Source organism: Malania oleifera, chromosome 1, assembly GCF_029873635.1.
Source record: "Malania oleifera isolate guangnan ecotype guangnan chromosome 1, ASM2987363v1, whole genome shotgun sequence".
NCBI classification, from domain to species: Eukaryota; Viridiplantae; Streptophyta; class Magnoliopsida; order Santalales; family Ximeniaceae; genus Malania; species Malania oleifera.
The window spans coordinates 153,445,170-153,517,258 of NC_080417.1; the positions used below are offsets into that span (position 1 = coordinate 153,445,170).

Genomic DNA, 72,089 nt, shown 5'->3' on the forward strand with positions numbered 1-72,089 from the left:
AGACATAACCACTATTAATGAATATTGTCTCATATGAATCAAAGATCTATAACATCCTAATACAACAGGAAATTCACTACACAGGATAACACAGTTCATGATACTCTCAAAAATCTTAATAATCTTTTCAATACATCTAAATGGTCCTCGTTAGAAATTTGATTATAGCTACACAATTTACGTACTACATATGCTATATCAGGACAAGTGCATTCATTACATGCAACAAACTTTTGATTACATTTGTATATTCAAATTGTGATGCACTATCATCTATAGTTGTAAATTTGCATCAAATGCCTCGGAAACATGTTTCTAATTAAAGTGACCAAATTTCTTAAATATCCTCTATATATATATTGTTCTCAAGACAACATTGTCCCATTATTTTTTTCCAACGATTTTCACTCTCAATATAGAATTTGCCTCCCCAAGATTTCTTATGTCAAACGGCTATCCGAGCTCCACCACAATCATATACTATTTACATCACAACCCAATAAAAAGAAGAAGAAAAACTATAAAATGCTTAGTTCTTAGAACCACATGAAATCAAATCATTTACACAATTTCAAAATGGGATAAATCCCTTCATATAGGTTAGGTTAAAATATAATTTGGGAAAACTCTGTTTTGGGTCTGGTTCTTAAGCTTTCACTGGAATTAGATTTTAGGCATTGTTCCTGTAGACCTCCTGCATAGCATACAACTTGTACCATTAAGTAATGTATTGTGTAATTTTTTTCTAATGTGCATATGATGTATATGATTGCGCTCAAATTATTTCAGTTCTCTTTCCCTCTCAAAATATGATAAAATATTTTAAGCTCAATAGATTTCTTTACTATGCAAACCGATTTTATTAGAATATTTTTTCTCATATGAGATCATTTGCATCAAATTTAAAATAGCTATTAAACTAAAATTGCTTTAAGATACATAATAGCCACATTTATGACAGTTTAAAAACTCCCCCATTTTTCAGAAAATGACTCTTGTAGTTTTTTAAAATTATCACAAAATCTTATGAGATTTAATTTTATTGATAAAATCATGAAATAAACCTTCCATTAGCTAACCTCAAGTTTAATAAAAAAAAAATCAAATTTTATCCTTAATAAAATGATAATTTTACCCTTCCACTCAATTGTTATAAGATAAATAATTAAGAAAATGACATTAATTTAATAAATTAGGTTTGAAAAGTTGATTAGTTAGTTACAATATATTTTAAAAATTAAAATTATAAGTGAATTGAACATCAAACGACTAGGTCAGGTCAATCAGTTAACATAAGAATGTCAATATAATTAAATTATTACTTTAAAAAATTAAAAATTATGAAAAATAAATAATACAAATAATTTAGCTATAATAATTTTTGTTACAAAATATTTGTTATATGCATTTCATGAAAATTAAATAACTAAATATCTTCAAAAAATAAAATATAGTTTAAAAAATTTTCTTTGGATCAAACAGTTGTTCAAATTATCGCTTTTATTTATTTATTTGAATGCTAAATTTAATAACAACACAACTTGAATAAAAAAAAAAAAATCAAGTGAATTGTCTCGAACAATTATTAACCAATTAATATAGATTTGAGTTTTATTTATTTATTTAACACATATTTTGCCCAAAGAAGAACTAACATTCCATCTTATAATTTTAATTTTGTAAAGAATAATTTTTTAAAATTCTAGTTTATCTTTTTCTAACATTATGTTTGATAAGTTACTTGAACTTAAAAATATTAAAGTATGTTTTATTTGTTTTATTATGTGTTTAGTCATTAATTTTTTTTATGAAAACTACATCTAATAAATATTTGTAATATTAAAATTACTAGGTATTTTTATTACTTGTTAGAAATTTTTATTTTTCATATATTTTTTATAAAAATAAAAAAATAATAGACTTTTTTTTTTTTTTTTTGGTTATTTTGATATCAATTGATTGATCTAAAGCAGTTGGACCAAATAGATTAGTTAATTTGACAATTTGATAAGGTCTTCGAGTTACTTGGGTGTCAAACATTATGTTGACTAATTATTTCAATTTAATTTATTAAAACCATGTTAGTCAACCATTATGTGTATGTGAAAAAAAAAAACTTTTAGTTAAATATTTTTAAAATGACCATATTTAAAAATATTTAACTAAAAGTATTTTTTTTTTTTTCACATATACATAATGGTTGACTAACATGGAAGATTCATTTTATCAATAAAATTAAACTTGAGGAATTCTTTAATAATTTTTTAAAATATAAAAGGTTTGAGTGTTATTTTTAGAAAACTCACGGAATGTTACTGAATTTTACCCTTTGAAATATACAAACTACAGAATTTATGATTACGAAGCTATAAAGTTCAAAGTACCCCAAAATCCATATGAATTAAATTACATCAAATACTGAGCATTGGATAAAAGCTATAAAACAACCCTAAGATTATATAAAAATATCGATTATATCCTACAAAAAAATTAAAATGAAAATAGAAAAATAAAATCTGAAAATGCAAATGTTGTGACTCAATGAATATCCAACACCCACAAAAACAATGACCAAAGTTCTCTGAATATTGACCAATTACTTCATTTCTTCAGCTCAGAACTACAAATAAAGGAATTAAGCGCCTTATTAATGTCTCAAAAACTCGAATCTCATACCTAGTTAAAATATGAAAATAAACTTATGTCGCCGATTTAGTTGAGCCCAAAAATCATTCAACATCTAGGAAAAATATATGAAATCAAAATAATATTATTGCCAACACAATATATATATATAACAAACAGGCAAATTTCAAAAGAACTCATTGGTTTTAATTAAGAATCAAGGTCATAATCATCAGCACATAAATATTTGACAAAATTGATGTAGCGAGCAATAGATTGGTATACTTGGGACCAATGCCATAAATTTTCACAATCAAAAACATCCACCCAAAATTCAGAATTTTAATGTAAAAATCTTCACTGAATTTTGGATATAAAATCTCACAAGACTAGAAAAATGGGAAAATGGGCAATGGGATTGGACATCAAAACTCATTATCAGAAGTGAACTTCCTCACTACATTATACAATCCAATTGCACCAAAAGCTCCTATCAAAACCAGATTTTTCTTTTTTATCTTTTTTCGAACAAGAAGGCACAAAATCACATAATGGAACAATTGGGTTTTGCATAAGCTGTGACATCCGGTGCACCATACCAAGATAGCGGCTGCTGATGCTGATGCTGCTGCTGCTGCTGCGGGTAGTAATGGTAAGGCTTGTACTCACCATTTTCATAGGAATAATAACTACCGGCAGACCCATTCTGACCTTTGAAGCGAACCCATGAAACCTCCGCATGTTGCCCTGCTTGTGACAACACTGCAAGTAGGGTTTGTGGATTCACTTCCCCAGAAACTCTCACTGTCCCTTCTTCCGCATTTATGGTAAGAGCATACACTCCTACATACAAAAGCAATAGAACTAAAAATTTAAATAAAACTCTCCAACATATTTTATATCACAGGATGTCCTCTAGGCATTCAATATGACAATCTCTTAAAACTCAACTTAGGCCTTGAGTTTTCAAACCAAGGAATCTTGGGTCCTTAAACCTGGTAGCCCAAGGAGTCTAAAAAACAAGCAACCTTTAAGGTTATAAACTCGAACCTTGACGTCCAACTAAGAAGAGATTCAGTCTATGAACTGAGCAACACTACATGGCATAAAACCCAAGAGCTGCTATACATGCTATGTATGTGTAGGGAGGGCCCTAAAAATTTAACTTGTGATAATTAGGGAAAAAAATTAATTAAGAACTGCATGCTGTTCAAAAATGCACTAAGGGTAATAATAAAATACCACGGACACTCTCCAAAACTTGCTTGATTTTATGTTTGCATTTCTCGCAGTACATGCTCACTTTCAGAAGACAATCCTGCAAAATACAGCACAAGAAAATGAGAGAGAGAGAGAGAGAGTGCAAGGATAAAAGTTTAATGCAAGACCATTTCTGCAACTGTGTAGGGATCCATTCTGCGACAGGATAATGACTAGAAAATGATGAGAATCACAGTTTGGTCGATGCTCCTAGTATATTGTTCAAATAAGAGATGGCGACTAAAGAGGATGGAGTACTCATAACCAATATTTAGTTTATTTTGGCAACAAATCCGTCATTAATATACATACGAATTTCCATACAGATTACAGAATCAATTATTTTAACTTAGGAAACCGTATATAACCAAATCTGGGATTAAGACGTATCAGAAAGGAAACAATTAGGGTGTAGGAGAAGCAATACAATAATAATTTTCCAAATTAACATTTTCTGGTTAGTATTTTTTAGAATTTCAACAAGATTTCCTTTCCTTTTTTTTTTTTTCCTCCTTTTTTAAGTCTGGTCTCCAATCCTAAATTTGCGGGCACTCTTTTTCTTACCTTAACGTTCAAAAAATTCCTACAAACATCCAACGATTTGTAGAGATTTTTACTAAGAGTGATTGGAATTTCAGTAATCAAACCAAGAGGGATAAAAAAAAAATGGCAAAGGCCTCCTCGAATTAGAGCTCCGCGGCTCATTTTGATAGGCAAGATTGGCTTCTTTGAATCACCAATTTCCCTTCTATCTCAAATCTCTAATAAATTCTCACTGTATTGTAAGCACTAAAGCATGCATTATGCTTAAAGCCTTTACGAAAGAAAATCCATCAAGCTTACAAAATCATACCATAGCCCTCAAAATCATTGATTTTTTTAGGAAGCATCAACTCTTAGAACTTCTCAAGTGTTAGCATTTAATGTATGTCAAAAATAAAATTAATAGTTCATTTCTTTTATTTTTCAACATAATCTGAACATTTCCCGACATGTTTATATGCAGCCTGACAAATTTTCATGCACCTTCTTTCTAGTTGGTTAGTTATTTTTCATGAAATAAATCCTACGGTACATTTATAGAAGTGCAGAGTCAAATTATTAAATATGAATGCAAACAATAAATGTAGATGAATTATTTGTAGGATGTGCATTAATGTGAATCTAATGCATATAATTCATCATAAGTTTACCCCAATGGTTACATTTAGAATGCTAAAAATCAATACTATCTAAATAATATTTTTTAAATTAATTAATTGACAATAGTTTCCCTCTTGTCACATCATCCTTTTAAAATACCTTTTATTAGACGCATTCATATTGTGCCATATCCCTGCGTCACATAAACTTTTGTTCATTATGACCAATATTAGCTACAATTATTAGACTTCCGCAAGTCAAAAACTGAACTTTTGGACAATCAGAACCATCTATGTGCAATTGAACAGTTTGGGCAAAGCAATCAAGCAACTAGAATATACACTCAAATCACATTGTCTACTAAAAAATGCCAAAAACAGTGCATCTCAATTCTTAAATTGATAATGCTTTGCATGCAGAAAAATCCAATAATTTTATAGTTAGTGGTTGCATAGCAATAAAAGTTACTGGGGTTGTTAAACATGCACTCTTACCTTTTATCTTAGAGGGTATGTACTCTTCTGACAAAAAGGAAAGTGAGTGCACAGATAATGCTTCAATCTCAAATTTCACTCCACTTCGCAGCATAAACTCTAGTTCCAACCTGACATGGGAGAAAGCAAAACATCCTAAATTTGAATTGCACAGCAGGTCGAGAATAACAAAATAACAAGTATCACGGGATTTAACCTCCACTGTGGCACTTCTCGTTGCAGGTAGCATCTACGTAACAAAGATTCAGTTCTCTTTTTATCTGGCAATAAATTCATAATTCTCACAACACGAAAGTAGGTAACCTAAATGAAAGTTTTTTTTAAATAATAATAATAATAAGCCAAAAAACATTTCCCTCATATTATCACCTTCAGCTGTCAAGGGGAGGAGACACTGTTGTGGAAGATTGTATTTCTCAGAGTCGGAAGGAAATGCTCCAAGCCAGCATATCATTGGGATGCACAGAAATTTTGCATCATAGGCCATTTGCTGAAAAATGTTAGTCACACAACAAAAAAAAAAATTGTTGTAAATTCTTAACGGCTGAAATCAGCAATATACAAATAATTGACTGGTGCAGTATTTCTCAAACATAAAATTTGCAGTCCCAGCAGGTAGTAGTATACATGTCATTTAGCTTACTTGAGTGGATCAATTAATTCTAGTCCAGAAGCCTAACCATAGAACCAAATCGGTAAGTTGTCAGGATGTCAAACCCATATGGGTCACAATCAACCAAGCAATAGGCAGGGAGGCACAACTTTTCAATGAGGAGCCGTAAAAACCTGAAGAAAAGAAAAATGAATATACTTATACACAGCCATATATATTAAACGAAAATAAATTAAAGGGGAAGCAAACATTTTGGTCCTAAATTCCTATTGGAAATAAAAGGAATACTGTTTACCTTCTTGTGGGAACATCTGGATAGCCTCTACCCTGTTAAAAGAAACACAGTTAAAAACTGGTTCTAAGGAGAGCTTGAACTAAGCACATACATACCGTAACAACAATGCAGCGATTTTTGGTGCAGAACTGATTGTTGGCTAATCTCTGGAAAACTGCAAGTTAAATATTCAAAGGCAACTGTTTTAGTCAATAAAAACACACTTGGGGATAAATATAATAATGAAGTGTCAGAGAGAATTTTTACCTGATTCCTTCTCTACAACCAGTATGTACTGGGCAACACTAGCAATGCCTACATGCAAGAACAAAGAAAAAATTAATCTCTGATTTCGTGTCTCTAGAACAAATGTTACATTTAGTCCCAAAATATGACAATAACCTCATAGAAGCATGCTCTTAAGCATGTAGCTACAGAGTCCAGACAGATTCAGTCAATGTTGCCCAGAACAACGTGGAACATCCCGGTTTCTGGGAACAGGATCACAGTACGGCACAAACTCTAAAATTTGAAATGTTAGGGGTATATTTATATAAAAAATATATTAAAGAAAAACTTCAGATTGCCAGATTTAGCATTCTGGAGTGAAAATGTATCATGTTTTGGAATTGTTCATATTAATTTGTGGTTTGCTAGGGTATTGCCATTTTCTGGTAACTATGATTCAGTTCTGGAGTCCTAACGCAAACTTTTCTATACTTAAGAGAGGCCACACTTCAACTCGGAAAAAACAATTAGCAGCTGAATAAAATGGAACATGGGAAAACAAACAGTACCTGATCAAGGTTGGCATGAACAAACAAATCATGTCTCTTCATATGCTACAGCAAGTATCAGAAAAGAAAAATCAGTCTCAGGTATATTTTTTCTGAGGACGAATCAAATGACAGTTAGAAAATGATTTTCAATGAAGAGAAATCTTTCAATCTGCCAATTGAAAAAGAAGACAACGGGAGATTCTTCAAGATTGCAGAAGGGAGCAAAGGCCTATCATTCAATCTATGTGGACAAGACCACTATGGCTGATGCTTATGCTAAAGCTAAGAAGAGATCTTAATCGTAAGGCAGACAGTATGGAGAAGATGGGGTCATTAGATATACTTAATTTCTGGCATAGCTATGACGTGGGCATTTTCAGAAGACAGGTCATGAACACTGGAAGGTAATTTACTGCATCCTTGATTTCCCTTCCCTTCCATTCCCTCCTTTAAACTTCCAGAGTTTTAAGGAAATGACTGGATACATGGGAGGTACTTTGGAGTTGAGCCTTTTAGGATAGTAGGTCTGCAAATTTTATTGCAAGGTTTGGGAATGAGATTGAGGGTCCTGGAGTTGAGGTGCGAAGGCACCACATTTCAGCCCACATCTTCCTTGAAGCTTGAATTTATTTTCATATCAATCTTTAGCATGCACCAAGGGCGAGAACATTTAAAATTGAGTAACATGGAAGACCACAAAAATTGCATGATTTCAAGTCCAAATCATTAAAACGTGGTTTTAAATAGCAGCAGCAGTGACACAAAGGATTTTTACATTCTTGATACCATTACACTCGCACTGCTAAATCGGTGGGAACAAAAATCACTGCCATATTGGCTGTTATGGATTGTTAGCATTATGCAACAGTCACTACAGGCCTATGGCCGTTATGGAACCACTATAGGCTAGTTGCGACAATAAATTATTTTTCATTTTATACTTTTTCATCTCATTTTTCTCATTTTCCCATTCATAAGTTAATCCCAATAAGCTATGTTAAAAGTGGGGAGAAGTTTATAGTCGGATGATAATGATACAAAGTTATTTATTTTTGGGGTGCTCAAGTTGTCAATGCTTTATTTAGTGATTAATTCTATGATTATAATATTATAATTGTAAAGCTTAGGTTATACAATATAACTTCTTGATCAAAATTTATTATATTTTTAGTATTTTACTAATAAAATAATAGAACAGTTTTAATATATTGTATGTCTTATGTGCCTAATAAATTAATGGAGTGTATAATGTATTTTGCTATATTAGTTAATTTATTGCACATATGATTAAAGAAAAGTGAGAAATAAATAACTTTTCTATCAATGGCTATTTAAAACAAATGCAAAATTTATTATCCTTGTTAAACAATATTAGTAAGTTGAACTAGAGAGTAGAGCATCCAAGAAACATTAAGAACCGTTGAAGGAGGGCTAATTTAGGAGCTTAAAATATGCAAATATACCTACATAAGGTTATGTGCAGTTGGAAAAAAAAATTCACGACCATTACACTTGCTTCCCACTATGCAACAACTGCTAGTCCTACTTTCCACTACTTGCTTCCCCTATGCTACCCACTACACCTATTTAAAACCATGCATTAAAGTAATCTTCATAGTCAAGTCTTAAGTCCCACTTTGGTGGGGTTGGCTAAATGAGTTCTTTTCCACCAACCAATACAATCTTGGGCAATTTCTTCCAACAAATTGAGGGCGTTTAAATTCTTACTATCTCATTCCAACTTAATTTAGGTCCACTCTTACCCCTTCTACTGCCACTAACATTACCTAAACCATCTTAGCCATCCCTCTCTTATCTTATACTCTACATGTGCTAGACCCAACTTACCCACAAATATATTCAGTCCTTAATTTATCTTTTAATGTTATACTACTCATCTACTTTAGCATTCTCATTTTCGAAACTTCTATTTTTTGGATAAGTTAGTTTCTTAGTCGCCCAACTTGCCTTTTAATTATAAGGATATTTCATCATCACATAACACACCCAAAATACTTCTCCATTTTGCCCAACCTGCTTTAACTCTATTTTAATTTTCTTTATAGCAACAAAAATTCATTAGATACATTGAGAATGTACAATCAAGAGAACTCCTTCACGAATACTAGAAAACCCTAGAGAAAACAAAAAAAGAAAACCAAAAAATGTAAAGACTAGCATGTTAAAGCTTGATATACATTGTTAGCCCACAACCTAATAGCTTGAGCTTTTAGGTAAAGTTATTATATGACAATTACCAAGAGATCCTAGGTTCTAGTCGTGTTGCCCGCATTTATTATGTAGTGTTTAAAAATTTTCTTATATTCCCTGTAATGCATGCTATTTATTGTGTGTTTATCTCTCCACGTGCTATTAGACTGCACGTGCAGGGGAGTATTAAAGCTCGATATACATTGTTGGCTCACAACCTAATAGCTTAAACTTTTAGGTAAAGTGGTAATCTAACACAGCACTAGGAAATCAAGACGCCCTAAGAAGTCAACATAGAATGCCAATCACACTAAATTTCTGAAGAGCATATCCCCTTGAAGTTAACATTACCCACACACCACAGAGAAGGCATAAAACGAATCTTCTCACAGCAACAAAAATGATAATTTCTTTCCTAAAAATATATGCGAGTTTCATTCCATCCACAAACCCCAAAATACTGCAAATAAAGCACAATTCCATAAGGCATTCCTTCCTTCTTCCTACCAAACACCACAAAAGATACTGCCAAAAACTACACCATTGTCCTTGGACAAACCATGGTTTTAAATCGCGGTCGTGGGTAACGTCATGTAACAGTCACAGGTGTCATGGGAGACAGGAGATGTGGGTACTACGTAACAGGAAGTAGGCGTAACAATCGTGAATTTTTTTCGCAAATGCACCACCATGCCAAAATTGAAAAATAAGCATGAAATCCATTAATACATGATGTTTAATGAATTTTGACTGCTTTTGTTCAACCTAAAAATGCTTTTTAATAGGCAATATGATTTTTATATTAATTTTAGTAAAATGTTTACAAAAAAAAAAAGTCATATTTTCTTATAGTTTGCACCGTTAGTAAGTACTAAATAGTCCTTCTAATTTTAAATATTTACAACATAAAAATAAAATATAATCTTTCGTTAAAAATAATAAGTTATATTTATTTAAAATCTTTAAAGAATTAACAGTTTAAATTATTAGATATTTCATCTATTAATAAAATAAGAGTCATAAAATAAGAAAAAATATTAATTATTTATATACAATATATTTATTTTAAAATCATTAAATTTATTTCTCAAATCTTAGCAATTAGGAATTTAGGGTTTTAGGTGTTTATTCAGCCTAATTTAATTATTAAACTGCCTTAGTCTCAAATCCTATCCCTAAACCTAATATAATATATAACTACTCAAAATAACTAAAGCTAAACCTAATATAATATATAAACAATTTAATATATAAATAAATACTAGTTTAAGACTTTTAAATAAACAACAAATAAAAAAGAGAAAAACAAAAAAAACAAAAAAAACAGAAAAGGAACCCGACTGAAGATTCAAGAATCAAGAGAGAGTGCACTGGAGGAGTCTTGAAGAGAACTCCTAGACTCGAACTCTCAAAGACCAGAAGGGAGGTGGGGCTGGCGGCAACTCACGGAGCTGCTGAAGGGCTGGCCTGCAACTGCTGAACAGGCTAGGACAGGACCTCGAGCCTTCGACTGCTCGAGGTGGGGGGGATCTAAGCCTTCGACAGTTTGACTGTTCAAGGTGGGGAGGAGAAGGGGGAGTGCTGACCGACTGCAAACAAAGGGTTCCTTCTTATTCTTCCATAACAGCTGTCACGGCTGTGAATTTTTCTTCCCCTGCAATACCGATCCGTAATGGTTTCGGTGTCCCAATTTTCTGTTATGTAACGGCAGTTATTTAAAACCATGGGACAATCCCAACTTTCTCCAAAATAATTGAATAACTTGTTCCAAACCTTCCATGCCAAATTACTATGCAAGAAAAGATGCAGAGCAAATTCTGAGCAATTAAAAGAAAGCACGTATATATATATATATATGAAGAGAGAGCCTTTAGAAGCCTCTATAATCTACAGAAGTCATTTGTATTTATCCTATTAAGCATAACCAACCATAGAAAAGCTTTGATTTTAGCGGGAATTATGGCCTTCCAAATAGTTTTGTGGAGTGGAAAGGAAAAATCAGTGCTAAGAATTCACAAAAGGATTTGTTAGAATAAACTCCTGAGGGGTCCAACAACCAGGATCAACGATCAACTTCCAAGGGCACACAACAATTATTCAACATGACCAACAATGAAGATAACTCATTTGTTTCCCTATCATTCAAGGATCACCTGAAATGAACATCCTAAAATGGTAAAGGACCACCTGGATTTATGGTAAAGGAGGAAATGGGATCATTCAGTCCTGAGCTCAAATGAAATAGGCAAGGTTCCAAAAATATTTTTAATAGAAGAAGAAGATAATTTATTAAAGCTGGAGAAAAAGGAGTACAAAACATGGAGGCCAAGGAATCCTATCCAACCAATTAAAAAAGACATAAAAAACTACAAACAAGGACAGACCCACGATATGAACATAAAAATACAATAAAAGCAAAAAAAACCATTACAAAAAGCATCGCCTTCCAGTCTCTAACGAGATCAGATAGCGGAAAACCACTAAAGAAACCCAAGGAGTGACCCACAGAGGCAAGGAAAAAAGTCAATCTATACCACAAAAGTTGTAAGGAGGTTGATCGACTTTTGAAAAATCTTGCATTTCTTTCTATCCAGCATCTACAGGGTCCAAAGGATAGAAAAAATAGTTGCATGCCATAGAGCTCTGCCATTCCAGTCTTTCCAAAGCCCCTAAAGTAAACCCGAAGCAAGTCACTCACCTTTCGCAAAGCCACTTACTCTTCCCCAGCCATAAAGAGAAAAGGCTATTCCAAATGTTGGCATAACAAGGCTTCTCGTTTTGATGATAACAAATCAAGGTTACTTAACATGTCTTTGTGAGTATAAGTTTCAGGACTTAAGTGATCTCATGGTTTCAAGTGGATATACTTGAAGAATCTGAATGGAAAATCACACTTAAGGCTATGAGACATGAGAAACATGAAAGTTCAAGTCATGTGAGACATGAAACTTGTTGAAGCAGTGCATAAAGCTTATAAGACATATTGGAAGCTTCAGAACATGAAGACTTAGACACTAAGATAGGAAAATCATATGAAAGTCTCATGTAAGTACTTCAAAACTCAATACTAATTGATTGAAGCTCCTAGGAAATGTCATTGGACTTAGATACCTGATTTTATTCATGGAACCAAAAATCATTGAAAAACAAGTTTGCTGAAAGGACAGGTGACTGATGAAGAATCATCAGGCGACCGTGGGGCTTCTGTGTTTGAAAATATTCAAACAGAATAGGCACAGGCGACTGACCTATCAGGCACAGTCAACTGACCATAAGACTTTCAAAATATGCTGATTTTAAAGGAGCACAGGCGACTGACCCTTTGGGGATAGGCGACTGATGCGAGTGTTTAAATGTTAAACAGCGCAGATTTTGTTTCCAAATCTTGCATGAATGGTTTCCAAATTGAGATAAAATTCAAAGGAAAGTTTTTGAAACCCTAGTGCACTACATAAACTTATTTTTCTCACACATTAGAGTAAGAATATATGGAGAGAACACAAACGACATGCATATTTTTCTGTTTACTCTATTGCTGTGTTCTTACTGCAAACAAGAAGAAATTCTGATCTGTTCTTTTGAATCTTACATGCGTAAATCAGATTTCTGGTGATATACTTCGAGCTTCAACTTTCATATTGTTTTTTAAGTATTATTTTTGAATCTAACGTTGTACTAATCTATTCGTTTAAGGAGTTTTTTCTTGTACAAGCAAGTATTTGCTGTTTCTTGTATTTTTGACGGTTTAGGGGATTGAATTGTTGCCTAGCGGGAGGTGATTCTCATTAGAGAGGCAAACTCCACCTTTGAGGGAGAGAGGGTGTAACTTCACTTGGTAACGAAGTTGGTAAAATAAATCCTCGCAGCATGTTACTGGAGGCAAGGACGTAGGCTGCAGCCAAACCTTGTAAAAACAATAGTGTTCAGCTTCCTCTTCTCTACTCTTTTATTTTCTGCAAGTTATAAACTGTGTGCATGAATTAAGAAGGAGACACTAAAGTTGATGAGTGGGTGAGCTAAAAGAATATATATATATATATATATGTCATTTGCGTGAAGGGCGGGCGACTGGCTCAGTAATGCATAGTCGACTGACTCGCTACTAACTCTACTCACCCGAACTCTCTGTTGTTAGTCTTGAAGTCAGATTTCACGAAGATTCAACCGATTAAACTTCAAGATCTCCTTCAATCTCTCATTTCCATTTCATTCTCAAGGATTTCACCAGTTAGTTCTTCGGAAAAATGCCAAGAACCAAACATGTGGCTAACAAAGGTTCTTCTTCTGGAAAAGAGGATGCAAATGACATTGAAAAATGGTTGGTGGCTCCTCAAGCAAAGCAAATCTATCGGAAACATCTTTGATCCACCGAACCCATTTTAGGTAAAATTCTGGACCTTGAGTTCTTTCGAGATGAATTTCCTGATATTTTACCCATGTTTAATGCCTTGGGATGGGAAAGATTCATAACCTATCAAGCTAGAGGCATGTCTCCGAATCTGGTTAAGATCTTTTATGCAAATCTGGTGGAAGGAGAAAATGTAATTTCTACTCAAGTCATGGGTATTGTTATAGCTTTAACTCCACAGATTTTAGCTACTAGATTTGGAATTCAAAATGGGGAATTTGAATGTCCTTTGATCGGTACATCTTGGATAATGGAGCAAGGTTTTACAATTGAGGGATTTCTGCCATTAATAATGAAAGAAGCTCCTGTTTATTTTGGTAATCCTCCATTGTATCATCAGCTAAATCTTCAAGCACAAATCCTACAGAAACTCATCACACACAATATTTTTCCTAGAGTAGGATCACATGATCACATTTCATACCTCAACTGTTTTGTGATGTGGTGTCTGCTCAAGGAGAAGAAACTTGATCTTTCCAGTCTTATTTTAAAATGGATGATCACAAGAGAAGAGGCTAGACGAGTTATTCTTCCGTATGGAGGAGCATTGAATAAAATCTTTGATCATTTAGGTGTTACCACTTCATCTACCCTATTCATAGCTCGTTCTCGCTATGATATGTTTTCATCTACTACGATTAAGCAAATAGGGTACGAAAAGCATGATCAAGGGGGGTTTCCAAAAGGTAGACGTACACGTAGACAAGTTCTAGAACTTCAACAGGCTCCTGAACAGCAGCACAATGCACCACCAGCTGAGGATGCTCCATCTTGGTTTATAGTTTATCAATAGCAGCAAAATGCTTTCTACGGTGAAGTGCGAGCGAATTTTAGTTCACTTCAGTCATGTTATAATTCCCTGAATTAGCGTATTGGATGCATTGACCAGTATATAGGAAGTTCTTCTTCATCACGTGGTAAAGCTCCAATAGAAACAAATTCTGGAGATGAAGATGACGATGCTGAAGAACGCACCGACTCCGATGGAGGCAATGAAGATTAGTTTATTTCTCTTCTGAACAAACAACTGGAGTTGCAATATTTGAGTTGTTCTCCGCTCTTTACACTTTACTTTGGTTGGACTTGATATATTTTGGTGCTTGCTTGTGCTTAACTTGAATATTTTTTTGCATAATGCATAAGTATCCTTTTGGTTATTGCACGTTGGATTGCATTTACCCTTTTTGTTGATGTCAAAAGGAGGAGAAATATGTGCAAAATGAGATATATTGATATGATTGTTTGAGAAATACTGAAATGTGTATCATTGGAACATATATTCAGGCACAATTACTATACATGAGTTATTGAAAAGCATGATATACGTTGCAAATTCTAAATGCTTGATATTACTCTGACATAAATGTTAAAAGCATGATATTCTGAACATGTGATATATTATGATATGTATGAATGACTTGTTAAGAGTATGCTTATTGTAAGGGAGAGCCTTTTAAGGCTTTCCCATTTTTGCTCCTTATTTGTCATCATCAAAAAGGGGGAGATTGTTGGCCTAACAAAGCTTAATCTCATTTTGATGATAACAAATCAAGGTTATTTAACATGTCTTTGTGAGTATAAGTTTCAGGACTCAAGTGATCGTATGGTTTCAAGTGGATATACCTAAAGAATCTGAATGGAAAATCACACTTAAAGCTATGAGACATGAGAAACATGAAAGTTCAAGTCATGTGAGACATGAAACTCGTTGAAGCAGTGCATAAACTTCAAAAGACATATTAGAAGCTTCAGAACATGAAGACTTAGACACTAAGATAGGAAAATCATATAAAAGTCTCATGGAAGTACTTCAAAACTCAAAACTGATTGATTGAAGCTCCTAGGAAATGTCATTGGACTTAGATACCTGATTTTATTCATGGAAAATATTTTCTCAAAGTCCAAAATGAGTTTTCAAATGAATAAATTTTGGAACCAAAAATCATTGAAAAACAAGTTTGCTGAAAGGAAAGGCGACAGTGGTGCTTCTGTGTTTGAAAATATTCAAACAAAATAGGCACAGGCGACTGACCTATCGGGCACAGTCAACTGACCTTATTCAGACTTTCAGAATACACTGATTTTAAAGGAGCACAGGCGACTGATGGGAGTGTTTAAACGTTAAACAACGCTGATCTTGTTTCCAAATCTTGCGTGGATGGTTTCCAAATTGAGATAAAATTCAAAGGAAAGTTTTTAAAACCCTAGTGCACTATATAAACTTATTTTTCTCGCACATTAGGGTAAGAATATATGGAGAGAACACAAATGGCATGCATATTTTTCTGTTTACTCTATTGCTGTGTTCTTATTGCGAACAAGAAGAAATTCTGATCTGTTCTTTTGAATCTTACACGCGTAAATCAGATTTCTGGTAATATACTTCGAGCTTCAACTTTCATATTGTTTTTGAAGTATTATTTTTGAATCAAACGTTGTACTAATTTGCTCGTTTAAGGAGCTTTTTCTTGTACCAGCAAGTATTTGTTGCTTCTTATATTTTTTATGGTTCAGGGGATTGAATCGTTGCCTAGCGGGAGGGGATTCTCGTTAGAGAGGCGAAATCCACCTTTGAGGGAGAGAGGGTGTAACTTCACCTGGTAACGAAGTTGGTAAAGGAAATCCTCACAACGTGTTGCTGGAGGCAAGGACATAGGCTACGGCCGAACCTTGTAAAAACAACAGTGTTCAGCTTCCTCTTCTCTACTCTTTTATTTTCCGCAAGTTATAAACTGCGTGCACAATTTTATTTTTATAAGAACTTGCTGAATATTATTTCGTGCTCAATATTAAATCTTGTTGAATATTTGAGGTTGAGTTAAATATTTGAAAATCTATTGAAAAAATGAATCTTGTTAAATATAGTGAACTTGCTGAACATATTTTGTTTGAAATGGGTTTACAACTTTGAGTTTGAAAATAAATAATCTGAGGAATAACTTGTATGTGAACATATTTTGTGAATGAAGTATATGTGCTGAAGCTAAACAAGCATTTTACAAAATTTGTTTTGAAGGAAAATACATGTGCTGAAAGTAAGATCTTAATATTGATTTTCATTAAGGCATAAATCAATCACTAAATTCATTCTTGAGTACATTTTTGTGAATCTTCTTGAATTAAGCTGAAAATCATAATACGAACAAGTATTCAACTGAATGTGTTATCTCTTATTGTAAATTTAGTTTGTATATCCATAGTCATATCTAAAGGCTTGAATAGTTAAGGGTTGAAGTATTTAAAATTCCACAAATAATTTTTAACCCTCTTTGGGAAATACATCCTAATTTCACCAAAGCTACAATGCCACCTAGCAATGCACAAAGAGATGGGCATTGGACTTACTGTCTTCACAACACATGAAGCACATATCAGGACTAAAATCCATATAGGGTCTTCTCCTTTGAAGCAGATCATGCATGTTAATCCTTTCCAAAATCACAGTCCAAAAATGGATATTACACACCTTACCTACACAAATTTAGTATACGAAATAAAGAGAGGGTAAATATGTGTAATAGCTTTCCACAAACTTTCTGAAGAACATCTAGAACCCAGGGATGGTGTGCTTTAACTCCATGTATGCATCTTCTTCAATTTATTCTTTACCTTGCATGATACCAAGGTGTAAGCGGAAGCTATTGAATCTTATTTGCATTAATTTGTTCATATGTACATCCCAATATATAATACGATTACCTATTCTAAACAAGGAAACAATTCCCTTACTGAATAATATCAAATCCCCCATATTTACCCACTTTCCTAATTTGTGTATTATTTACAATGATACTTGGGATTGCGATTTTAACACTCCCCCTCAAGTTGGATCATAAATATTAATCATCTCCCACTTACTAATAAGATCATCAAAGCTCTGTCGTCCCAACCCTTTAGTGAAAATATCTGCAGTTTGTTCCTTGGTAGGAACATAAGTCATACAGATAATTCCTTCTTCAATTTTATCTTTGATGAAGTGTCTGTCTACTTCGACATGTTTAGTCCTATCGTGTTGAACTAGATTGAGAGAGATGCTGATGGCTGCCTTATTGTCACTATAGAGTTTGATAGGAAAGTTCACCGGGACCTATAATTCTTCCAAGAGTTTCCGTAACCACAATCCTTCACATATCCCTTGAGCAACTGCCCTGAATTCAACTTCAGAACTACTACGAGCCACCACATTCTATTTTTTGCTTCTCCAAGTTACTAGATTTCCCCAGACAAATGTACAATAACCTGTGGTGGACCTTCTATCTTCCACTGATCCTGCCCAATCTGCATTTGTAAAGATCTCTACTTCCTTGCTTTCATATTTCTTAAAGAAGAGTCTTCTTCCCAGGGATGCCTTGAGATATCTAAGGATCTTGTACACAGCATCTAAGTGGGTTTCTTTTGGTGAAAGCATGTGTTAACTTACTACACTGATTGCAAATGCAATATCTGGTCTAGTATGTGATAGGTAGATTAGCTTGCCAACCAATCTCTGATACCTCTCCTTTTCTACTGGTTTTCCACAATCTTCAACCCTCTTTACTGCTTCCATGGGGGTTTCGCTGGGTTTGCATCCCAGCATGCCAGTTTCAATTAGGAGGTCAGTAACATACTTTCGCTGAGAAACACTAATTCCCTTTTTCGTTCTCGCCACTTTCATGCCCAAAAAATACCGCATCTGTCCCAAGTCTTTAACTTCAAATTCAGCAGCCAAAACTTTCTTCAATTTCTCCATCTCTATAGTATCATCACCAGTAAGGATTATATCATCAACATACACTATTAGAATTGTTCTCTTACCTCTTTCAGACTGTTGGAAGAACAGTGTATGGCCTGATTGCTAACCTTGATTCTTTAGTACTTTTGCGAATCTGTCGAACCATGCTCTGGGAGATTATTTGAGGCCATATAAGGATTTCTTGAGTTTACACTTTGTTTTCTTCACCTGTTTCACTAAATCCTAGTGGTACAGTCATGTATACTTCCTCTTCTAATTCTCCATTTAAGAAAGCATTTTTAATATCAAGTTGTTGTAGTGGCCAATCTAAATTGGCTACTAAGGACAAGAGAACCCGAACTGTATTTAAGTTTGCCACTAGTGCAAATGTTTCCGTATAGTCAATGTCGTAAGTCTATGTAAAACCTTTCGCAACAAGTCTGACTTTATATCTTTCAACTGTTCCTTCAGAACAAGTCTGGTTTTATATCTTTCAACTGTTCCATCAGATTTATATTTCACTGTGAAGACCCATTTACAACCCACTGGCTTCTTCCCTTTCGTTAGATTTGTCAACTCCCAAGTTCCATTTTTTTCTAGGGCTCACATTTCTTCCATGACTACCTCTCTCCATTTCAGTATTTCTTGAGCTTCCTGAATGTTCTTTGGCATTTTCATCCTGTCAAGGTTAGAGACAAACGCACGATATCCTGTAGACAAGCTTTTATAAGACATGTATTTAGACCAAGGGTATTGAGTACATGACCTAGTTTGTTTTCTGATTGCAATAGGTAAATTGATATCATCAGGTGCCGGATTATCAGAAAAAGACTCAATTACCAGATCGGGATTAGGCATGGGCTCATGGTTATTCGGAGCCATCACCGGTTCCAACGCTCTTGGTGCCTTAGGTATGAGATTCCCCCTATCCTTTGTTTTCGGCTTTCTTGAGTAAACAAGTATGTCTGCGTTGTTTTGCTCTCCTGTATCTCCCCCTGAGGGTAAGTGTTCTGTTGTGTTTGGTAGGTCAGGAAGTAATGCAATGGAAGACTCGATAGATGGGTCAGGGAATGAAGCAACCGGAGGGAATGACGGGACAGGAGGCTCAATAGGTGGTACTGGTTTAGATGACGCAAATTCAATAGTAAAGTGGTCAAAGGCTCAATTTGTGTATTATTTACAATGATACTTGGGATTGGGATTTTAACACAAGTTATCAAAATCTACTAGTTCTATTAATCTCTTGACAATCAGATTTAATTTTTTTCAAATATCACCATGGGTGAAATTACATTTCATATATTCTGTCTTGTTTCTACTTAACCTAAAACCTTTAGAATCTAAAGCTTCTCTCCATAATTTTAACTTAGGTTCTGCTCCACTTCTAGTTTCATCAATCAAAACAATATCACTTACAAACAACATGCACCACGTATCCACATTTGAATACGCTTAGTTAGTTCATACATCACTAATGCAAAAAGATTACAGCTCAAAGCAAATCCTTGATGTACACATATTGTGGTTGGTATTTCCTAAAGACTCTCCACTTGTAGTTAAGCAAGTAATTTACTTTATCATACACTTTCTTAATGACATAGGTGTATCTACTATGTTCTCTTCTTTTTCCTTTTATTTTTATAATAAAACAAATCTACTAAAGAGAAAAAAATTAATTACAATGGAACGAAAGATAAGAAATCCTCCAAAAAAGAAAGTGTAAAAAAGAAAAAGAAACTAACAAATTCCATCAAAGCTGCTCTCCAATACCTTTGAATTTCAGGCAGCAAAAGATCCCCAAAAACCCCAAATAAGCATGCCCAAAAACAAGCAAGAGTAATAAAATTTTTCCCAAAGCAATCTTGGAGAGATATTCTAATCTTTAAAAACTCTAGCATTCCTTTTGAGCCATAGCAACCAAAGAATAATAAAAACAGCACAATCCCAAAAATATCCTTCCTCTCTCTTTCTTAAAACCCCAAAACTTCACCTTCAGAAAATCGTGAATGGTATCTGGAACTGTCCAATCCTCACCTGAATATGAAAACAAGTTGTTTCACATGTACCTCACTACCTTACAATGAATGAACATATGGCTAATAGTTTCATTTTACTCATAGCACAGCATGCAAATATTTGGGCTAAGGGCTTTTAAGGCCTCCTTATCTATAACATATCATTCATATTGATCTTGTTGATAATTAGAGTCCAAATGAAAGCCTAAATTTTAAAAGGAACTTTTCTTTCAAACAACTTTATGTAAAAGAAAAGGACTAGGATTTGTGGACTTTGTGACTGTGGAAAAGAAAAGACTTTGAAGAGGACCCCCAAACTGCCCCCCCCAAAAAAAAAAAACAAACGAATTTGGCAAGAAAGAATCCAGCACACCCAGTAAACAAGTTAACTCATCAACCTCTCTTTCATTGATGCTCCTAAAATAATAGAAATCCCAAGAAAAAGAGTGCCCCCTCAAAAGAATAGAAAGCTGAAATTGGTGCATTGTGAACAAAAGGAAGTCTACACAAGAACAGCTCCAATAGCTCCAATGAAGACTCATCAACCCTAATATCCTAGAAGAAATGGATTTTATCCCCATTTCCCACATTGAAATAAGTGAGAGGAAAGAAAAGGCCAACAACCTAGGAAACAAACTTCCAAGCACTCGTATGAGTGGCACTGCCACTCCCCTTGGAATCCCAATTTACTCTTTATTACCGGGGGCCATAAGGAATTAAATTTTGAAGGAAACCTTCATACCTTTTCCACATTAAAGATATGTTCTTAGAAGCTAAACTACCAAGCCCCAAACACCCCACTGACTAAGGCCTCTCAACAACATCCCAACTAAATATGGTCCCTCTTATTCTCGCTAGTACCTGCCCATAGGAGATCTCTTATAATCTTCTTCAACTTCCTAACCACCCTAAAGGGAATTTTGGAAAAGGATAAAATCAATGAGAATATTAGCAAGTGAAGCACTAATTAGAGTGAGTCCACCCCCTAGTGGAAGACAAACCTTCTTCCACCCCTCTAATCTTTTCTCTACTCTCTTAATCATGAGGTCTCAAAAAACATTTGATAAAGGGTTACTCCCTAAAGGAAGACCAAGATACGACAAAGGCTGAGTTAAGGACTCACAACCTGAAAAATATCTAAAATTTCAAGTTCCCTACTACATAAATTGATTGCCGCTATCTCATTCTTGGAAGAATTAATCTTTTAACTTGAAATTTTCTTAAAAATTCTAAGCAAAGTTAGAACCTAGAAAAATTTCATAGCATTATTCTCAAGAAAAAAGATGGTACAACCTACAAATTAAAGACGAGACACCTCCACCCCCTCCCCTCCAAATAAAGGCTGATAATAACCCCCGAACCCCAGGCTTGCAACACCTTCACCCCACTCTTTCGTTTTTTTAGAACCCACTATAGAACTTTCCTAAGTACTATATCATAGGCTTTCTCTAAGTCAATGAAAACCATGTACAAGTTCCTCTTCTTTTCCTTAAACTTTACCATTAATCTTCTTAAAATATGTATAGCTTATGTAGTTGATCTCCCAAGCATAAAACCAAACTAATTTTTTGAACCCTCATTTCTAACTTTAGTCTTTGTTCAATTACCCTTTTCCACAATTTCATGATTCACAAGCTTAATTCCATTATAGTTATTACAATTTTTAGTATCTCCCATTCTTTTATATATGTATTAAAGTGCTCTTCCTCAGTGTTTTCTTACTTCTTACAATCCTACAGCTTTTCCATTTTTAATTTTTTTAATGCAAACTTACCTTCATTAACTCTAATTTTGCAAATTAATATAAAATTTTTAACATTTTCCTCATTTGTCAATTCTAATTTTTTTTTTCAAAATATTTCCAAAATAAATAAATAAAAAATACAGTTCGGGTTCTCCTATCCTTGGCAGCCAACTTGGATTGGTCACTGCAGCAACTCGACATTAAGAATGCATTTCTAAATGGTGAGTTAGAAGAAGAAGTCTATATGACGATACCACCAGGTTTCAGTAAGAGAAGTGAAGAAAACAGGGTATGTAAACTCAAGAAGTCCCCGTATGGACTCAAGCAATCTCCTAGAGCATGGTTCGACAGGTTTGTGAAGGTGATAAAAAACCAAGGATATCAACAAGGACAATCATATCATACTATGTTTTTTCATCAGTCTAAAAGTGGTAAGAAAACAATTTTGATTGTGTATGTTGATGATATAATCCTAACTAAAGATGATACAGTGGATATGGAAAGATTGAAGAAAATCCTAGCTGCAGAGTTTGAAGTTAAAGACCTAGGACAAATGTGATACTTCTTAGGAATGGACATTGCCAGATCAAAAAAGGGTATCAATGTCTCTCAGCGAAAGTGTAGTGACCCGAAGAATAATAGCATTTTAAATATTAAAGAGGGAGAGAAAATAGAAACAGAAACAAAAGAAAGCCGTAGACTTCGTCAACGACATTGCATTTTGGAGATAATATTAAATAATCATAAATTCAGGATATTGCCCAGCTTCGTCGACGAACACAGGGTCTCATCGACGAAGGTCTTCAGAATTTCGTCGACGAACACAGGGCTTCGTTGACGAGAAAATACCGAGAGACGATTCAGGCTGCTCTGAACTTCGTCGACGAACACAGGGCATCGTTGACAAATTTTGTGAAGGGATCGTCGACGAACACAGGGTCTCGTCGACGAACCTGGCCCTATCAATAGTGGAAACCCGGGATTTTTACCATTTTTCACCGATCTCTCTCTCTCCTCTCTCTCTCTCTCTACGTCTCCCTCTCCCTTCTCTCTTCGATTCCAGCCCCACCAGTAACCGGATCGATGATCCGAAACTATCACGACGCTCCTAGCGGAGTTCTCTACGAAGTTGCCGGAGTGGATCGTCAGGAAAACAAAGTTGAATTTCATCCCAAATTTAGGACAAGGTCTTTTATCCAGATTTTGACTTCCTCCCAGTTATAGAAAATGATATAGGCGGAAAAATACTGATGTTATGTTCTGGCATATGTTGGTTTCAGGGTGTTTTTGTAGAAGGCTCTACAGGTGTTAGGCTTGCATTCCCTATGGGCTTTTCAAAGTTAAGGTAAGAGAAATATGCTATGCTAGAAAATTTCTAAATATTATACAGTGTATTTAATTACGAAAATTACGTATTTAAGTATGGTGTGGCATGTGAAAATAAATATGGTATGAGTATATGTTCTACGAATGCTAGCTTCATGATTTTTATGAATTTCAGTACCATGATTTTACAGATATTAGTGCCATGATTTTACGGATTTACGTACTATGATTATGTGAACTTCAGTACCATGATTTTACGGATATTAGTACCATGATTATATGAATTCCAATATTACGAATATGCAGTTCCATGTTATGATTATTCAGATTTTAGTACGTTATGCAGCATCATGGTTATTATAGTTACTTCAGAATCATGGTAAATCAGATAGATATGTATAGAAATGTACTATATGATATCAAACCCTGTTGGACTTGCAGTTACAGAGCACGGTACCGTTGCTACAGATACTATGTTACTTTACGAGTACAACCACCTAATCAGATATACGTGGTAAAGTCGACCACCTAGGCCCTTGAAAAAGTTAGGCTCCCCATCCAAATATGGGTTGACGTGGGCAGGTCGACTGACGGAGTTCAGTGATTTATTCCTGATTGGCCAGCCAGGGTAAATCCAGCCTACGGGCCGCACAACCTCGTCATGAGGGGCATGTCATGATACAAATAACCACAGGGAACAGTTTCAGTTATTATTACATACGTATGGATTTACTAGTTCAGGGACCCTACTTATGTACATTAGAAGTATTTTGAGTTATACTTACAATACTGTTATGTTAAGCAACATGGATAGGGGATGCATTTTCTTACTGATACTGTACTTAACATATCCAGTTATACATGTTTATATGAAATCAGATTTAGCACATTATTATAAGCTCATTTGCCACACACTAGTAATAGCATATTTCTTCTTACTGAGCGTTGGCTCATCCCAGTGTTGAAATATTTTTCAGGTGATCTAGGTAGGCAAACAGATCAGGCTCGCAAATAGAGGAACGTCTGTAGTGCCCTATCAGCAGAGTAAGTATCATTTTGAGAGCATTTTTGTGTAGCCCTCACCAGTTGAGGTTATTTTGGGAACAGTGATACATGTGTATTCAGAGATCACATACTAGCACTCTGGTATTGTACATAACATATATGGATGTGTTTATTCAGTTTCTGCTTCTTGCTGCTTAGGTTTATAGACGGGCTTATCTCAGTAAGGTATCAGAGCATGTAGACAATCATAATATAAAAATAAAAATAAAAATCAAAAAAATCAATTTATTAAGCAGGTTGTTACAGAAAGTATATCCTTGATCTTCTAACCGAAACTGGCATGCTTGGATGCAAACCTAGTGAAATCCTGAATGAAGCAGTAAAGAGGGTCGAAGACTGCAAAATACCAGTTGAAAATGAGAGGTATCGGAGATTGGTTGGTAAACTAATCTACCTATCACATACCAGACCTAACATTGCATTTGCGGTAAGTGTGGTAAGCCAACACATGCATTCACCGAAAAAGACTCACCTAGATGTTGTGTACAAGATCCTCAGGTACCTCAAGGGCTCTCTAGGCAAAGGACTCTTCTTCAAGAAATGTGAAAGCGAGGAAGTAAAAATTTTCACAGATGCAGATTAGGCAGGATCAGCAGAAGATAGAAGGTCTACCACCGGATATTGCACCTTTGTATGGGGAAATTTGGTAACTTGGAGGAGCAAAAAACAGAATGTAGTGGCTCGAAGTAGTGCTGAAGCTGAATTCAAGGCAGTTGCACAAGGGATATGTGAAGGACTGTGGTTACGAAAACTCTTGGAAGAATTACAAATTCCAGTGAAATTCCCTATCAAATTCTATTGTGACAACAAAGCCGCCATTAGTATCTCCCTCAATCCAGTTCAACATGGCAGGACTAAGCATGTAGAAGTGGACCGACATTTTATCAAAGAGAAGATTGAAGAAGGAACTATCTGTATAACTTATGTACCTACCAGGGAACAAACTGCAGACATATTTACTAAAGGGTGAGCTTGACAGAGCTTTGATGATTTCATTTGCAAGTTGGATATGATCAATATTTATTATCCAACTTGAGGGGGAGTATAGAAATCCCGAGTATCTCCGAGAATCTTGAAGTAATTTAGGGAAGTATATATTGTATATTATTGAGAGAAATTCTGTTAGGAAATTGTTTCCATATTTAGGTCTTCCGATTGTATTATAAATATTGTATATTGGTCTGTACAAATTTATCGAAGAAATACAGAAATTCATTCTATCTTCAGTCTCCTTACCTATAAGAAGTCATTCATATTAATCTTGCTAAAAGTTAAAGTCAAGATGAACGTCTGGTCTTAAAAAGAACCTTAGCCTTTCAAATGACATTATCCCAGGGAAAAAGAAAATGTAGAAAAAAATACTTCAAAGAAAACTTGAAAGAATCCCCCAGCCAAACCCTAGAATCACTCCCCAAAAGAGGAACAAGAGTCCAAAAGCTCTGCAAAGTAATGAGTTCATCAACCTTTCTTTCATTCCTAAGAAAGTGAAAATCTCAAGATTTCTCCCCCCACAAGAATAAAAAGAAGAGATCAGAAAATTACGAGTGCAAGATAATTTAAAAAGCTCATCAAGGCCTCCAAAGTAACCTTCCCCATCCAAAGATCTTCACAAAACTAAATCAAATTACCATTAACTGTCTTGAAGTGAGTGAGAGGAAAAAATAGTTGCACAACCTAGAGAAGAACTTCGAGAGACTCACATAAGAAACATTACCATTTTCTCTAGTATCCCAACCATTCCTATGAACACCATACTTCTAAATTTTAATGACCTTGTGACAAAGAGAATTTGTTCCCAAGGGGAATCTCCATAACCATTTCCCAACTAAAGAAAATGTTCTTAGAAATCACATTTCCAAGCCCCAAGCCCTGGTTTAGGTCTTCCAACCACATTCCAACCAATGAAGGGGTCCCTCTTATTATCTCCAGATCCAAGCCATAAGAAATTTTTTAGCATTTTAGAACACCAACAACCCTCACAAGAACTCTGAAAAAAGGATAAAAAAATAAACAGGGACATTAGAAAGGGAACCGCTCATGAGAGTACCCCTAAAGACAAAACTCTCTTCCACCCCTCTCATCTCCTACCCAGAGTCTCAACCAACAGATCCCAAAAGGCAACTGATGTAAGGTTATCCCCTAAAGGATGGCATAAGGGAAAAGCCAACCCAATGTCTCACAACCTTCTAAAGCCTTGAAACCATCCAAAACACCATGATCCATATTAATATCAAGCACCCCATTCTTAGCCATGTTGATCTTACACTCGTGAAATCTTCTAAAAAATTCTCAACAAACTAGAGACTCTTTAGAACTTCACAATACTATCCTCAAGAAAAATATAGCATCATCTAGAAACCGAAGGTGAGACACCTCCACCCCTTCCCTACCTACAATAAGACCTCTAGTCACTACCAAAACCTAAGCATGAGCAAATATGACTATATGTTATTGACAATTTTTTACCAGATTTGAATTCAACAACTCTGTTCTCTTCCCCATATTTTAATTGAATTTGTTTTTTGTTGAAAAAAAAATTCTCAAGCAATAGAAATCAATTCTAGAGGGGGAAAAAAACAGATATCAAACTACCGTATGCTCCACATAGTTATCTAAATACCTTTGACTTCTTCAACGTGCACAGGAACAGGGTGCACCTGCAAGTGATCCAGATGAATAGATTTAGTTAGGATAGTGATGCCATTAATCATAACAACCTTATTCTTTCCTCACAGTGTTAGGATTATTTATGCAATTGCATTTCTTTCCGGCTTCTATGAATTGTAACCACCCCATCACCAACCTATAACATGAAGAACAGATCAATAAATAAGAGAACTATCTGCATATCATAAAAATGTAAAATGTAGCATCCAATGCACAAGGCTACAACACCATCAAGAGTTTGGGGAAGGCATGATGTACGTGGTCTTATTTCCATGCTTGGAGAGACCATTGCCATGATTTGGACCTCTGACCCTCAAGTTTGGATACAACACCCTTACCATTGAGTCAAGGCTTGTCCCCCCATAACTTTAAGGAAAAATAATTAATAAACATGTGTAATTAGTATATTCAAGATACCAACTCAATGAATGGAAAATGATGATTTTCTCTTTGGATATTAACCACATCGCATAGAAATAGCAAATTTAAACATGGGGAATGTATAGACCTCCAGAGAATACCAGGCAAAAAAACAGGTAGGTAAAAAACTACAGCTGCAATTATTACACATTTCACATTATGTCATCACTGCAAACGATTATTTCAGCATGACTTGAGCAAACATCTCTTCGTCAACTAAATAGAAACAGAAAATAAAAAATCTAAGGTCAGTTGAAAACTGAAAGTCACTGGAAAACCATAGTTCAGCATTAGTATAATAATACAGCCTTTATGATGTTTCTATATCCTATAGCATGAAACCACTCATCAAAACATTCACACTACTACATCAAGAACAAAATTGATAGTTTGGCTGAAGTATAGAAACATACTGGTACAACATCATATGCCGATGGTACAAAACCACGCTCATAAACATACACTTGGCTCCACTAAAGACAAAATTGAATGATCCAGTCCCATTTCCATATTTTTTAGAGGCCAGTATTTAAGTTTGTGCCAAGTCATTCTTCAAACATTGCCCTCATTAGTTGTAAAAGACACATAATTTTCCTAACAAAAGAGCATACATGGATAAATGTGAACAAAATTTAATAATCATAACATAAAGAGAATTGAAACAAGCATGAGTACAATCTTGCAGCCTGCGGCAGTATTAGCAGATTCCTACCCATTTCCAACAGAGACCTGCCAAAAAGAGAAAATATCCAGTCAATGTCCTAAGAATAGTGCCCTGCTTCTCAAAATTATGACATAGCTTACAGAATCAATATGAAAAATATGAGGCTACTGCTAACAATACCCTTCTTAAATTCATTTCCATAATTGTCTACATGATGACTATATATGAAAACTATAACTCCAGAAGTCACCAAACATCTATGAAAACCAAGAAAAGTTAACACATTCCTTATCTGAGAAATACCTTGTACAGGCCATAATTCCCAGGAAACACACATACATGCACATACAAACACAATCAGAATTTCCAATTCTTTGTCTCTATTGTCTGAGAGTGGACTCAAATGAGTAAAAACCATGTTCTAACGTTGCATTTTATTCAGGCTACATCTCTATTGAGCTACAATTTTGAACCAAAGAAACAAAATTGAGAAAGATCAGGAAAAAAGATAACACTACCCACCACATTTAAGTTGTGACGACTGCACTGCATAAGGATGCATATGTCATTGATTGCCCGATCAACAACTGATTGCTCTACATCACAAAATAAATAGAGGCTTATATGCCAAGAAAATTATGAAGAATTACATTTTGAACTTATTGAAGCAGATAATTTATTATCTATACAAAATTATTGAGTTCCAAAAAATATCTCAATCATGAAATCATGGAATTCAGAGTCTATGATGATATTGCATCAAAAAATTGCTTACATTTATTAAAAAAAAAACCTAGACATCCATTTTAATGCTTCATATTCACATGGTTTTAAGAGGTAGACCAGACCAGCCAGTCCAATTGAATTCGACCCAGTCAGCTCAGTCAAAGTTCCAAAACTAGAGCAGAAATGATGAAAACAGGTATCGACCTGCCAAAAGAGTCCAGATCGGCATCAATCGATCAGAGCCAAAGATGGGTCAATCCACCCCTTGCTCAAAAAGGAAAATCTGCATCAATGATGTGCTGATGGACAAGGTCAAACCCAAGACCTCAATGCAGAGTACTTCAATGGCTTCCCACTACACCACTTTCAGTTTTTGGCTTGTGTATGGGGTAAATAATATATTTAAATAATAAGAAATAAACACACTCTCATGAACTCATAACTATTTTCCATATACTGGCAAGCTGGAATTAATCAAGTAAATCCTATAAAGCACATATGGTCATCAAGCTTCAGCTCTTTCTACAAGAGTCTGTCTTAGCCGAGCTAGAAAGGAAGTTTAAAATCTTTCTTTGGAGCATAATGACTGTAATTCACATGGTTCCAAGGTTAAATGGGAAAGAGTATGCAAACCACTAGGGGAGGGAGGCTTGAGTATAAAACGGTTATCTGAGTGGAAAATTGTATCAGCTTTAACTTAGTTGGCATTTTTGCTGTACAAATTTTTTTCTATGGGTGATATGGATACACACATAGAGTCTAAAGGGGAGAAGTATATGGGAAATTAATGCCACCGCAGGGAAATCATGGACATGGAAACAAATTTTCAAAGGTTACGCTTTTCCACATATTAAGCAATTGGTAATGGTAGATCCACCTTCCTATTTTCTGACAATTGGAATGTTCACAGCCCTATCATCACATATTATGGAAATCATTTGCCACTTTAGCTTAGGCTACCAATGGACTCGAAAGTGAGCTCCATTATGCAAAATAACAACTGGAAATGGTTAAGAACATTGTCAGCAAGTGCAATCCATCCCAGAAATGCATTAAATTTCCCACCAAATATTGAAGCTGAGGACAGAATTCATTGGGATTTAACACCAAATGGGAAATTCTCTTTTGCTTTAGCTTGGGAAGTTATTGGAGGCAAAACAAACCTGTAGGTTGGGCAAGTTTCCTGTGGTTTAAACACTGCATTCCTAAATTTTCTTTGGTAGCATGGCTGGATATACTGAATAGACTTAATACACTTGAGAGGGTTGATAAATGGGGTAGATTATCAGATTCTATCTGCAAAATTTGTTCTTTCTTGTATTGAGACAAGAGATCACCTGTGATGTGAAGGATCTGCAGCCATGAGAGAATATTGGGGAGAGAGAGAGGACAGGAACAAGGAGGAAAGAGGAGAGAAGAAGGGAGATGCAAGGGAGGAAGACACACGTTCACCTATCAATTCAAATGCAACGACCTCCTACATGGCTTTCACATACTATTTATAAGAGAGCCTCTAACAGATGAAATTGCACATATACCCCTAAAACTACATAAAATTGAAACACGCCCTAAAATACATAAATATTACAAACAAACCCCCTACATAATCCTATTACAAGCAAACTAATAATACACATAGCAGGCAACTAATTAGCTAACCACATCTGGGTTTAGGCCCAATCATCCATTGACCCCATTTTTTAACATAAGCCTCCAAATTGGGCCAAAATGATCCATCCAAATACCCGCTACTCCCCCTAAATCAACCTGTTTTTTGATTGTCTGAGCTTTGGGCAGACTTATATGATTGCTGATGCAGAATTTAACATTCAAGAGCCTTCTTTACCTTGAGAAGATAATATGAGATGGCTATCCTCATTGATTAATACATGTTCTGATGAAATATGCAAGCTGACATGGACAGCCTCTGTATACAACTGTTGGAAAACAAGAACCCTGCTTATATTTGAAGAAGTTATGTAAATGCTGATATGGTTGCAAGGCAGGCAGTTTTAGATATTAAAGAAAGATGTTCTGCTGGATACAAGGGTTTGAATCACCAGTTGCAAACTAACTAGTTACTAATGCTCGGCGGGTTGTTGCTTAATTCTTCCTAAAAAAATAAAATAATAATATATTTTAATAATATTTAGAAACATAAGAAAAACAATACAAAGTTTATTTACATGGTTGTTAGTGATTGTTTTTAGCTTTAATTGGCTAGTATAGGTGATTTTAGTCAACACTAGCCCCTTGCACAGACCCAGCATGTAATTTTTTTGGTCTATCAAAAAATTATAATTGAAAATTTTAATCTAGCATAAAATACTAAAAACAGATTTTAATTAAATAATTTATAATTGGCTTTGTGACTTATTAAGAGGACTCACACATGACAATTGATCATTAGGGAAGTTCAGTGAGTCATTATAAGAAGTTATTAGTGAATAAATTAAACTACTAAAATGACTCATGTTGAATATTGTTTTATAATAATGGAGGACATTTCAGTAATTCACTTGACCTTGTGTTGACTTTTTGAGTCCGATCCATGGTTTTGATTGTGACAAACTGCATGTTACTAATGTGTGTGCCTAAGTACTTGAACAGGTTAATCATTCAGATCACACACATGAAAGTAAAGTGGAAACCAAAAAGGACTTAAAGCACATTATCCTAGCTGATTCCATGAAAAGTCAAGAGCAAAAGAAGAAGATATTTGTTTTAAGTGTATATATATTTTTGTTTCATTATTTGGTCTGTAATAATTTATGATCTGTAATAACTGCATCACATGCATAATAGATATTTATGTTCAACATGACCATAGGGAACCAAATGACCGTAGGGCACCCTTCGGTCAACCGATGCCGGATTTTTTGGGATTAACTCAAAGACCATAGATTGACTTTAGGTCCCCAAAACATCGCATGAAAAAACCCCCTATAACTTAGAATTAATTATTATGTGAATAGGGGTGACTTCAAATGAGATTAAGACTTGAAATCTTGAATGCACAAAGTTAGTGTGTTCGGTCGCCCGAACCCTAACATACAGAGCAGCTTTGGTCGACCGAACCTCCTCAGGGTCAAACAGTTGACCATCTGGTCGACCAATCTTAAAATGAACATCAACACTCTGGTCGACCGAACTGGCACGTGGGGATTTCCCAACGCCTTGGTCGACCGAACCTCCAATTATAATATGACCAAGTCGACCGAACCTTGGAGGTCCAAAATCACCTCAAAAGTGGTCGATCAAAACCTTAGTTCAAAAATGTCCTAGTTGACCGAACCCGGTAATCTGGTCGACTGAACCTTAAAAATGGTCGACCGAAACTCTTGGGTTGCTCAAATTTTACCGAGGTTAAAACGTGGTTAATTTTTATAAACCCTATTTAAACTTTCTCAAAAATACCAAATAGGTCCGGAACGGTTATATTTTTTTGGGTGTCTACATATACCCCCTCATTTGGTTTGATTAACAACTGATTAGGAAAATCATTAGTCATAAAATTCTCTGAAATTCTTTTTGCTCATACTACTCATTTTGAACAAATTCTTTCAATCTTTCAAAATAGATTTGCTTACTCTCCTCACTCTTTGATTTGAAAAACTATTCTTGAGGAGAATCATTTGTTCATACTCCTTGTTTTACAAAAAGATTTCAACTTGAAAGGGAGTTTGAACTTTTGAGTATTGTGCATATTTCCATCCATTTTCAAGCAAACAACTCTCATCTTATATAATCTTTTAAAAGCTATTTTTGAGAGTTAGCTTAGAGAGTTTTTCCCATAGTATTTTATATTGATAAATATTGATTGGGGAAAACTCTAGATTTGCTTAAGGTCTTGCATCTTCATTGCAAGTATCTAAAGCTTGCATATTTTTATAGATATATATATATATATATATATATAATTATATTTTTGCAAGCTTTTATCCTAATCTTTATTGGGCATTATATTGAAAAATATTTGTTGAGAATATTTGATTAGGATTCCCAAGTTCCTTTGATTATTTGTTAATCATGATATCTTGAATCAAAGGTCTTACTCACACACATTGGTATACACAAATTGTTGTGAGTTGATATTTTTACTTGACCAATCTTACCTAAGCATAAATACTATTATCTGTGAGTGCATTGATTATTGTTTGAGCGCATCGGTACATATCTGCTTATTATAAAAGCATTGTAATTGTACATGTTGATTGTATTCAAATTGTTATATCTATTGTATTCCCGACGTGTGGTCGGAAGAGGGAGACTTGCCCTATAAAAAGTACTGGATTGGCTTTGACCCAGTTAGGAAAACTAGGTGCACCATCCTGTTAAGGTATTGTATTAGGTGCCGCTCCACCCGTTAAGTGAGCCATAGTGGAATCCTCTTACTTGTGAGCTTGAGGCGGGAACGTAGGCAGTATTGGCCGAACCCCGATAACATATCTAGTGTTAGTTTTATTTTCCACAATTTACTTTTTGCACCTGTGTGTTTATGTTTATTTTTTGAATATTTGATTGGGTTTGTGATTACATAGAAAGACTCTAGGTTTGTGTAATACTACTTGTGGAATCTGGTTTAACCTAGGAGAAAAGTTTTAAATACCCAATTCACTCCCCCTCTTGGGAATACACCAATTCCAACACCTTGACTAAGTAGTATAGATATTTGTAATGTCCTAAGTTCCAACTTGTTGCTCATGTTTATTGTGTGCTATTTAAAATAAATAAATAAATGTATTCCCTATAATAGGTGCTATTATCGTGTGTTTATCTCTCCACAGGCTATCAGGTTGTACGTGGAGGGGAGTGTTAAGCTTGATATACATTGTTGTCCCACAACCTAACAGCTTAAGCTTTTAGGCAAGTGGTAATCTAACATATATTATCATTATGTCATGCTAACATCACTGTTTCAACCACCTACATGACCAAAATGTCTAGCCAACTTGGTGGCTTCACCAGGGTGGTCAGCCATCCAGATTTAAACCAATATTTTAATCAAGGCAAGGCATGCCTAAAATGGCTTGAGGCTTAAGTTAAAAATTACACAATCCTTAAAAGGCTAATGCATTACATGCTGAGGCTTACGCATTTCTACAAAAGGCATGCCTTTTGCACTTTCTAGATGAGTCTTATACATTCTAGGTGTGTGATTCACAAGTTAGATTAGGCTAGAAATTTTTTTTCACTCCATGTTTATATAAAAGGAATGTCATAATATGAGTTGATTTCAACTACAACTCATATTATCACATTCCTTCTATATAAATCTCAATGATAGAGAGATTGATTAGTTGGCTCTTTGAACCAATTTGCTTGATTGTCTTCACGTTATCTGGGGAATGATAAAAGGGTTTGGAGCTTGGATCCTTCAGCAAATTTCTCTTGTAAATCTTTTTTCTCTTATTTGACTCACAACACTAATGAGGATCCTTTTGGGTTGTGCTCTTTGATTTGAAAAGCTAAAGCCCCCTCAAACATAAAATCCTTTATTTGGACAGTGGTACTTGATAAAATTAATACTAATGATGTGCTTCAGAAGAGAAGGCCTAATAAGGCCCTATCACCGGATGTTTGTGTCCTTAGGGCCCTATCACCAGATGTTTGGGTCCTTTGTCTGGGTAGTGAGCATACCATCTCACATTTGTTTCTTCACTGCCCCTTTACTTAGGTTGTATGGAATAAATTATTTGGTATATATGGTGAAGACTGGATTTGTCCCTCCACTTTGAAGACTTTTTGCTCCATCACTTTTAGAGGATTTGGAAAAGGAAAGGATAGGAAAGCCTTGTGGCAATGCACTATAATGGCTGTTGTTTGGTGTGTTTGGTTGTAGAGAAACACTAGAATTTTCAAAGGGGTGGTCACAGCTAATAATTTGGTTCAGAGTAGAGTGGTTTATCTTGTGTCTTTGTGGGTGTCCTTCGCTGTTTTCATCTTGTTTCTCTGGGAGACCTGCAGCAAGACTGGTTGGCTCTGTTTCATTGACTTGGTTTTCAGATTATGATGATCTCCTAGTGTAATTTTTTGTTTTTTTGTTAAAGAGAGGATTTCTAATGCTCCAAGTTTTTTCTTTCTTTTCTACTTTTTCCTTTTGTTGTGCATTCTTACCACTTTTAATAATTTTTCTTTGTTTGCCAAAAAAAAAAAAAGAATAATACGATTTGATTTCTAAAACTCTTGAACCTCAAACTTCCAAAATAATTGAGAGTTGTATCTTTGGATATTGAAAATAATTTGAACTTTGAAATTTTATAGCTATCTCTTGTAATGATTTACTTAATTTGCAAGATAGCAACTTTTGAATGGCCAACAAGTAGTTAGAAAAATTATATTTGCCTTTTTTTTACATTATTTTTATGATTTTCTTAATTTTTTCCTTATTTTTTAAAATATACGTAATTTATTTACATATTTTTACCTAAAAATTAAATTCTCAAATGGCTTACACCCCAACGCTAAGGCTGAAGCCTCGCGTCTTAAGGGCTGAAACGCCTCGCCTTATGCAGGCCTTTAAAACATTGTTTAAAACCATAATATTTCACAATCCATTTTTTGTGAAATTTGAATCACCAACACAACAAACTTTAATAAAAATGCCTAATATTTTTCAAATTCCACATTAAAATTATCATGTAACCATAACTTCTGCATAACTCAGAGAAATGATGAAAAACTATAGCTTAATCTAGCTTCACCTGCAAATACAGATGGATGCATGTAATATATATCTCTTTTTGACCCATGTCTATTTTCTTGCAGAAGTTGCTGAACAATCAGGAGCACCCTCAGCAAGACATCTGGAAGAGAATGCAGCAACCAAATGAGAAGATAAGTTGGCTTTATATTTGTCCTTTTCCCACTTTGTTTGGGTAGGAGATCCATAAATTTGAACCACATAGGATTCAAGAATCTCCACATCAGAATAACAGAGTATGCAACTACCATGACTTCATTCACACACCAGCAACAACTCACCTAATCTACGTGCATGAGATTCCGTTTGAAGAGTCAGAATCTCCTTTCCCTTGGGCAAATGAGAGCTGCAGCAGCTGCATATAGCAATAGCTAAATATGAAATTGAACCTTCACATAATGTGAATCGACAACAGTAAACATTAACAAAAAACATTATGTTATTAGGGGAAAAAGCCTTACATTACTATGCACTTCTAAATGGACATCTTATGATTTTCAACACCTTGATTATCAATGTTCATGCTTGTTGAAACCATATGAGATGAAACTAAATTACTTTGTTTAACCCCTAAATTAATAATAGGTTTTTTCTAAAAACTCCTAATCCATAGCACATCAACATCTAAACTTTGGATTTGATAATAAGTTGCAGTAGGCCCACTTCCCTATGGGGGGGGGGGGGGCCTAGGCAGGGGGGGGGAAAAACCTGCAATACGTACATATAACTATAACTTCATCATAAACCGCCAAATGATTAATTGAATTCATAACATTTATTGGTAACTTAGACACCCACACTACAAAAACACAACAGAAACTCCTCTACAGGTTCTGAATCTTGGTCACCCTGGCCAGGGTGAGGAACTATCCCTGACACCATAGAATCATAGATGTAAACCATTGAAGATCTTTTCAGCAGCTCAGATTGCAGGTATTAGGCCTCAGTCCCCACCATACTTAGAGCTACAATTGCTATTAATGATCATGAACTCTATCGCGGGCAGCCATCTTCACCACCAATGGAAGCACCATCCATGGTCTACAGCTGTTATTGCCATTGATCTAATCCTTGCTGCCACAACCATGAGCTTCATTACAGCCAGGCACCGGCACCATCAAATGAAACCCCGTTCATGCTAGGAAGGACTCGTACATGGATCAAATCACAGTAGTGGGTAGCATAATGAATTGGTAAAAGGTGTAGCAGGAAGCAAGAGTAGCAGATGTTACATAACAGGAAGCAGGTGTAACAATCATGAGTTTTTTTCAAGCACGCGCAACCTTATTTATATTAGTGTATTTGCATGTTTTAAGTTTTTAACCCTTCTTAGAAAGAGTCTAAGTGCATTTTGTATCCTTTAGTTCAACTAAGTTGTTTGGTAAAAGCAAGAAATTTACATTTGTTTTGAACCATCATTGACATGTGTGTGCATGTGGGTGTGTGTATTTATACTTTTTCATTATTCTTATGTGTGATAATTGGTAAACAAAATCCATTATACACTAGACACATAAGACATACGAATAATACAAATAATCAATAACTAGAAAAGATTTGAAGTTGAAAAATATAGAACATAAATATCAAATAGCTAACATTATCAAAATAAAATATTTTCTTAACAAATTAGTATTATCAAAATGTTAATTAATGCATAGTATTTAAAAAGAATAGTAAATTTTATATCATTATCATCCTCATTATAATCTTTTTCCTCCCTCTCTCCACATAGTATATTGAGAATGATTTATGAAAGGGGGAAAAAACATAAATGAGAAGAAAATTTTTTTTAAAAACAATTGCCGTAATAGTCCTATAGTGGTTACGTAATGGCCATAGTGGCCTTTAAGTAACTGCCCAGTCCGTAACAGCTGCTATGGCCATGATTTTTCTTCCCACCAATTTCAAGGTGTGTAACAATATGGGGAGCCCCCAAAAACTGTAATATAATGGTCACTTCTGCTATTTAAAACCATGGACTCAAACCCCCCAGCTTACTAACAATTGCCTATCAATGACCATGAGTTTCATCACAACCAGCCGACCTCACCATCAATTGAAGCACCATCAGCCCATCCACAGTTTAGACAAAATTGTGATCCAGCTACATGCGATCCCAGCTTATCAATTTATTCATGATGTATTCATGGGCATAGTTATACTATTCTTTCTTGACCACAACATTACCCTACAGACATGGGGATAGCTCCAACCATGAGCGGACCTCTTCGTTGCTGGCCACCAAGCTCTGGAAAACATTAACCTCCCTCACTATACTTGAAGCTACCTAGGCCACCACTCAACATGAAATCAAAAACTGAAAGGGATGACCAAACGATCTACATACATGTGCATGTTAGTGGAATGTAATATAAGTTATGTGTATTCATTTCTTGTACAGGTTAAATCAGTGTAAGTCTTGGATTTAAAGAAAAAAATATAAATATAAATATAAATAAAACTCCTAAAATGTGACTGTGCTAGCAAGAGGAAATTCAGAACTTGCTCAATATAAAGATTACTGTGTCCTAGTTGAATAGTTCGTCCATCCTCCAAAGAGTAGAAAGCTTCCAGTTTCCCTGTGCATTAGACCAACAACTATGAGCAACTGGGCGTCAATCCTTCTTTTATCATTTCATTGTAAAGGAGATTAACCTTCATTTTATCACCCTTCCAGTTGTAGGAAGCAATCAATGATTTGTAAATGCATATAGTTGGGACTAATGCTCGATCTTTCATTATCTTTAAATACTTTTCAGCTTCAACCAGTTTTCCACATTCACATAAGCTCCTTATCAATGAGGTAAAACCCAACAAACCAGGGGAAATCAACCTGTACTCCATTTCATAAAAGAGCTTGAGAACCTCCTGAACATCACCTTCTTTCCCATATCCATCAATAAGATGGCAGTATGTGTGCTCATCAGGTGAAAACCCATCATCTAATAGAAGGGTTAGCATCACATTAGCTTGCCCCACACGACCACATTCACAAAGCTTTCTTACCATCTCGTTAAAAGCTGAACAAGTAGGAACAAGTCCTATCTCCATCATTTTCTCACAGAATCTCAAGCTTTCTTCTAATCTTCCTGCTTTAGAACATCCCAAAATGAGATGATTAAAAGTCTCATCATATGGCTTCAGACCCATGTTTCCCATTTCCTGCATCAAGTAATTTGCTTCTTCAATTCTTCCTTCAGAACAGTAGGCACCTATAAACAAAGTGTATATGAAGGGATTAGCACGGAAACCTCTCTTGACCATTTCCTCATAAACCTCCCATGCAGAATTTAAATTTCCAAGTTTAACTTTAGCATAAACAATCAAAGAGTAGGAAATGGTATCAAGAATCATGTTCCTCTGCAACATCCTCTTCAATAGCACCATCCCTTCTTCAATTCTTCCTTCTTCAAGGATTCTAAAAATCAAACTAGTATTCACAATCACCACAGGGGAGCACCTCTTCCCATGAATCCTATCCAAAATATCAACATATCTCTGCAAATTTCCTTCCTTGCAAAATGCGCTAATCAGAGTATTGATGGTGGCTTCATTTGGGTAAATCCTCCTTTGTATCATGTGCTCATAAATCTTCCAAACCAGAACATTCTTCTCAGATTTTTCAACAACATGAATCAAGGTGTTGAAACTGATCAAACTCAAAGAAATCCCATGTTTTTCCAAGTAGCAACAAACATCAAAAGCCACCTTAAGCATCCTCAATTTCGAATAAGTCTGTACCAACAAATCGAAGACAAGGGGCCTTGAAGAAGCAATCTTATAGGTGGAAAGAAGTGAATCCACAAGACAAAATCTGGACGTATCTTTTTCAGTTTTCTTCAGAACTGATACAAGCAAAGCTCGGGCATCTGTGAGCATCTGTGCTCGAACCAAAATGTGAATTGCAATGCTATAAGATTGAACCCTGTGTTCAAATTTTTTACTTTTTGACCAGTGAAAGAAACCTAGAGCCCGTTTTGCATCAGTTGGTTCCTTGAAGTGCAGCAATACTTTCTCAACAATGGAACTACTCAACTCAACTGAATCAAATCTTTTGCTCACAGTGTCCCAACACCAGCCTTTTCTGAATGCATCACAGAAGCTCTTAACAACCGAGTCGCCCGCTTCAGTGTGAAGTAATTCAGCTACCAGGAATGGATGACTAATGCGGTAGCAACGCCGGGATGAACAACTAACTGAACGGTAAAATAAAGACGGAAAAAAACGACCAGATAAACTCATGATTCCATCATGAATCAACAACTTAAAAATTTACGATAACACACTTTTTATGAATCAAGCATCCAAGCTTGCTGTCGCAAACAATTGAAAAAAGCTCCCAGTACACACAAGCCTCATCATCAAAACAAGATCATTTGAAGTCCAAATTTAGAATCACAAAAAATTCTCTATCAGGTACACAAAGAATCGAACCAGTGTCCAGAAGCATCAGAGCAATAATTTCTGAATCGATCGATAAAGACTAACGGTGATCGTCCATTAGAGAGATCTTCCACAATAAATCGAGTAAACTCTGCACAAAAAAAAAAAAAGATAAAATAAACTAAAATTATTTCCATACAAATGCAAGACCAAATCGAATTAAACCTCCGTTTGGTTCTTGAGAAAAATGAAGTGAAAATAACAGAAGTAAAATTTTTGAATCTAAATTCTTCAATCATCCAGGACCCGAGAAAACGAAAAAAGACAAAAATTCACTCAACTGAGCTTAGCACAACGACCAGACTCTCGAGAGTCGACTTCCCTAAAAAAGGAAGGAAACAAAAAACAAAAAAATTCCAACTCCAGTACTTCAATTTTCTTTCCCTTCCGCTTCACTTCTCTCTTTTTTCCTCCATTTTATCGTCATCCAAAAGGAAAATTATTCAAATTATAAGTGTTTTAATGAGTCACCTCTGATTTTACGAAGCAAATCGCATGGCTGCGTAGACGAACGCTCTTCCTCCATATCCGACGCCCATTCTGTATTTTCCGAAACAGATTCATTTAATAGTGAGTCCGAATCGAATTCATCCGGCCCGATCCAGGAAATGTTCGGGCCCAGTTAGGGTGCAAATAAACTGAGCCTAACGGGGCTTATTTTTTTCATTCCCAAATTTATTTATACTATGTTCCCAGTTTTAAATTTTAAATTTAAATTAAAATAAATTTAAACAAATTATAATACAATCATATATTACTTTAAATTCAATACAAATCCAAATTTCAAACCCAATGTAAAGTTATTAACTTTGAGTTGAACTCTTATTACTAAATCTATATTATAAATTTTAATTTATATAAATTTATGGTTAATTTTTATTTTCTACCTTAAATTTGAAAATGTAAATTTTAAAAATCTAACAAAATTTTATTTAAATTAAAATAAAATATAAAATTTATTTTTTAAATTCACACAAATATAAATCTAGATTTCAAATTTGTCGGTGATTTAGTTCAATCCTTCTAGTGAGATCAATTAAATATGTAATGGAATGGCTCACAGATCCAAATTATCAGTTTTGATTTATTTATTAAATTATCATTCGGATGGATAAAATTGAGCTCAATGAAGGAATTTGAACCAACTTTTGCCGACCCGAGATCCAGATATTCGGGTCGGGTTGGCGCTTGAAGGAACCTCAGAAAGTACAAAAGCCCTCAAAAGTCAAAATAATGGCGCCAGGTCAGGGTTACTTCCGGACTTCCTTCCAGTAGCTTCTGAGCGGTAGCGTCGGGTAGGGAATTCCTTCATTGGAAGATGATGATTCATTCTTGATGTGGTAAGCCAAATTCTCTCTCTCTCTTTCTCTCTCTGAACGTCGGTGGATCTGAAATCTGAGTTGTTGGGGAACATCGTGGTTCTATGATTTTGAAATTCATTTTTGCCATGTTCAAATGTTGGAACTTCCGAGATGGAGCATCCAGTTCTGGAAAAGAGGTGGATCTCTCGAGAAACCATTTGCAGTTCATGAATTAGATCTATGTTGTTTGTGATTCAGTCCAGTGTGATGTGCTTAAGCTAAGAGAAGTGGGTCTGGATGTCTTGACCCATTTTAATTTTTCAGCATAATTCATCTCTTTTTTTTTTTTGAAAGATTCCATCAGTATTTTAATTGCCTTGTTTCTCTTGAGAATAAGATCATTTCTAACATTTTTTTTCAGAGGAGGATTTTTTGAGTTATTATCTTTTAATGATTATACGTGTTCAGAAGCAGTCAAACATTTATTTCATTCTCTTCCAGCTATATTCATCAGGCTGAAGATTGGGACTTCTTGTGGCTGCCCAAATCAAATTGAAGATGATAAATTAATAATTGGTTAAAACCTACATCAATAATTTACATTTTCTTTTTAAAATTTTCGAAAATATATTTAGCCTCATTTTGGGGGTGGTGGGGGGTGGAGGGAAACCAAAACAAAATTATAAATTCATAAGTGACAGAAAGCCTAATTTATTAGAATAGTAGTAAGTTTTGACTAGACAAATTTGTCACGAGAAAATGTTTAAAAAAAGATTTTAAAATCATGCTCTCTACATAGACACCCCCCCCCCCCCAACCCAAAAAAAATCTTTAAATGCTGGGAATTATATAATGCTCTATAACAAATTACAAGAACTAAATTTGTGATAGAATTCAAACCATGTCAATTTTTTTGAAGTTACAACATTTATCATTATCATTCAGTACTGGGTGGATGACATTCTTAATGAATTAATATCTGCAGCCTGCAGGTCTGGTAAACATGGCAAGTTGAAATACTTGAACCTCTGTAGCTTCAAATTATTTGTATGTATTCTGAATCTAGTTCGTGATTGATGATTCACTGTAATGGCCCCCAATGGTGGAAGGCACTCATTACTGTCAGGATTATTGGATCCTGCCCCTCAGACCTCTAAGAAGCCTGCTCCAAAGAGAAAATATCGACGCTGTAAAAGTGCTCCTACTGCTGAATATGTTCCTCCACAAGTAAATGGAACGGGATCACTCCCACCTTCTGTATCCATTCTTGGGAAACTCCACCCCAGTTTTAGGCAAGTAGCCACATTCTTGGCCGTTTACCTTGGTGTCGGTACTATATGTTTCTACTTCATCAGGCACCAGATCAAAGGGAAGAAAACAAATGGGATTCTGGATGCTATTTATTTCTGTATTGTGACAATGACAACAGTTGGATATGGAGACCTTGTGCCCAACAGTGTTCCTACCAAACTACTTGCATGTGCTTTTGTCTTCACAGGAATGGCCCTGATTGGATTAATCCTTACAAAGGCAGCAGATTACCTAGTAGAGAAGCAGGAAAGGTTGACGGTTAAAGCATTACACCAGCTCCATATGGATGGCCAAAGGGAGATTCTCGAGGAGATAGAACCCAACAGAGTGAGGCACAAATGTTTTGTGGTTCTTATTGTTCTTTTGGTGCTGATGATTACCGGAACGATCTTCCTGTGTTCGGTCGAGAATTTGGACTTTGTTGATGCATTTTACTGTGTCTGTTCTACCATCACAACCCTTGGCTATGGAGACAAGAGCTTCTCGACTAAAGCAGGGCGTGTATTTGCTATAGTTTGGATATTGACCAGTACTATTTGTTTAGCTCAGTTCTTCCTCTATCTTGCTGAACTGAAGACTGAAAGCAGACGGAGGTCACTGGTTAAATGGGTTCTTACCCGAAGAATGACAAATGTAGATTTGGAAGCAGCTGATCTTGATGATGATGGGGTTGTTAGGTACGCAAGTTGCTCATGTTAAACTCAATTTTATGACCTTCATATGTATGGTTTTTGCTTGCTAGTCATTCCTGAAAAAATTCTCTTTAATATGCCACTTATTGAATCAAAATACTGGAACTTCCGTTAGTTCTCTGACTTTTTTCGTTTTTTGGTATCCATAGTGTTGCGGAATTCATCATATATAAGCTCAGAGAGATGGATAAGATTAGCCAAGAAGATATTTCACTTGTAATAGAGGAATTTGAAGATCTTGATGTTGATCAGTCGGGAACACTGTCAGTATCAGACATAATGCTTGCACAGTCTTCGTAAACTAGAGGATAACTAGAACAATCAATTTTATAGAGCATCTACTCTTGCACTTGTGAAAAATTGTAAGTAATCTGAGGCCGACATTTGTATATTTGTATAATGAATGTTTAATTACCCCTTAAAATGTGTTCCATATTAACCTTGTTTCATATAAAAATTAAACGCACGAGGACCCTGTAGCACATAAGAAGTGCTGGGACACTCATATGCTAGACCTGTTGACAATTCATATCCTTTAGAGACTTTTTTTTTTTGTATAGACAATTAGAGAGTTCATCCTCAAAACCTAAGTATTAAGGAGAGAGAGATTTAAGAGGATTTTTATTCTGGCTTGAGACGATTTACAGAGGCGATGTGGGACTGGACGGTACACCAACACTCCCCCTCGAGCCCATGGGGGGAAATGAGGCGAGAAAGAGTCCAACCCACGGAAGAACCAAGCAGCCCAAGGCCCAGCTCTAATACCAAATTTGAGAGTTCATCCTCAAAACCTAGGTATTAAAGAGAGAGAGCTAAGAGGATTTTTATACTAGCTTGAGATTGCTTACAGAGGCGACGTGGGATTGGACGTACACCAACATAGACAAAAATGAGTTTTATCATAAATTCAGAGAATTTGTGGGCTTGGATTCAATATCCATAGCGATCCAGGGGATTGATAACACGTTTATTGTTAAATTCTTTCAAATTTACATTCCTAGAATTTTGCATGTATAAAAAATATATGGCTTCTAAACTGTTCTCATATGATGCAGAAAATATAGATGCTACTATATGTGAATTCCTCATTGGATTTGCATCTTGTTGGCTTCTTGCTTGTATGTTGGATAGTGCAAAACTTTAAAAATTTGAAATCATTGTATTGAGCTTGTGCTAGCTATGATGCTGATGAATAAATTTTATCTGTAGCAATGGAGTTAGATTGCAAGCCCAGTTAAGTTGAGGCAATAAGCACTTGAACAATCAAATTAAACCATGCTCTTGTTGAGCAGTCTACAATCATAGCATGCATCTTGTCCTGATGGCTGCTGTTTGGCAATGTTTAATGAAGCAAAATCTATTGCTAATAATAATAATAATAATAATAATAAATTTTGTGTATTGAATATTGAGTAGTAATTTATCAATGCAGTTTTGTGGAATATTCATGAGAATATTGATATGCTTAAAAAAACTAAAACTAAAATTTAAGAAAAAAAAAAAAGTAAAAAAGTTGATAACAGGTTCAAATTTAGTGTTAATGCAGATTCCTTCTCTATAGGAGGCTGTACTGTAGTATAGTCAGTTGCCCTCTTTTAGATGTTGCCATTTTAAACACTATATATATATATATATATATATGAGTGACCCATTTACAATTTGTTGCTAGGTCACATTTGGTTCGAGAAGTAGTTATTATTTGCAATAGAATGCCATATTGGGTTGTGACTCATATTCAAAAGAATTATTCACTTAAAACATGTAAGTGAGAGGTTTTGGAAGACTTGCCTTTACTCTCAATTTGTAATTTTTGTAGAGATGCACCTTGGAGTTGCCAAACCATCGTTAAATTTTTTGTATTTTGGATACAACTAGCAAAACAGATTGAGTCGGATTATTTGTGGTATATTATCGGGTGTGGATATTACAATTTTTATTCGACTCATTTAAGTTATGGATTTACGCGGTTCGGATCAAATAATTTATGGCAGATGGCGGATAATCAGTCATTCTCATTCCTGATATAATTTTTTTTACCATCTAATGAACAATTTATTTTGTAATACAATAATTAAAGTTATTTTTAAAATTATAATTTTTATTTTATTTTTCATAGCATGAATTTAGAAACTTTTGTTTCGTCATAAGAAAACTAAGAATTTGGATTTTAGTTTGAATGTGGGCATAGGATAGACTTAGAGACGTATACAATAGTGCAATGGTTGAAAGTGTGAGATTAGACCTTGGCTAATAAAACTTGTGCTAATTGATTTCATATCTAATAAACATGAGCATATGAGATTATTAATGAATTTAAACATTAGTTGTTAGCGGATAGGTGGATATCTATTGGATAAAATCCTAAATCCGTCAACCGACTCATTTAGAGGTGGATAAAAAAATTTTAAATCATATTCGACTTATTTAATGTGCGGATTGATTATGAGTCAATTTAAGCAAGTTGAAATAAGTTCAGATTAACGGATTTTTATCCATTTGACAAGTCTAATTTTGGGTATGAATTTGATGATTTGAATTTATAGCTAGGTTTAGGATTTATGTTTAGTTAGAAGAATGAAATTGGAGTGAGAATGAAATAGGTTTTTATAAAGAGTATAGTTGTTTATAAAAGATTAAAAAAAAGTACAATTCTAATGTAAACGATCACAAAATAATCATATTAAATACTTTAAGGTAGTGTTTAGGGGCATAGATTTTAGAGTTTAAATTTAAATTAAATTTAATATAATTTTAAATTACGTTTTATTTTAATTCACATAAATCCAAGTTCAATGCCTAGAATCCAAGCTAACCAAACGTAGGGAAACTATAAAGTTATACATGGTCTGCAAAAATTTTATTCGTTCATTATGTTTGGGAGTATAAATTTTAGGTCTTAAATTTAGATTTGAATAGATTTAAACCTAATTTAGTACAATTTGATATTACTCTTTATCCATGTTCATACAAATCAAAATCTTAAGTTCAAATTCATGACTTTCAAACATGAGATTACAGATTCGTTCATTTTTGTGTAAAGATCATTTCCTTCATGAGTACAGGTCACCCACTCCACCAAATTAGAGATGTTAAGATGATGCATCGGCGTCAACTATAACCCCTAGCCTTCCAAGCTAACGATGCGGGTTCGATTCCTACTACCCGCTCGATAGCTAATCATAGGTTCTTCTCTCCATCGGAATAATAGGGCCATTATGCTCATTACTAAACTTGTTGAAAAGATGAAATAGAATCGAATGAAATAAAATAAGATATGAATGTAACAAAAATTGCATACGGGACACAACCCTTTAGGAAAAAAAATAATCATGAACATTCCATCTATCATAGAATAGGACAGTCATATAATAAAATTTTAAAATAATCACTCCTTATTTGTTTCGTGTTATGGGATTATAAAGATTTTTATTGTGACAATGCATCTCTTTTTTATAAGTTTTCAAATTCTTATATTATAATTGTCTACTCCCAGTGATAGTGACATCGTACAAACCAAATGTAGTATAAATTTTTTCATACTAAAATTTGAAAATTATTATCTTTTCCATGAGCTTATAATAATTTTATTTTACAAATTGAACAATAATAACTAACACAAAAGATGTTGTTCACTTAATAGGTAAAGCTAACAAAATTTTTTTATCACATTTCTAAATTTTCATATATTAAGTAATTAAAATTAAATTTACTTTTATAATTTAAAAGAAAATAAAAATTATTTTATATTTACAATCATATGATATAAGATCATGTCATCACGAGCCCACATGATATAACTCACTCAATAAAACAAAACGAAACCTGTAATGTTTTATTCAATCAAGCCCCATCATGTGAGCCTATGAAAGTGACCAAATATTTTTTTTCCCTTTGTCAATTCTCTCATATCTAGATAATGATGGCAAGAGCGTCCACTTGGGTCTACTTCAATGGCACCCATAATTGATTAGGCCTTGGATGCCATTCATGAGTCGTGACTATTAGCATTATTCTCAACTGTGTTTTGTCCATTTATGTATTTATTATAATTTTGTGATTCTATTTATGGGTTTTGAATTTCAAATTTAAATTTTTATAAAATAAAATATAAAATTATATTAGGTCTTTAAAATTCATACAAATTCAAATTTAAGTCATGAAATTCATGCTTCCAAATACATAAGAAGTAAATTTACACTTCCCAACATGATATTCACCTTGACTTGGGTTTATTTGAATTTGAGCAAAATATAATAGAAAATTGTATGAAATTTCTTAAGTTCACATAAACCTAAATCCATGTTTTGAAAATTATACTCCCAAACACAACTAAATAATTTTTAGGGCAAAGCACACTAACCTCCTTTCAGGTTTTGTAAAAAGGCACTGACATTAGCTGAGATTTCCACAGCTCTAGGGAGGGACTTCCACTAAGATTTTAAGAATTTTATGGACATTTTAAGGTTTGTTAAAAAAACACAAAACCTCTCTTTGCATTTGGAAAAAAGAAAAAGGAAGATTTGTATCTTTTTGACAAATCTCATGAGAGGCTAATGTATTTTTGAAATTTTAGGGGAAGTGAATAAAAAATTTGAAATTTCATGAAAAGTTTCTGTCTTTTTACCAAATCTTAGGTAAGATTAATGTCTTTTATCATAATTTTAAACTTTTATCATATCATATATTTTTTAAAATTTTAAATAATGACAATAACTTCTTAAACATTTTTTTTAAAAGAAAAAATTAAAATGACAAAATAAACTGCATATTATCATTAATTGACTCATTTTTGTCGGCTAAACAATTAACATGTGACTATTTTTTATGACATAACTTATTTTCTCAAATGAGCTACGCTCAAACCAGAATTGAGTTGTCCGGATATAAAAGAAATTGAATTGTCCGGATATAAAAGAAAATCGTTTTCTTTTATCCAATTAATACTTGTTTTACAAAATACAATCATGTGCCATGATGGAAATTAGTGCACTTGATCCTATTATAAGTTGAAAAATACTGGCAATTTATTAAAAAGTTAAATAACTTGATGGGAAAAAATAGGGAGTAATATAAAATTTAGCAAAATTTGAGGGACTAATTATGTAATTTACCTTCACATTTTTATGGTAGTAATGTGCAATTTAGCAAAATTTGAGGGACTAACTCTACAATGTATTTTTATTTTCTAATGTAGCAAATGAGATACCGCGTGGACCCACTTAAAAAGCCGACCAACGTCCCAGATCTGATCATACAAGACAGACCCACGAACCTGTCATGCACATCCAGCGAGAAATTCCACCGCGCGACCTTCATCTAAAAATTTGCCTTACTAGCTCATGAGCTGTCCTAAGCACTTACTTTCAATTTTTTATTTATTTTATTTACATTATTTAATTACTTCATCATTTGTATCCCTATTTTTTTATTATTTTTAATTTTGGTTTATTACGGGACAGGATGAGGCGTCGGTGGTTAGTGGATTTGGACGCTGGCCCAAGATACCAGACAGTGACTTTGAGCTTACGTGGCAGGCCCAGAACACAGTTCTAGCAGTATCCCATAGGCCAGCCCACACGAAAAGCCCACAGTGAGATCACATGATGACGCCGTACGGGTGACCGTTGTGGGCCCTCTCTGGTTCACGTGACCCAATCAACTAGCATTAGTAACATATTAATTTTCTCTTTTTACCATTGTTATTATTTTAATTTTAAAGTAGTTTTTTGAAAGAATATTATAATTAATAAAATTAATTTTAAATGTAAATTGTAGCTTTAAATTTTTTTTAAAATTTTGTTCTGGTGAATTACTAAACTGTAGACAAACGACTTCCATCTTCTGAATTTAATATCGTACTATAGTGTTCAAAATAACGTAATAGTAACTAAATCTCAGGTTATCAAAAATAAAAAAAAATTATAATTTACCTAACCTATATAAAATGAAATGTAGAGCAAGAAATTTTCTTTTCTTATACAAAATATGGTTATATTTTATTTATTACATAAATTTAAAGTGAAGACTCAAAATTTTTAATTTCAAATATGTGAAGTATTAGCCCATAGCTTTTAATTTTTTGTTGACAAAGTTTTAATTTTAAATCAAAACAATTTTTCAAAATTCAAGATAAATATTAATAAATCGTAAAATGTTCCATGTGAAAATTTTAAATACAAAAAAAAAAAAATTATCAGGAGGATCAATTAGCAATAAAGATGTGGTCATAAAGGATTGAATCTTTTTTTTTTTTTTTTTTCGAGTGAAGTCAATGTGGAAACACCGACTTTTAGAAAAAGTAAAATAAAATTGGCACATTCGTGGGTGCGTAGTACGCATCCCGCGCACTGTAACGAAGGTCTTATCTTCACCACTCCAGTCCCCAGCGACATTTCATCTCAATCCCAAAATTGACACAATAGGAAGAAGCAGAAAAAGACCCGAACCAATAAGAACCAAAAATTATTATTATCATTTATCATCATCGTCATCATCATCTTACTGAGATTTACATTCAGTCAATTGCTTGAACTACAAAACATACCCAGAGAGGGAGAGAGATTACAAACAGATCGAGTTAATTAATTGGGTTTACTCGTGCTTGAAACTTGCTTCAGCTGATTGATGCTCGTGATGAGTCTGCCCGGCGACATAATCCAAGATCCCTTCGCCAGAAGTCTCAGCGGTCGGTGGGGAAGTCCGGCCGAAGACTACGACGACGAAGAGGAAGATCGCGGTGGAGAGGAAGAGAGGCCAAAAGTAGACGAGAATGTCAAAGAACCTGGGCGCGAAATGGAAGAGGGACAACATCAAGAGCGACCCAGCAGTGGCGACTGCCAAGTGGTATTTAAATTTCAGAAGCTTTTCCGGGATTTCCATGGCTGCTGCCGGCGAACTAGAGGGAACTCAGTATGGGTCCTTCTTAGCTTTTGTTGAGAGAGGGAGAGAGAGGTGATTGCCAAATGGGTATCTTTGGCGATATGCCTAGTGGTCCTCCAGGGGCATCCCTGCAATTTTCATAATTTTAGAAAAATCTGCAACTTTGTTATATTTCTGAAAAGACCCCAACATAAAGTCGCTTTTTTAAATATCATATAATTTTGCATTAGTTTAGTTACACTTTCCTGAATTGTTCAATTCTTTATAATCACCATGTAAATAAGCAATTGAATCTATGTCGGTATGTCAACTTTATAAATGGAAGGCAATTATTTATCAATTATCAATTAGTCAAGGGATTACACGCAAATGGTATAGGACATATTTTAACACTTGCAACTTAGGCACCAATAAGGAAGAACGAGTTAGTTTCTGTGAGGATAGGGTAGTGGTAAACTTAAAATAATTTGAAATAAGATAGTGAATAAGAATTTGATAATCCTAAATTTGTTAAAAGAAATGGTCCATAATGACATAAATTGGAGAAAAATTATTCATATAACTAACGTCATCTAATGAGACTTAAAGTTTGATTTTGTTGTTATTGTTGTTGCATACTGCCATCAAATGTATGTGCCCATATACAAAAAAAAAGGAATAAATTTTTTTGAATAAAAAAAATTACATTATTTTGACAAAACTAAAAGAAAGAAAAAAAAAAGAAAGCAATACTCATATTCCAATGTAACAATGCAATCTCCTCTATGTTGATCATGCCTCTCGATCTCCCAACATGCTACTTGTTACTTCATCACCTCCATCACCCTTACCCTGATCACCTCGCCATCAACCCTCCTCAGCCCCAGATGCCTCTATCCACAATACTACCCAATGGGTCTAGCTGGTTAGGTATGCTATTTTTCTTAGTATTTAAGTGAAGAGGGCTAAGGGAGGAGGGACCGTTGTTCTGGTGGATTAATTGAGTACAACTTTAAAGGTCTTAGATAGCCCACAAAAAAAGCAAAGAAAAAATTCAACCAGCCATGAAATGAAAAAATTACCAATCACTAGCATCACCTCCCTCCAACGCCCCAAAGAAAGATCTTGGCGTCCAACCATTTTCTTCCTTTCAATTTATCAAATGACATTCATTGTCTATCTCCATGCTTTTTGTCTTCATAAATATAAAGCTGAACACGAGTTGAATTCCATCACTCATCTTAATTATGCATATGTACACCTGCATGCATTTTTTTAATAAAATTTTATCATATTTCACTCAAAAATTCCTTTAACTAATACCAAATTTGTGTGTTGATTTTATTTTATTTTTTGAAAATTAGAGTTAGATTTGTTTGGATTTGAATAAAAAAATAATATAACTTAAATGATATTTAATATCTTCAAAATTCATACACTAAATTCAAATCAGACTTAAGGTAGTGTGTTTGGGAGCATTGATTTCAAACCTTAAATTTGAAATCGAGTGGATTTGAAAAAAATTCAATACAATTTTATATTATATTTTACCCAAATTCAAGGTGAATCCTATTTCTTTTAAAAAAAAAAAAAATCTTTTTCCCTTTCTAAGGTCTACCCCTACCCTTCTGTTGCCCCCTATAATAACTAATTCACTCTTTCTCAGTGGTGCTCTATGTGGCCTACGTTACAAGTGTTCATACCATCTGAATCATCTCTCCCTTATCTTATTTTTTATAAGAGTTACACCTAACTTACCGCGAATATATTCATTTCTTAATTTGTCTTTCAATGTTATACCACTCATTCATTTAAGCATTCTCATCTCGGCAACTTTTACTTTTTGGATATTATGTTTCTTCGCCGCCTATCATTCCAATCCATATGGTATAGCTGGTCTTATAACTATCCTATAAAACTTTCCTTTTAATTTTAAGGGCATCCTACGATCATAGAGCACACTTGAAGCATTTCTCCATTTTACCCAATCTGCTTTAACTCTATGCATTACATTATCTTCAATTTCTCTTTCAGCTTGCAGAATAGATCAAAAATATTGAAATCTACAAGTGTTATTTATTTTTTCATCATCAAGTTTAACTTAATTTGTCTCCAATATTCCTCCTATCATTACTAAAATTGCATTTTTTATATTTTGTCTTATTTTTTTTTATTCTAAAGCCTCTATGCCTGAAGATTTTTAAAAATTAGATCTCATTTTTGGTGTCCAGATTATTTATTTCTATGCCTAAAGCTTCATTTCTCTTTTTTTTTTTTTTTTTGGAATACGCACCGGATATCCACGCGTCCGTTTTTCCTTTCTCTTCTTCAAAGATCTGAGAGCTAGCATTTTTGTATAATTCCTTGCATTGATATTCATTTCTAGGAGCTTAATTTCTTGCTATTCATGGTGCATGAAGGTCTACCTTGGATATATTCATTTGAGATCAATAGGTTTATGGATTAAAGCATGTAGACAAAGTCTAATTAATTAAGTCTCAATGCTCTCTCTCTCTCTCTCTCTCTCTCTCTCTCTCTCTTAAATTTAGTGGTATTCATGCATGATGGATGTGCAAGTAAAAAAATTAATGTTATAAAAAAGATGTACCTTAAGGGTTAGTTTGGATCAAGGATATTGTTCGAAAAAATATAAGGAAAAAAAAGGAAATTAAGTTTTCGTTAAATTTTCTCTTTATATAATTAAAATTTATTAAGGATGAAAAACTCTTTAAATAGAATGAATAATTAAGAAAAATGAAAAGTTCATAATGTGTAATATAGTTCTTGTTTTTGATTTCGTACATATTTTATTTTCTTTCTTTCTTTGACAACTACTATATATAAACAAACAATTTCAAGTATAACTCTGAAGCTTTGTCTTCCCCCCCCTCCCCCCGCGGCCCCTAATATTCTCAAGTTTCAAACAAACCTAATTATATTAATATTTATGATAATTATGCATAGCCAATGCTTGGAGGTCGATTAAAAATTGAAATAAATAAATGAATGAAAACTCAATTTATAGTTTAGAGTGTTCACCAAAATTAAAGTAGCTTCAAGGGAAATGAGACTTACCGTCCAACCAACTGTTATTCTATCATTACCCCTTTTAATCGCCATTTCACTTGAACTGTAGTCGAATGGGTCGATAATTGGATTGTATATACTTATAACCATGCCTATGTTAGAGATGGAGCCAGAGACAGCTGGAGACGATGCGTTGCTGAGTCAAGAAAACGTGTGAAATTATCTCTTCATTATCATCCCCATTGTAACTCTCATTTGTGATTAATTTTTATCTTAAATGTAATTTATTCCAAGCCACTATAAAAGGAGGACTGTGGAAGATGTATTATATTAAAGCACAGTAGCTCAGAATAACACAAAGAGTGCAGAGAGAGCTGAGAGGAAGAAGGGAGGAAGAGAGAGAGAAAAAAAAAAAATTATAACACTTTTCCGGCGAGTTATTGAATAGTTGGTGTGTGCTCTGTGGACGTAGGTTATTCTTGACCGAACCACATAAATTCTTGGTGTCATTTTCTTCTGGATACTCACAGGATCCTAACAACCTGCGCCATTATATTGTCTAATTTCCCCACCTTTTGCTCGAAGTAAGCAAACTGTCACATATAATCAATTACACTAGTCATGTTGTTCCTAATAAAAAAATATAATCTATTTAAGATACCTATTTTAGATAGGATTTGGATGATCCATAAATTTGAATTTATACGAATTTAAAAGAAATTTAATATAATTATGATCAAATCAATGCAAATCCAAATTTAAGGCTAAAATATCATACTCCCAAACGTATGATCAGCTATTCAACTTAAATGAAATTTTCCAAAATTTTCAAAGAAACTACAAAATAATAAGAGCCATTTATAAAATATTTTTACTATATTTCAAATGTCATATATAATAATATTATTCTTGTAAAGTAGATTGTGAAATATACTAATTAAGCAAAATAATTATGATTTTTTTTATTTTATTACAGTATTTTTAATTATATTTATTTTATTATTTTAATCACATTTAACAATTATTATTTAATTCAAGGATAAAAATAAATAGTTGTTTAATCAAGTTTTTAATTTTTTTAGTTAAAAATATTAATCAAACAAGTTGCTAGTTTTCAATTTTTAGTTTCTGCTTTTGATTTTTGGCTTTTGTTTCAAATTTTCGTTTTTATAACTTTTGACAGTAATACCAAACGATCCCCTAACTTCCGTTTGGTTCAAAATTTGTTTAAGACATTAATTTTTAATATTTTTCAAGTTTGAATTTCTACAAGATCCGGGCATCCCATTTAATTCGGGCTTTATATAATAAAATTGTATACTTCGAATGTCTACTACTTTTAATTTTCACGTTTTTGATAAACAAAAAATCAAAAATTAAGTTTTAAGGCAACTTTTCATCAGGTTTTTGAAGAAAATCTTCAAAAGGACTTTTAGGGAATCCAATAAAAAGTACCTCTTTTTTTAGGTTGATCAATTAAAATGATGATTATTATTATTATTTTATTTTAAAATTAGAGCAAAACACTCAAAGGCGAGTACAAAATTCGAATGCAATCAGTGGCCTAACTTCTTCTTTTCAAAGCCCATTTGAGCTTGAGTGTTAAGCCGAGGCCCATTCTAGGTCCGCATTCTTGTTTGAGGACCAAACTTGGCTCGTCTAGAAGCCCATCAGGGCTTGCAGTGTTAAGCAAGGCCAACTATGGGCCCATCATCTAAAACATTTTTCTAAGCAACTGAGTTTTTTTTTAGTGAAGAATAACACCTCATCTAAAGAACTAATTGGAGATTGAATGTGAATACCATGATTAAGAGGCATAAATAATTATCTTAGTGATGATTTTCTACCTTTAGTAATAAATGGGAGCCGTCACTATTAAGTGTCCAATAGCGATGGTTTATATGAGCGTCACTAATAGCTAGTTGAGGTGGTCAGCATAGTGATCCATTTTGGATCGTCATTAATTATTATGTAGTAGTGATTAGAATTAGAGAATGCATGTGTGTAAAACTTTAATTTCTATATTTGGTGAAATGTCAGGGTGAGCATAATTTGGTTAAAATCGAATTAACCAAATTAACCGAGTAAATTCATTCGGTTCAGTTCTATGAAAAATTTAATCGATTTGGTTCGATATTCATTTTCATTGAATTTTGGTTTTCGATTTTTGGATTCGATTAATTCAGTTAACCAAATGAATCAAATAGTATAAATTGATAATAAATAATTATATATGTTATATATTAAAATATTTTATATATTATATATATGCTAAAATTTTATTTATTTTTATATTATATATATTAAAAATCTATATTTTACATATATTAAAATATTAAATAGGTTAAAATCCTTTAATCAATTTAACCGAAATTTGGTTCTGTCGGTTTTGAGTTCGATTAAATATGGAATTTTTGTTGGTCCAGTTAATGAGATTTTTTAACTAAAATTTTTCAGTTAATTCAATTAATTAACCGAATTCACCGAATCGACCGAATGCTCACCCCTACCGAAATGTATCTCGGTTATTTCTTAATATTTCTTCTTACAATTTAACTTTACCCGTGTATGGTTAGGTTTGAGACAATGTACACAACTTGTCCCAAGTGTTTAATATCTATTATACAAAATTTTGATTTTTATTCATATGAGTTGTGTTGTATTCAAATCTTAAAAAATAATTAATACTTTTTCTGTGTCTATAATTGAGTTTTTGTAACTACTAAAAATATTTGAATTAAAATAATCTACACAATTAGTTTATGCTTATGTTAATATATTAAAATAGGACAATGTCCTTTTATGACAATGTAAATGCTTACTCCTAATTTCTCATATATAATTCTATATTTTAAAAAAATGTATTTAATAAATTATTTAATAATTAATTTAATTCACATTAGTGATGGTAAGAAATATTATTGGAAATTATAGAAATTATTAATTTAATTATTTTTGGGGGTTATAGAAAAAATTAATTTAATTAATAATAGTGTTTCTAGAAAATATTAATTTTTTATTTTATTTTTAGGGTTATAAAAAATTTTAATCCAACTACTACTATTGGTTGATTAACTCATAATTTTAAGATTGGTTGATTTAATTATAATTGGTTAATCTGTTGACTAAAATATTGTCAATTGAATTGATTATTAACTAGTTCCTAACTAATCTCTATCTGTCTTTACGGTAGATCTCTCTCTCACCCACTCAAATCTATTCAATATTATTATTTATTATATTCTTTATAGGAAATATTTTGAATAATTAATTTGAATTGAGAGAATTTGGAAAATATTCTTTTTTTTTTTACTATTCAAAAGATTTTGGTTTGTGTAAAATTTAATTTTAAATTCAACTTGATTAATGTGTATCAATTTTCACAATTGACTTGATTCTTGTAGTAGTAAGAATAACAATAATATCTTAACACACGTATAAAATAAATAGGCAAGAGAATCTAGAACACCAAAATAATTCATCCCGTAAAAACTTAATTTTAAAATTTAAATTCAACCAAGAAATATAATTTTAGATAGTGTTATTACTATTACTTTTTTTTTTTTAAACGTTGGATGATTTTCTTTTTGTATACATTATCATATTAAATTCAAGAATTGTTTGTATTTCTTGAATTTTATTCCGAGGCATATTAAATTATAAAACTTAATAATCTATTTCATAAACTGCACTTTCAAGCAATTAACAATTTATGGTACTTAACAATCGGTTTTAAAATGTTCAAGCACCAAAACAAATATAAAGACGCCAAGTGTCACGGACCCCCAAAATGGGACTCCAGTAAGGGCCGTGTGGCACTCGTTGAGAGCTCTCCCTCGACAAGTCAGCCAAGTCTCACACGTTCAAGCCTGCAATCATGAGCACCTGGTGAGTCTCAATACTTAAGAAAACCAAGGAACAATAGGATATCGCACGAGCAATATATTCTTATACACCGAATAAGACTATAACCATCAGAGACATCACAATCCAAGGCAACAAAACACTACAATCAAAGGGGCTACTTATATTATTCAACAACAAGAGAATAATCATACAAACGATCACACAGATAATCATATATTCATTCCAAATCCCTGAAAAATACAATTATAGCAGTATCTCACTCCCCCTTTTCCCCATTACATTGTCACACCCTAACATCCTCCCCCACTTATTTTATCGACGTCCTCGTCGATGTGTTGTAGAAGGCCTTCTCACTCTTTTGATGTCAAAGTAGATGTCGTTGACTACGAATTTCTGAAATCTTAAATCTTTTGCGTGGTATGCTGAAGGTTGTCTGCTGTTTTCCAACTATTCTCTTCTTCCCCCAGTCCTAACCACTGAACCAGAAATTGTTGTTGTTGATGACCTTCTAGATTGACGACTCTGTCTGCAATGATCTCCTGGATTTCTTTGGTGACAGGCTGCCTCCTGGAAATTGTTGATCTCCTTAACTATTGTCGGTGCAGATCTGCTTCATCTGTGTGGAATGGCTTTAAACTTCTTACATGACACACGGGATGGACTGGACGTCTCTCGCTTTTCATCCACTCGGGTTGCTCAAGCTGATAAGATGCATGTCCCACCTTTTTGATTACTCTGATTGGACCTTCGTAACGACGTAACAGCCTTTTAGTCGCAGAAGATTTCATAGAATTAAAACAGAATTGTGTCGTGTCTAGTAAAGTAACCGAATTCTTCTGATTGGAGTGAACAAAATGTCGCAAGTATTCTTCCAGCATCCCATTAAAACGTTTGGTTTGACCATCTGTCTGTAGGTGATAGCTCGTGGAAAGATTAAGGTTTGAACCCATCAAGCGAAAGAGTTCACCCCAAAATCCCCCCGTGAATCTAACATCCCTATCACTAATTAAGCTTTATGGAACACCCCAATATTTCACCACATGCTTGAAGAATAATTGAGCTGTCTTTTCTGCTGAACACGGCTTCAAGACTGGTACGAAAGTTGCATACTTTGAGAACCGGTCAATCACCACCAAAATTGTATCAAACTCCTCTACTTTTGGCAACAAGGAAATGAAATCCAAAGAGACACTCTCCCATGGCCTGGCAGGAACTAGCAATGGCTCCAATAAACCTAAAGTCTTCTTTCTTTCTACCTTGTCTTGTTGACAGATCAAGCACGTTTTGGTATAACTCATCACATCATTTTCGGCCAACAGTACCCCTATGTAATCAAAGCATGAGTTCTTCGCCATCCCGGATGACCAGCCCACAACGTATCATGACACTCTTTCAGTAAGGTTTTCCTCAAGTTTCCAGCTTTGGGCACATAGACTCTCCTGCCTTTAGTCATTATCATTCCATCTTCTACTCAGAATTTTCGTGTCTTCCCTTCTTCTATTAGTTTGCTTAGTGACTGCGCCTACTGGTCTGTACTTAAATGTTCCTTGATAAGATTCTTCAAAGGTAGCGCCACCCTACTAGTTAATAGATAACTGATGATTTTCAATGCTGCCAATTCTGTTGTTCTTCTGGGGCAGTTTTTGGGGCTTCGGTTTCCCCTCGAAGGGCCTTTATAGCATTCAAAGTCTTACGTTCAGAGCACTCTGCCACTCGATGTGGACCCATGCAAAGAAAACATGAGATCGCCACTTGACGCTCTCTACCCACCGTTTGTCCACCCCTACACTCCCTATTCATAGGCGCTCTTTTATCTTTCCAAGAACTATTTGTCTCCCCATCCCTTCCCCCATTTGTGGGCTTATACACTTTACCGGGACGAGAATCATTATTGGCAGATGTAGGGAAATTTCGCTTCGTAGAATTATCTGAAAAGTCATCCAACCGTTCAGCAGCAGCGAAGGCAGAAGAGAGATCACCAACACCTTGCCGACGTATTTCATTTCTTGGCCATGTCTTCAAACCCCGAAGAAAATGAATCAATTTATTTGATTCAGTCATGTCTACAATGTCCAACATCAAGGCTTGGTATTCCCTTACATAACTCCTTAATGAGCCTGTTTGTTGCAATTCCATTACTTTGCACTTTGCTATATACTCCATATTTTCTGGATAGAATTGGGTATTCAAAGCCTGTTTCAACCCCTCTCATGTGTTAATGACACATCTATTGTGCTGAATATCATTCCATTTAGTTCTCCACCACAATTTTGCATCCCCAACTAGGTAAACCGTTGCTATATTGACCCGATCCACTTCTAAATCCACTCAGGAGCACGTGAAGTAATGTTCCATATCAAAGAAGAAATTGTCCAGCTCCTTTGCATCTCGTGTACCCCCGAAACTTTTAGGTTCCAGTACCTTCCATCGAGAACTCTCATTTGGATTTGCAACTAGCCATCGGGCTAACTGTGCCACTGCATTCACTTTCGCAGTGATCTCTTGTAAATCCCTCTGTACTTGGACCATCGCACTTCGGACATTGACCATTTCCTTCAAATCTTCCTTCAAAGCAGTAATGGACACTTTAACATCTTCTGCAAGAAAATCAAGATTATCAGTTAGCTCCCGTAAGGAGGCCTCAAGCTCTATTGGCTCTTCCCGTTGGGACGAAAGAGATGGCGATATGCCTTTAATATGTTGTAGCCTGCTCTCAAAGGCTTCCAACTGCTCGATACTCTTCTGGAAGGCCTCAAGCTCTCTTGGCCGTTTCTCCAGGGATTTCACACTTGGAATGAATTTTTCAAGTTCCTCAAGTCTCTCTACGACTTTTGATACGCCATAGAGATTTTCTCTAGGGTTTTCTTCGGCGGCCTCAAGCTCTGTTGGCATGCCTTTCTCTTTTATCAATGTTGCCACAAACCCTTGGAGGTCACCGCACGTTGTCTCCAGGGTTACAAGTTTTGTCTCAAGCGCCTCAATGCGCTTTACTTTTCCTGACTTATTTCTTATATTCCCACACATGGTGCTCACACACACTGTGCTCTGATACCAACTGTCACGGACCCCCAAAATGGGACTTCAGTAAGGGCCGTGTGGCACTCGTTGAGAGCTCTCCCTCGACAAGTCAGCCAAGTCTCACACGTTCAAGCCTGCAATCATGAGCACCTGGTGAGTCTCAATACTTAAGAAAACCAAGGAACAATAGAATATCGCACGAGCAATATATTCTTATACACCGAATAAGACTATAACCATCAGAGACATCACAATCCAAGGCAACAAAACACCACAATCAAAGGGGCTACTTATATTATTCAACAACAAGAGAATAATCATACAAACAATCACATAGATAATCATATATTCATTCCAAATCCCTGAAGAATACAATTATAGCATTATCTCACTCCCCCTTTTCCCCATTAGATTGTCACACCCTAACACTAAGCAAATTGGCGAAAAAGTCGGGGCCTTCATCATCAAACATCTACAGAAACACCAAGAAAACCCTATCATATTAGAACCAGAGGCTCACGCCATAACCAAAACAAGAAAAACATTAGCTCATTGAAATTAGTGCTTTCTAAACACGCCAACCCCCAAAAGGGTGGGAGGGGGAGGGGACGTGGTAGTAGATGCTTTGTTATTGTTTATAGCACCAGCAACACATTCATCATCTCAAACTATTTCTTTCACAATCTGTCCAGACCCATTTCCTTTGGCATCCCTATTCTACATTGTTGTACCGACAACCATGCTATTTTATGACATTTCTTCGTTTACCTGTCCTCTAATTTTAGCAATCAAATTAGTGCATATGAAAATGAAAACACTTGTCAATCACATGGCCGACTGGCTTGGTCTTCTATTTTAAAAATGGGCTCGGTTTTTTATTTGAAAAATTGATAGGCTGGGCTTGTATTTTGAAAATGGGCTTAGGGCTTTTGGCTTTAAAACTGTGGGCCTGGAGGATTTTTTTTAATTGGGCTTGGGCTTCTATTTTAAAACTAGGTTTAGTTAAAAAAAAAAAAAAAACATTGATGGGCTGGGCTTTTTTTTTTTTCAACATAGGTTGGGGCTTTGTTGCCAAGTTGGGGCTTAGGGGCTTGGTCAACAAGTTAATAGACCTAGGTTCAGGTTGGACCTGGGTCCTAGGTGAAGAGACTTGCAGAATAACTCTAAGATCCAGTTGTAGTCCATATGGATAACAAAAAAATAATAATCAGATCATGCAATCCTTAATTACGTGATTAGGATTATACCTGTGAGAACTATCTGGTTTGATCTCGAATCTGCAAGTATGAAAACGAGCTCTTGAAGACGACCATGAATCTTCTACTGTATTCCTTAAACACACCTTACTCCTGAGAGAGTGGGCTCGTAAGTGGCTGCTAGGAAAAATGTGTACCTCTATGAGAGTTTGTTCGTCTCACCTAGTTGCTGAATGGAGCACGTGTACATAGGCTACAGTAGGGACCTCTGGGCAAATATGACTAGGGCTTCGCACGTAATTAAGAATTCCTAATCCAACCCGAATTCATCCTTAATTACGTTAATTATAATTCATATACCACTAAAGAATTATAATTGCACTCCCTGTCATATTCGAAATTAAATTTCAAAATTCTATTATTAAATGCTTATTTATCTCCCCACGTAAATATTACAGATACTCGTCTATTAAATTAAATTACTTACAATTTAATTAATTGACTTATTAATTCCCTAAGACCTTCCACTTAATTTATTTGATGTGCTGGATTCAAAATCCACCTACAGGGTTTGACACAATCAAAACTTATAAGCTTCCTCAAGGGGGTATCATCAATCTCGATACCGGGACATGGATCCCATCAATAATTAATGTTCATCGTACACATAATGTTATCACCCAACTCACTAAGTATTTTGACCCATAAAGAATCTCACTCTTCTATAAAATTAAAGTGATAAACACTATATGCACGTGTCCAATAATCATATCAGGATTAAAAACATAAGCACTCATAATAACCATGATGTATTAATTATTTTATATAGTCAGTTTAAAAACAATTACCCGAAGATGGTCATGTTCAATACACACAAAATGTACTAGCACAAGGAGTTGGAACTGTACCATTGCCAATAGTCAAGACAGACCTATGAAAATCTTGTGCTACAGTCCTACCAATGGTGCGTCTAATTTCATTTAAGACTATGAATAATAAACTTATATTCTATAAGAATTGATGATCTAATCTTCTGTGTATAAGCAGTACTTTACACACTAGATCACATACTATATAGAATAAAAGACACACATGCATAATCATTAAATAAATAATGTCAGGCAAACATTGCTCACAAAAATTCTCATTAAAATGGAATAGCTGAAGTTATTAATAAATACTAAAATCGATTACATAAAGCATGCCTTTTAGTAAAAATCCCTAACACTAGGGAGTCCAGGTCCTGGGTTTTTAGATGGGATCCAGGTAGTAGAATGGGCCTGGGTCAGTGAGTCAAATTCGAATTGGATCAAAGATCAATTTTAGAGTATTTTTTTATTTTGTTTTTGAATGGATACGAAATTTTATATATATATATATATGGGAATAAACCTAAACCAACCTTCAGTATTTAAACCAGATGTTGATGATTCTTTCGACTAGAACTTTATGATGCTCTTACATACTTTCCCTTTCTGTGTTAACTTTTGATCATCTAATTCTCTACTTGTTTCTGTATGCTCTTCCTTATTTCTTATGAATCTCTCTGTGATTGTTATTGCCTTCCTCAGATTGCTTATGACTCTCTCTACTTATGAATCTCTCTGCTTATTGTTATCACTGCCTTCACATGCTCCTTTAGAAAACCTCAATTTATAGGCTTAAGGAGCATTTATGGTGGGTTTTACACTTAACCAACCACCTAATTCTTTACTCCTAATCTCCTACCAGCTTATTCCTTTTTACAAATTTGAAAGCATTGATTAACAAAAGCCAACTAATTTTTGTTTTCTTTGTGTGCGCACAAGTGCCAGTAAGGTTTGGAGAATCAGGACTCCTGCCCCCTTCCTCCTTTTTGTGTTTTGTAATTACATTTCTTGCTTTCTAAATCATACTATTGTATTTCAGAAATTTTCCTTGTATTTCACTTTTGTTGTATTCTTCATTTTTTGTATTTTTCTATTGTATTCTTGTAACGACCTGCTTATTAAATTGATTTTTTTTTTTACACTAATATTTTACATGCTCTAATACCATGCTGGGGGTAAACCCAACCAGAACCTAAGCAGCAAGAAGCGGAAATCATGTAATATAACCATAAATTATTACATACAATACCAGAGTTTAGAAATGTTTTCCCCAAAATATATACATATATCACTGTTCCCAAAGTAACCTCAACTGGTGAGGGCTATACAAAAATGCTCCCAAAAATGATACTCACTTTTTGGCAGGGCACTACTGAAGCCCCTCTATTTGCGAGCATGGTCTGCTCGCCTACTTGGATCACCTGAAAAATATTTCAACACTGGGATGAACCAACACTCAGTAAGAAGAAATATGCTATTACTAGTGTGTGGCAAATGAGCAACTATATATATATACCATGAAATCTGTTTTTATATAAACATGAATAACTCAATACGAAAGTACCATACAAATAATAAAATACACCATCCCTTTTCCCTTTTGCTTGACATATGAGTATTATGATTATAATTTAAAAATACTTTTAATGTATATAAGTAGGATCCCCGTTTTTGTAAATCAATACGTAAGTAATAGTAACTGAAACTGTTCCCTATGGCTATCTGTGTCATAACATGCCCCTCATGACAAGGTTGTACGGCCAGTAAGCTGGATTTACTCTGGCTGGCCAACCAGGAATAAATCACTGAACTCCGTCAATCGACCTGCCCACCTCAACCCATATCTGGATAGGGAGCCTAACCTCTTCAAGGGTCTAGGTGGTCGACTTTACCACGAATATCCGAATAGGTGGTTGCACTCGTAAAGTAACATAGTATCTGTAGCAACGGTACCGTGCTTTGTAGCTGCAAGTCCAACTGGGTCTGATATCACATAATATATTTCTATACATAACTAACTGATTTACCATGATTCTGAAGTACTGAAATAACCATGATGCTGCATAACGTACTGAAATCTGAATAATCATAACATGAAATTGCATATTCGTAATACTGGAATTCATATAATCATGGTACTGAGATTCATAAAATCATGGTACTGAAATATCGTAAAATCATGGTACTGAAATCCATAAAATCATGATACTGAAGTTCGTATAACCATAATACTGAAATTCATAAAATCAGGAAACTAAATTCGTAAAACATATCCTTGTACCATATACATAATCACAAGCCACACCATACTAAAATACATAATTTTTGTAAATAAATAAACTGTATAATATTTAGAAATTTCCTAACATTGCATATTTCCCTTACCTTAACTTTGAAAAGCCCCTATTGTACTCTAGTCCGATACCCGCAGGGCCTTCTTTACAACACTCTGAAAACAATATTTTTCAGAACTAAACATCAGTATTTTTCCGTCTATATCATTTCCTATAAGTGCCAGAAAGCCAAAAACTAGCTAAAAGGCCTTACCCTGAATTTGGGATGAAATCCAACTCTGTTTTCTCAACGATCCGCTCTGGCAGATTCGTAGAGAACTCCGCCAGGAGCGTCGTGGTAGTCTCGGATCGTCGATCCGACGACTGGTGGGGCCAAAATTGAAGAGAGAAGGTAGAGGGAGTCGTAGGAGAGAGAGAGAGAGGAGAGAGAAAGCGGCGAGAGAAATGAGAAATATCCTGCGTTTCCACTATTTATAGGGCTAGGTTTGTCGATGAGACACGTCACCTCGTCGATGAGCCCTTCACAAAATTCGTCGACGAGGCCCTGTGTTCGTTGAGAAAATTCAGAGCGGCCCGAACCGTCTCTCGGTATTTTCTCATCGACGAAGCCCTGTGTTCTTCGATGAAATTCTGAAGACCTTCGTCGATGAGACCCTGTGTTCATCGACGAAGCTGGGCAATTTCCTGAATTTATGATTATTTAGTATTATCTCCAAAATGCAATGTCGTCGACAAACGCAAAGCGTTCGTCAATGAAGTCTACGGCCTTCTTCTGTTTCTGTTTCTATTTTCTCTCCCTCTAATATTTAAAATGCTATTATTCTTCGAGTCACTACAATTCTTGTAAGAACTCGACCCGAGATAGGTGTATTAAATAGATGAGAAAAGAGAAGTGACTCGTTCTGAGTTATGCTTCCAAGTGCAGAAGTGTCAAGTTGTATCAAGGATGAGTCCAGGATCGTATTCCACAGGGACTACTGAGTATCAAAGTATTTGCGAAAGTTTAGTGAAATCCTATTGCTGTAAAATGTAAGTTGAAAATATTTTTGGTCTTTTATGATTTTAAAAATAGTAAACAAAGAGGAAGAAGCTTGAGTAAACTATCAAAATGAAATTGAAATTTTATCAATTCTCCAAAAATGTAAACCTACTAACGCAATCAAATTAAACAGATTAACTGAAACAATTTACCAAATACTCGAATTACGGGTCAATGTCTGCTTGCTTCCATCATCTACTAATTCCCTAGGCCTTACTCCTCTTCTTGTTAATCCAATCAAGGCATTAATAAGATGAAATTTGATTACTAAGCTTGAGTAAATTTGCCACATCCAAACGGAAGAAAATACAAACTCTTATTAAGCATCAACCGAATGTCGTGTGAATTAGTTGATGAAAATCCTAGATTAAATCAAGGTATTGATGTGCCCAACATCAACAACAAAACAAGAAATAAAAGCTAGCGATTTATCAACGATGCCTTAAATTTTCGGTTTCAACCAAATAAAAGGTTAGCAATAATATTTTAGGGAAACTAATAAACCATGAAACGCAAACGACATCGACCCACAATCCGAGTTACCGAACGTAGCCACTCATGCTTGCAATAAAAAAAACAAACATGGAAATCCTAGTCTACTTAAGGAAATACCTAAACACGCATTAGTAAAGATGGCAACTACAAATAAGGAATTAAAACATGCAATGGAGATGCAATCAAAATTAAACACACTCACAAACAGTAAAAATCAAACCTTTAACAAAATTAAGAAATTGAATCAAAAGCAAACTTCAAGGGGAACCAAGAACTCAGACAGAAATTATCCCTAACAACCTAAACTAGACTGAACACAATAAAAACTTTAATACGACTTAACCCTAAACTAAAACAAGTTTCATAAAAAAAAAATTTAAATTTGAAAAGATCAACTAAATTAAACGGGATTTAAATTAAACGAATGATAAATAAAAACTACTAAATTAAATCTAATAACAACTTGAATTAAATACAAGATAAGTAAATGAAAAAAAATCACTTAACAAGTATCCAAATTCTAACTTTTCAATAAACTGTAATAAATAAATAATAATAAAAAAAACATTACTCAATTTCAATAAAAGGAGAAAGAAAAAAAAAAGATAGAAGCAGGGGTCTCTCGGGTACTGGCAGATTGGAGGAACTGGCCGTGGCAGCTGCTGTCTTGGCTGGTGGCTGTGTTGGCTGGTGGCTGCTGGCTGTGTTGCTGGCTGGCCGAGAGTGTGGAGCTGGAACTGGAAGGAGGCCGCTGAGGATGGTGGAGAAGTGGCCGAGAATCTGCTGGTGGACCTGCTGGAGTCTCGGGTCCGTAGCTGCGGAGGAGTCTACTGCTGCGAAGGAGCTGTTGAGGAGTGGCCGAGAGGCCTGCTGCTGTTGTGGATTCGGCTGCTATGGGTGGCCGGAGAAGGGGAGAAAAGAACAGAGAAGCAGAGAGTGAAAGAGGGAAAACAGGGGAAGAGAAAAGAAGGAGAAAGAGAGACATAAAATAAAGCAAAGAGGAAACAGGCCAGAGAAGAAGATAGCAAGCAAGAAGAAAAGAAGAACAAGAGAAGAAGAGGAAGAAGAAGAAGAAGAAGAAGAAGAAGAAGAAAGAGAGAAGAGCCCTCACGGGGCTGCCTCCGCAGGGGGAAGAAGCAGGAGAGCTAAATAGGAGGAGCTGGGTGCCCTAGGATCCGGCATGGACAACCCGACCCGGCCATGCATGGTCGGGTCACATCAATGACCCAATTATTCTTTTTTTTTTTTTTTTCATTTTCTTTTGTTCTCTGTTCGTCACAAATCTGACTCTTCTGGAGCCCGAATCTCACAAAACTTTAAACACAAAAGTTGTAGATAATCCTTTCCTATTTCTCTAGAAATTTGAATCGTCTCAATCGGAATTCAGACGGAAAAGTTATGCATGAAATACGAACAGGTGTCGGTTTTGGTTCCCGGGAATTTTCCTGCGACAAAAAATTACCAAAACTTCATAAATAGTGCAATAAAGTTCAAGAATGATAATTTTGAAACTTTATTAAAATATTGGACAATTTTGGACATTTAATTAAAAATATAAACCGTAAAGTCCGGGTTAAGATGCCCAATTACGCAGTTTTGACGCGTAATCAAGAAGGAAAAATTAAAAGGTTTTTAGCAGGGCTCGTCGACGAGGCTTCTTTTGTTGTCGATGAAGTCTCTTGTACAGCTTGGCAATGCGCTTCAGTGGTTCGTTGACGAGGAGACACAAAGAGATTTTGGGAAATCCTAAAATCTCAAGCTCGTCGATGAGTCCGCCTTGACGTCGACGAACTTCCTTCTATAGCTTGTCGACGAGAACGTCGTATCATCGACGAGTTTGGCCGGGTCAACCAAGTTATAAATATCTAAATCACTTAATTAAGGAAGAAGAAACCAAAACCTTGTCTCTCTCTCTCTCTCTCTCTCTTTCTCTAGGATTTCGGGTTGTCTGTTACCGGAATCAACGATTCGACGTTGCTACGTGGATCAAGAGGAGAATCTCTTCGGGGATAGCAGATTGAATCTTTGTTTTTAAGATTTTTGGGTTTTGACCAAAAATCGAGGTGAGGGTCCGATTGTGTTTTTGTTTCGGTAGATCTGTAGAGAATAGTATTGTAAGGAAGTATTGTTCTTCGTTGTTTAGGTTTTGGATCCGTTGAGTTTGTGTTTTGGTTTTTGGGTTAAGGTAAGGGAATTTTATTTATATCAGTTATTTTTTAAATCAGGATCGATAAACCTATAGTTTACGATTGTACGTATGTTTTGACTACTTATTTGGGGAAATCTATCAAGTGAAAATACAGGATTTTCGGGTTACAGTTTTGGGAAAATTGGGGGTTTCGAGTATCATCTCTATTTCTATTGGAAAATTGTATATTTTTATAAAACTGTGGTATTAAGATGACCGTACTTGTATTTTTATTAAACTACATTCTCAAATTGAAAACGATATGATTTGTTGTAAACCTAAATAAGTGTGGAATGAACTGTTTATGTAAAATGTTCTAGGTTTGTGAAATAGTCGTGACGGCTAATTATCGTAAGCTGAGAGGTATAGGAACATGAGTTCCAAAATATTTTAGGTTTTGTGAAATTACCACGTCTCGGCTAAACACTGTGGGCAAACGTCATGTCTCGGCTAAATATCGTGAGCGAGAGTGTTCGGCTCTATATCCGAAGGTATGAAATATCACCTGTTTGTTCCGGTAGGTCACTGATAGGTGTGAGTTGACACCGTATTAGCAACGATATCGCTGTGGGGATTCGGCTAATGCCAAGTTATCGTGTGCTCCATGTAATGCGGCCGGTTTCGACCGAAGAGCGTGACGACACTAACAGTATGTTTTGTATCGTATGTACTGGAATTGGATTGTGAAAATACTGGAACTGTATTGTGTTATGTTTTATGTCGAAATAACACTTGTATGCCACACACTGATATAACATATTTCTTCCTTACTTAGAGGTGTCTCCTCCTGAATATACAAATGTGTTTAAGGTCTTTCGAGTAGCCGAAACTAGCATCCTAGCATTCGGGAGCGTGGTTGTCGGTTAGCTGCTTATAGTACTTGGGTAGAGACTCGAAGAATTATAGTATTTTAAATAATAAAAGATGGGAGGAAAAGGAAATTAAAAAAAAAAGGATATTGTAGGGTTCGTTGATGAACCCTCCAGTTTCGTCAACGAACTCACTATTAAATTCATCGCACGCCACGTGTCTTGTTGACGAGGAATTATCGAGAGGGCTACAAAGCCTGAAATTCATCAACGTTGAATAAGTGTTCGTCGACGAATTCCCTACTTAGCCTCGTCAACGAAGTGACGTGTCTCGTTGACGAAGGCAGATGTATAAATAGCTCAAATGCTGCTTTTTTCAGTAAGAAAACCTACATGCAAATCCTCCTCTTTCTCTCTCTTAATCCTTCACTCTTTATCTCTTCGTTTTCGGCCCTATTCTCTGCTGGTTCAATGATCAAAAGCAGTCACATCACTCCTAGGAAGATTCTCTACAAATCTGCTGGAGTGATTCGTCGGTTAGGCTAACTTGGAAACCATCCCAAAATTTGAGTAAGTTAGTTAATTTCAGTTTTATTAGGTTTTTGGAGTTTCTGGACTGAGAATAATATGTTAGGTAAGATAATGCTGAGATTTTGTTGGGAAATATCAATTTCAAGATGTTGAGCTGGGGATCACAAGGGTGTGATTTTGGAGTAATTCGTAGGGTTTTTCATAAGTCAGGTAAGGGGATAAACTAAGTCAGTTATTTTATGAAAATACATTTACTATTTTACGGCATTTAATTTCAAGTAAATATGTATATTGTAAGATTATGTTGGGAATAATGCTATTGATTAGAAATATGGTTTTCATGTTATCAAAAATATGATTTAGGACAGATTTTACGTTTTGAATATTTCCCCTTTTGTGTGGCATGAGTAACATTTATCACGGAAATTATGATGATGAAATATTATGTTTTTAGCATAAGTATGTTATTACTGCTTTCAGGAAAATATTAAAATAATACAGAGATTTTCAAACTAAGGACTTTATATGATATGTCAGCGTAAGGGCCGAGGATTTTATATGATATGCCAGCGTAAGGTCCGAGATTTTATATGATATGCTAGCGTAAGGGCCGATGTTTTATATGATATACCGACGTAAGAGGCGAGGGTTTTTATGATATGCTATGCCGGCGTAAGGGCCATAAATTTTATATGATATGTTATGCAAGGTTTTATGAAAATATTAACATGACAAATATTATTATGAAATAGTCATGTATCATTATTTGGAAATATATTATATGTTATCAGAACCTGGTTGGCTTGGTTTAGGCTTTCACAAAGTACGGTACCGTAGCTATATGATCACGATCATGTATATGTTAGTGTTACTGCTTGCTGTAAGGGGTAGTGAGAGATCGGTAGTCGATGTGGTTTTATGGTAGTGCAGGCGTCCCTCTGGTGTCCGGACTATGAGGGGCAGACCCATCATACTTACAGACTTATGTTGATCTAGCGTGGTCAACCAGCCATTACTAGGTCCTGCCTTCGAGCCGCACAACCTAGTCATGTGGGGGTAAGACATGACACCAGCCAGCTATCCATCCATGGTGTTATTTCATGTACAACCATATATATGATGATTTCATGTATAGAAACTCAGTATGTTATACCATGCTATAATAAATTATGTTTTAAATAGATATGATACAGACAGTTATACCACATATGATTTATGTACTGTTATATGTATAACACGAAAATACTCATGTTGTCACACACTGATATTAGTTTATTTCCCTTACTGAGAGGTGTCTCACCCTAGCTATATAAACATTTTAGGAGCCCCAGATAGAAGAGCAGATAGAGCTCCGCAGCGTTAGAGTTCGACTATTCTACCTTATTTGAAGGGTAAGTCATTTCTAGGGTCTGACGAATTTTTGGGTGGCGACCGTAGGGCACTTTTTGGATAGTTTGGAATATGTGTATGTATATGACAGTTGTAGTAAAGCTCTAGTATTGTGTTTGTTGGATGATTTGGTATGTATGCGATTTTACGTTTCCTGCTGCTTAGGTATCAAAGTTGTATTACAGGTTTATCCCTGGTACCCATGGGTCCAGGTTGATTATGCTATTCAGTTTAATAGGATTTCAGAATTACTGTCATACTAAATATGAAAAAAAAAATATATGGTAAATTAGGCAGTTCTTTACAACTTGTGTAAGTACGGATTTTGTAATTGGGTTGTCATTGTTGGGTTTTGCAGACACCCGGGGTATGTATTGTATTTTGGAGCGTAGACTCTAGTTATGTATAGACTCTGGTATGGTATGTTGTATGTATTAGAAAGAACATTTCAGCTACGTATGTGATGTGTATGTGAATGTGTAGAGGGTATACGTGTATCCCACAGGGTCGAACCCTCATTTAGTGTAATACCATGTATGTTTTAAATGATATAGAGACAAGTTAGGTTACTAAATCATACCCTGGGCCCATCTGTGGGTTCGGGGGCGTGACAATTCCTTTTTTTTATATGCAATAAAATGTATTCTTTTGTTAAATGGGGTTCTGGACAAATTGGGATGTTTACAATTAAGAAATCAAGTAAACAACTAAACATTTGTTGATTTATTTATGGAATGTAGTTTGTGTTAACACCGGAGGAGTCCATATGTGTGCTTGATACACATGGGTGAGCACCAATTTGACCCAAAAGTTTAAGCCTATTGGGTCTTGGGCTACACCATGTATATAAGCACCCATCAAATACTCACTTTTTCCAATATGGGACGAACTTCACAGTGGAATTCTCAATA

At 34.8% G+C, this 72,089-nt stretch overlaps 2 protein-coding genes across 7 annotated transcripts; one reads left to right on the forward strand and one right to left on the reverse strand.

The window, feature by feature from the left end:
- Positions 1 to 3,395: 3,395 nt before the first annotated feature.
- On the reverse strand, positions 3,396 to 40,881 carry LOC131160380 (meiotic recombination protein SPO11-1). 3 transcript variants are annotated; one of them, XM_058116019.1, is made up of 17 exons: positions 40,766 to 40,881; positions 40,286 to 40,385; positions 36,130 to 36,203; positions 35,850 to 35,951; positions 28,942 to 29,015; positions 28,468 to 28,484; positions 27,402 to 27,471; positions 27,289 to 27,325; positions 6,677 to 6,724; positions 6,526 to 6,584; positions 6,431 to 6,462; positions 6,203 to 6,308; positions 5,892 to 6,012; positions 5,719 to 5,782; positions 5,523 to 5,632; positions 3,868 to 3,943; positions 3,396 to 3,468 (listed from the first exon to the last, which is right to left on the reverse strand). In XM_058116019.1, exons 1-16 carry the CDS (start codon positions 40,818 to 40,820, stop codon positions 3,897 to 3,899), a joined length of 1,116 nt encoding a protein of 371 aa, XP_057972002.1. In that variant the 5' UTR covers positions 40,821 to 40,881; the 3' UTR covers positions 3,396 to 3,468; positions 3,868 to 3,896. The 3 variants fall into 3 exon arrangements, 2 of the variants coding, with proteins under 2 accessions (XP_057972002.1, XP_057972012.1); XM_058116029.1 differs by lacking the exons at positions 3,396 to 3,468; positions 3,868 to 3,943; positions 5,523 to 5,632; positions 5,719 to 5,782 and having other exon boundaries at positions 6,150 to 6,308; XR_009138018.1 differs by lacking the exons at positions 3,396 to 3,468; positions 3,868 to 3,943; positions 5,523 to 5,632; ... (10 more) ...; positions 40,286 to 40,385; positions 40,766 to 40,881 and adding exons at positions 38,374 to 38,430; positions 38,507 to 40,269 and having other exon boundaries at positions 35,937 to 35,951.
- Positions 40,882 to 41,442: 561 nt separating this feature from the next.
- On the forward strand, positions 41,443 to 44,826 carry LOC131158998 (two-pore potassium channel 1). Of its 4 annotated transcripts, none has more exons than XR_009137644.1 (4): positions 41,526 to 41,634; positions 42,581 to 43,583; positions 43,748 to 43,960; positions 44,159 to 44,826. XR_009137644.1 is itself a non-coding variant. In XM_058113853.1 (3 exons), exons 2-3 carry the CDS (start codon positions 42,685 to 42,687, stop codon positions 43,896 to 43,898), a joined length of 1,050 nt encoding a protein of 349 aa, XP_057969836.1. In that variant the 5' UTR covers positions 41,443 to 41,634; positions 42,581 to 42,684; the 3' UTR covers positions 43,899 to 44,037. The 4 variants fall into 4 exon arrangements, 2 of the variants coding, with proteins under 2 accessions (XP_057969836.1, XP_057969837.1); XR_009137638.1 differs by having other exon boundaries at positions 44,246 to 44,826; XM_058113853.1 differs by lacking the exon at positions 44,159 to 44,826 and having other exon boundaries at positions 41,443 to 41,634; positions 43,748 to 44,037.
- The last annotated feature ends 27,263 nt before the right edge of the window (positions 44,827 to 72,089 follow it).

Bases quoted from the DNA above. Each gene is read 5' to 3' on its own strand.
- LOC131160380 (XM_058116019.1), bottom strand. From the start codon at position 40,820: ATGGAGGAAGAGCGTTCGTCTACGCAGCCATGCGATTTGCTTCGTAAA. The intron at 29,016-35,849 runs GTGAAGCTAGAT...TTTGTGATGTAG, and splicing joins GCATCCATCTGTATTTGCAG to AGCAATCAGTTGTTGATCGG. The intron at 3,944-5,522 runs GTAAGAGTGCAT...TGTATTTTGCAG, and splicing joins CATACCCTCTAAGATAAAAG to GATTGTCTTCTGAAAGTGAG.
- LOC131158998 (XM_058113853.1), top strand. From the start codon at position 42,685: ATGGCCCCCAATGGTGGAAGGCACTCATTACTGTCAGGATTATTGGAT. The intron at 43,584-43,747 runs GTACGCAAGTTG...TGGTATCCATAG, and splicing joins GATGATGATGGGGTTGTTAG to TGTTGCGGAATTCATCATAT.